The 72,089-nt window shown below is 36.1% G+C and overlaps 1 long non-coding RNA gene and 1 pseudogene across 2 annotated transcripts; one reads left to right on the top strand and one right to left on the bottom strand.

The window, feature by feature from the left end:
* The first annotated feature begins 35,340 nt into the window (after window positions 1-35,340).
* LOC131029344 (uncharacterized) lies at window positions 35,341-53,132 on the top strand. 2 transcript variants are annotated; one of them, XR_009102766.2, is made up of 4 exons: window positions 35,341-35,460; window positions 35,705-36,090; window positions 36,244-36,361; window positions 48,406-53,132. It is a non-coding gene; the product is annotated as an uncharacterized LOC131029344 (long non-coding RNA). The 2 variants fall into 2 exon arrangements; XR_009102764.2 differs by lacking the exon at window positions 35,341-35,460 and having other exon boundaries at window positions 35,467-36,090.
* Window positions 53,133-55,072: 1,940 nt separating this feature from the next.
* Window positions 55,073-57,474, bottom strand: LOC131029330 (receptor-like protein 33; annotated as a pseudogene).
* Between the last annotated feature and the right edge of the window lie 14,615 nt (window positions 57,475-72,089).

Here is a 72,089-nt window from a genome sequence, read left to right as displayed (position 1 = left end):
TAGTGAGAGGCAAATGAGGAAGAGGTGACAGGGCAGGGATGGCAGACCACCAAGGCTGGTGAGAGGGAGAGGTGGACAACCTCTATAGATTGCAGCCCAAGTACATTAATAGGGTCATGAAGCCCTTAGACAAGAGAGAACTGAGGGACCAGCCAAGGGTGGAGATGAAGATGAGGAGGAGGATGAGCTCATCATGCTGAGATAGATCACACAGGGATAGGGAGATGAGATCAATGATCTTGAGAGAGAGGTGACTCGATTGAGGTGAGAGCTATGGGAGCCTAGAGACGAGTGGGATAGGGATATTGAGCGGTATTGAACCACTAAGGAAAGCATCAGGGTGGCTAGGGCTACACAACATGGGACAAGATGATGTTTTAAAAAAAGAAGATATTAGACATACATAGAGGTATTTAACTTTTATGCTTGATGGCTAACTTTTATAATATTCTATAAACGAAACCTTTTTTATTTAAAAGAATAATTTTTCATTGAGTACAATTAATTAGTTATTCATTATACTATTCAATTAATATAAATTAACTTAAAAATAGATTATTAATTGATTTTACATTGAAATTCAATTTATACTATCTAATTTAATTGGGACATACATAAAGATATTATTTGTAATTTTAATTTTAGATATTATTAACTTTTTATAAAGGAAATCATTTTTTCTTTAAAAGAAAATCAAATTTCATTGAGTAGACATTAGTTATTTATTCATTGTAGTATTTTATAAATAAAAATTTCTTTATAAATAGGCTATTAATTGATTGTGTTGAACTTCAAAATTATACTATCTAATTTAATTAAGACATCTACAAAGATATTATCTTTAAAAAATATATAATTAGATTACTAAATATAATATTAATGCTAGGATAGGGTTAGTGTTAGGATTAAGGTTAGGTTATGATTAAGGTTACCATTATGATTTAGAGCATAGGTTAGGGTTGTTGGTCACAAATTCTGATTTCCCTCCTATCCTCTTGTAAGAAAATGAATAACTATGTCTGCATATGAAGAGATCAGGGAAATAGAACTCAAGAACAACATATAACAAGGTTTGAGAACCTTCTACACTTTGAACTTGTCTGAAGTTCAGGTGGGTATACCTTTTGTGAATAAATTCACACTTTTAAACAGAGATCCACATTAAACCAATGCATAAAACCTATGGACCTCATAACCTTTGCAAATACTTGAAAACATTTGAAAAGAATATGCGTTTATCTTCAATATTGATCACCAAGAAGGTTATGGAACCTAGAAAAACTATACCAGTGCCTTATCCTGGGCTTCAGAGTCACCTAAGCTATACAAGAATTCTGAATTTGGACATTTCAATACATTCTATCACTTCAACTTCATTAACTTAATATATGCTTGACATATATGTAATTTTTTTCTTTATGCTAAACCTGTTCATCAAATTCAAGCAGAAAACACTACTGATTCACTAACAGAGGGGTTTTATGTATATTTGATTCCTCGCCTTGAGAGAAAAACCTAAAATACCTTTTCAAGATTGCCTTGCAATCCCCATCCAATCAAATAACCCTTGATTATTTAGAAGAACACACTAAATCAATAAATGCATGCAAGAAGACAACATAAATGTGAGCTCAAAATGATCTGGTCTGTATATTGATACCCATCATCAAATTCTACATCTAACTCAGAGTAATTCTTCAAATCCAGAAAAAGGCCCCCGAATATACTTTTGCCAAAGTTTTCTTACAAAATTCTTGAGATCCCAACAAATGAGAAGAAATTGGAAATGTGAAGAGGAGGGAAAAATTAGGTCTGCAACCGAAATTGCTAGATGTCTCATTTTTCAACAGAATTTCAATTCCTTCCTTTTTTCCATGGAAACTGCTCTCAAAAGATCTGATCTTTGTTGAAACAAACTTCATAACTACATTCCTCATCTTGAGAGCTTTCCGGTGATATATGATACTTGCCATTTTGACCAAAAAATGAGCCCTGAGCGAATTAATCATTCACATGAGCACAATCATTTAAATTTTTCATTTTCTTTATATAGTCTCAACTATATAATAAACTGAATTTAACTTTGATTTTGTGCTCTCATTGTGCCCTGATGCCTTGCCACGTGGCAACCTCTGATTGCTTGATGGGGTCCACTGGGCACCACCTGGGATGACACCTCATCGCCTCCACTGTGTATGCCACATCACCGCCACTTGTCTGTCCACCTGTCGCCATCTGTGTGCCACATCATCACCACCTAGGCACCATCGGGACGGGACCCGCCTGCTGGATGTCTTAACTATATCTGCCACCTGAGCGCCACCTGGCTTTCGCCATTTCGCGGCCTCTAACGAGTGAGCATCTCACCTTCGCGAAGCAACGTGGATCGTCCGATCTCTTGAAACATGCACGATCTTTCCTTGCTCAATTTTCGGAAATACTTTTCGCCATTTCGCGGCCTCTAACCGGCGAGCATCCCCACCCTGTGAAGTCGCGCCGATCGTCAGATCATCTCAAACCTACTCACTGGTTAAGTCGGCCTTTCTCTGCAAAATTTGCCCTCTTGACTCAAGGAACGTACCTACGTGGGGTCCACCTATCACCGTCTATCACCTCCTCCACTCGCCTTGGGGTCCGAGCCCGCACGTGGGCCCACCTTTGGCACCCAACAAGCACCATCTGTCAAAAACCTTGATAGCTTTGACATATTATTGGTGTGTGTTCTTCCTTTTAAATACTGAAAATGTTCATTTCCCAGTCAATGTGGGATAATGTGTTTAGCCTCAGACTGCATTTTTTAAGCTTTCTCTGAGTGTTTTCATGGCTGGTGATGCATTTCCTTGAAAAAATTTAATGCCTTTCTGCTTGCTGTGTGGAAGGAGATTGGGATTATGGCTACCAATTGCATTGATTAATAGTTTTAAACTTTCTTTTGCTCCTTTCTCCATTGCCACGGAAGGAGGAACTATGGAATTTGCATTTGGAAGAAGTTTCATTGTTGCCAAACACATGCTCACGTAGGGGATAGTTCTAGCAATTAATTTGATTTGATTTCCTTAACACTTCACCATGCCACGCACAACAAGGAAGGAGGCTCTGAATTTTTTCATTATGCTTCCCATTTTCTGCAACTCATGAAATATTCAGAATGCTTTCACTTTAAAACACCCCTTTGCATATCACGTGAACTGCTGGGAGGAATGTTGGGTTTAATTGGCATTCACTTGCCAAAATGCAATTGCTTAAAAGTTTCTCAAGCTGTTGTAGCTTCACGTGGGGAGTTTGCCACCAAAATCATTTACCATTGGAGTTTGCCTTGTCTTCAACGCCTTCTTCAACCTTCCATGCTGCCTCACGCCAAACTCCAACCTCAGCAACATCCATGACAAAGGGGAAAATTTGGCATAGTTGGAATTTGACTTACCCCAGCCAATACATTTTAATGATGGTTCCACGTGGAGGGAGGAAATTGATTTGTAACTGAGAATTGCATTTGGTCTGCTCCTACCGGTTGCCATTTGCATCTGCCTGAAGACTTATCTCATAGCATTAAGCACTGCCCATTTGCATTTCTTTAAAACCTTATTGTGGTCCATTCCTAATTCAACTTCAGCATGCCACGCAGAAGGGAGGATTGCTGGCATTGTACCTTTGTATTTTTATTAAACTAAAAAATGCCTCTGAGCAGATCTACACCATAGCAGAGAGGAGGACTTGACATTGGTTTGGAGGCTATCATAGCCTATGTAATATACCATATTGCATTTGCTTGAAATTAAAATTAATTTACCATGCCAGGTGAGAGGGGCTAGACTGCTAAATTCAATTTGGAGGATATCTACAGCCACATGAGAGAGGACTGTTGTTTGTATTTTCTTTGAATGTTTTGATTGCTGCTCTCTTATCTCCATGTCCACCTTGGAATTTTGCTGCAGTCTCTTCCCCCATCTCCACGTAGAAGCCTTGGAGGAGAGGATGTTGTCATTGCCTTTGATTTGGTTAAATGTTGCCCACCAGAAACTCCACACAAATGGTCAAACTGCTGCTAGCATTTGCTTGAAACTATCAATGCCCTCTACCTGTCATCACGTGCCATTGGAAATGGGCATTCAACCTGCAAACATGCATTTGCTTGAATGTTTTAATTGCTGCTCTTTTATCATGGCCATGTATTGACATGTAGACTGAGATTTTATGGCTGTCAATGTTGTAAAACTTCTTTTGATGCATTTAACTACTGCCATAGAGTTGCACATTTTAATTATACCCATAATTAACATCAATTTGTGAAAGTAGACTGACAAATCAATTTACTGAAACTTCTAAACTCTTGTACATCCCATGCCATTTGCCAAGAGGATTAAGCATTATGTCATTAAAAGTTAATGAACGGGCATGAGCCAGGTTGGGCCCTAGAGTGGGTCCGACTAAAAAAAAAAATCGTTTTCATGCAACTGACCTCTAAAATGCTTCAGGAACCTCAAACACACCTCTGGAAACAATCGACATCGTTTTCGGATCATAAAATTGAATTTTACAACTTTCAGGCACTTGTGCCACATTTTCGCATTTAATCGCGAAGACATATTTTTCAAGCCGGTCAAAACACCTTTCTGGAACTCACCATCTGACAGGCGTGTACTCTAATATACAAGGATGAACTCTACCAAACAGTTTCTCAAGAGGAGTCCCGAGTGAAGAGATATTAATTGGCGAAAATGGCCAACTGGCTTTGTCGACACTGCGGACCTAATGAAGTCTATGTTCTGGCAACACATGATGCCTTTCTCAAAAATATCAAACGACCTCTGTAGGCCCTCAAATTTGAAACATAGGTACCTTGAAGTACATATTAAAACTTTTAAATCTCAGTTCGATCACAAGACTGATAGGATGCAAATGGTGCACTCACAAAAATGGCTACATTAACTGATACAACACTGAAAGTACGGATAACTGAAAACGATGGCTAAATGAACCCTTTTGAAAACTGATCAAACAGATTGGCAGAGGCTTGAAATTTGAAACATAGCTTTTCATTTATATCAGCATTAAGCTGGAAGAAACATTCTGACATGACGCTTGCTGATGCAACTTTTACACTTATGTGAAATAGGGTTCCGACTAGCTGTCGAAACAGGGACTAGTCAAACCACACAAACTACAAATGGATTGATCTTCAAAAACTGAGCAGATGGATTCATTAGGACTTGAAATTTTGCAAGATAACTCATATTTATGCATATACTTGAATCCATTTTGAATTTCTTCATGACAATCAACAGGGCAAAAGATATAATTGCTCAAAATAGGCTACTCAATAAAATCTAAATTTGTGCCTAAAATGCACTTTCAGCTCACCCCTTGAAATGGGTACTTGGTAAACTTATCCAAATTGAATTCTGAAAGTTGCACATCACTGCATAGGCTAAATGAAAGGTGTAGGACATGAATCCCGAGCCTTACCCCTTGAAAATCAATTGGCTCCACTTTACCCTCTTTCTAACTAGGCCATTCAAACTGACTTATTTAGATACTTTTTTGACATGCAGAGCAAAATTTTGAAATGGGCCTATAAACTTTGACTCAAATTTAATGAGTCCCAACAAGGGTGAGGATTATATTTGATTTAGGGTTACTAGCACAGTTCAATTAGGGTTAGAGTTAGTATTAGGATTAAAATGATGATTAGAGTCATTGTTAAGGTTAGGATTAACATTCAATTAGTATTAGGGTTAGTTTTGGTGTTAGTGCAAATTAGGATTATGGTGTTATTAAAATAATGGTTTAAATAGGGTTAACATTATAGTTCAATAAGAGGTTGGCTATAATTAATGTCCAAGGATAATTAGGGTTGAGGTTTAATTATAATTAGGATTAGTGTTCAATTAGGTTATGATCAAGATTAGTGTTTAATTAGTGTTACAATAAAGATCAAATTTATATTTTAAGGTTAGGGTTAGTCTTAGGGTTACTAATATTAGGGTCACATTAAAGGTTAGAAATAGAATATATTCAAAGTTAAAATTAGAATCATGGTTAGTGTTTTTTAAATTAAAAGCAACAAAACAAGGGTGTTGTCCCCAAAATACAAAGAGGTACTAGCCAAGGCGGAACTGCCATGACATACAAACATACTGACATAAAATTTAACAAATACAAACAAAAAAAATAACCTGTAAAACCAACAACCTAGAACCGATTCAAAGAGGGACAAATCTACCCAAGCCTTGATAAGGAGAGGTCTGGAGGAGGGAGGGAGACTTCCCCTTCCGCCTATGGCAAACCATCGTCCATGCAATACTATCATTTAGATCATCAATAAAGAGATCAGGCGGGAGGGAATCCATAGGGTTGCAATTTGAATTGCCAATAAAGTATTGTTGCAGAGCAACATGGGGTTGTTGTAGAGGAACAACATAAGGAGCAGAAAGTGATGAAACAGGGACAACCGAAGTTGCATCCCCAGGAACAACCGCAACATCTGCAACAATAACAACAGGCACCTCATCCTCAGTAGAGTCTGAATCAAAAGAAAAGATAGTCAAATGTTTTGTCATAGCATCTTTCCACCATGTAGCAACACCTCTATGATGTGAAATCGAGTAGTCTTAAGCTAAATGGACCGTGGAGAAGCATTTTCGATAGTGGAAGGGAAGGCCCTCATAATATAGTAGTTGTGACCATGGCCTATCCCCAACCATGAGGACCACATCCCCTGGGTGAAGTAAAGAGATGTCAATGTTGACAAAGATGCAAGCAAAGATGGAGTGTCCCATAGAAGACGTGGCCTCATCTACCTTTAAAAAGCAGTCAATAGAGTTTCCAATGGCCTCGTAGCAAGATTCTTCTCAGAAGTGGAGTGAAATATTTGGAAGGCGAACCCAAACTGGGCACACATTAAGCGATTCAATAAGAGGATTAAAGGAAGTTTTCCAAGGCTTTATAGAGAGGGAGTAAGCTCCCCAAGCCCGTAGCTTACCTAAAACCAAATCCCTATATTTGAAGAAGTAAATGAAGCAATAAAAAAACCTTTTGCACAAGGAAAGAGCTCAATATTATGAGCAACCAAAGGCTTCCAAGAGTCACTTACCCAAAACCCAAAGAATCTACACACCAAGGCACAACGTTGGTAGAATCCAATGTTGTCTACAACATCCTATCCATAGACCACCACGAGAGAGGACTTGGCACATGGAAGATGATGAAAACCCTTGGAGGGTTGGGTAGTAGATCTGGCGACATGAGAAAAGTTGTGTTTTCCATCTGTCTCAATGGGGCTCTAACACCCACAACATCATTATCAATACCCTTTTGAGAGTCAACCACACCCGAAGTCTTCCCAACCTCAACATCAACACCAGTTGCAAAATGATCCCCCAAACCAACAGGGGCTCGGGGAGAGCTTGAATTATTCACAACAATAGAGCCCAAAATGGTGGGGGGTGAAATAGTCAGACAAGAGGCAGTAGAGGCCCCATACACATCCATGGCCCCAGGCTTGCCAATGACCAACACAATAGGCACAATATCGATAGAGTAGTTTGAACAAGAATGAGCGGGAGGACTATTGAGCACCATCTTTAATATGAGTTAGTATTAAAATCTTCCATTTATTATGGTTAGTGTTAAAGTTAGGGTCAAAGTTAGGATTATGGCCCTAATCATAATGTTATCCCTAACCCCAACTACAACCCTCATTAATTTAAAGTCTTGTATGTGTTTGGTTAGGATTAGAGTTTGAGTTAAACTAGGGTTATGGTTAAGGTTAGAGATAACGTTTATTTAGGGTTATAACTCAATTAAGTTATGGTTGAGGTTATCTAGGGTTAGTAATCTAGGATAAATCTTGAGGTTAAGGTCAAGGTTAGGGTTTAACTAGAGATATGGATATTTTTTAATTATGGTTAGGGTTAGGATTCTACAATAAAACTTACCTTAGGGTCAAGGTTAAGGTTGGGGTTAGTGTGAGGCTTCATTTAGGGTCAGGGTTAAGCTTCTAAAGGGTTTAATTAGGTTTACGATTAGTGAACATTACATCTATTAATATAGTTACCCATGAAATTTAATTAATATATTACATCATTAGATTAGTGTTAGGGTTTAATTAGGGGGTCAAATCAGGGTTAGGGTTAAAATTTTAGAATAAAGCTTGGGATCAACGAAATGTTACTCTAGGGTTTAGGTTTAGTTAGGGTTAACATTAATGCTATAATTTAATTAAGATTACAGTTAGAATTAGGGTTTCCATTAAAACTAGGGTTAGTGTTAGGGTTAACATTAGGCAAGGTTTAGGGTTAAATAGGGTTAGGTTTCAATGAGGATTATAGGAGAAATAGTCGAGTTAGGGTTAAGATGAGGGTTAGACTTAGAATTAGAGATATAGTAAGGGTTAGGGTTAGGGTTAAGGTTTGTGTTCCATTTTAATTCTAGTTTAATAAGTGTTAGGTTTAATTTAAATTTAGGATTAATGTTCAATTAATGTTATCGATAGGGTTCAATTATATTTAGGGTTTAATTAGCATTAGGGTTAGGGTTAATAAGTGTTAAATTTAGGGCTCATTTAAATTTTGTATTAACATTCTAAGTCTAAATAGGATTAGAATTAGATTTAGGGTTAGGGTTGAGGTATAGTTAGGTTTGGAGTTAGGGTTCAAGATCAATTCTAAGATGTAGGCTTAGAGTTCAATTAGGATTATTGATGGGGTTATGATTAAATTAGGATTCAATCTTAATGCGGGTTAAGTTTAGATTTAGGTTTCAACTAGGGTTAAAATTAGCGTTGCAAATATTATGAATAGGGTTATAATTAGAAATTGAGATAGGATTAAGAATTGGGTGAAATTAGGGTTATGTTTCAATAAAGGCTAAGGTTTATTAAAGTTGGTGTTAGAATTAGAGTTAGTATTGTCAAACTCTAACAATGTTGCTAACACTAATTTGAGCTAATTGCAACCCTAACCTTATTGTTGGTGTAACTAATTATTCATGTTGGATATTATTACACCTTACTTAAGCTTACTTAGGATAATGCATTTCATATTAATTTGGGTATGGGACACTTGGGTGTTTGTGTCACATTGGGATAGTGTGTGTAGGAGAATTTCCATGTTTTGTGGTCTTGTTGTTACATTCCACATTCGGTGGGTGATCCACCTCATGTGAAATATTATATTGTTTCTCCCACCTACCCCTACTTATCCCTACCTACCCTTGTTTCTTATTGAGCCACATGTCATGTTTGTGTGCTTATATATCCATATAGCCTTGCCTATGTAAGTAGGCTCATATTCATTGTATGTAACCTTAAATATAACCCTTACCTTAAATGTAAACCTAATTTCAATTATAACCCTACCCTGAAGCACATTTCCTTCTCTAACCCTAATCCTAACTCTAAACTTAACAATAATCATATTATTATTAAATATTAATTATAATATTATATATAATAAATAATATATATAATTTTAATACTACTGATATTAAATTTAGTATTAGATATATAATTGATTTTTTGGGGGTAAATTAATAGCTGGTAAGGGCCAAAACCTTTTATAGAACTATAATGTTGTTTACATTTAGAATTTTGGAAAATGACTTATTCACTGATGAAACAAAATTCAATGAAATTCATATATGCCTATCTACCCGTAACCCATACCATTCTTAGCTGCAGAAGCCAAAATTGCAGCAAACTATCTATAGAGTTATATTCCCAGACTCACCCAAAAAGAAATAGTTACATTCAATTATCCAGAAAAAAGAAAACACAAATTTTAGGCCTTCCTTTCCTTCTTGGTTATGTATTGGCTCTCAAACCTACTCGGCTCCCTATTTGTGTCCACATGTGCCCTCTGCTACTCAGTGCCTGCCTCAGGAGTGGAGACCTCATCTTCTACATTTCCCAAAGCCACTTCTTCCCTCCTCACTCATTTCACCACTTCTTCCCTGGGTGCCACTAGACATTCAGATCTGCATGGTCCAATATTTTGGCTACTTCCACATCCCTGGAGTCCTCCTCTACCCACTCTTCACCATTGTCTAGCATCATTGGTATCTTCGGTTCCAAACTCTCCTCCTCACTATCACTTTCAACTAGCATCCCCTCTAGCTCCATGTAGTCTTTGACCCATTCATCCATTGGAGGAGGTATGATATTGCCTAAATATTATAGGAAAACCAAGCCCCTCTCAATTTCCCCCATGCATTCTTGTAGCTCCTATATTTCCAATGTTTGCACTAGTGAGACATTTCAAACTTCCCCTCCACGTCCGTGAGTCATATAATAATTTTGTGGCATGGGCACCATTAGATTCTTGTCAACATTATTCAACACCACATCAATCTCCCCTAGAAAGGCATGTTTGAACAACTTTTGACATAGTTTCTTTGCACATGCCTTCATCACTTTGAGATATAATGCCATGGCAGGAAACATGGTCGTTATATCTATATTGACCCTATATCTATGATATGCCCACATAAATTATCTCCCAATCACCTTCTTCATGACATACAATATTAGAGGGTGCCTCATATTTAAAACAAAGAGCAATCGTTTGTCTGTGACTTCTCCCAAAAAAGACATAACCTGTTTGGTGGATTCTAATATCAATGGCCTATCCATCACTTCTCTTCCCAGTTGTAGCTTCTACTTCAAAAAAACAATGACTCACCCCTCACCCATCTCTGTACTTGAATCTTTGCAGAGATTCTTTTTTGATGCTTTACTTGATTATCGCATAATGATAAGTTAATATTCTATACATTCCTCAATGTGGCATACCTTCCATGTCAAAAAATGAGTGTTGCAACCTCAAATGTCTTGTGCTCACCATCCCATCATCCGCCCCAATTTGGAAATGTGTGACATCATTAATCATTAATCTCTACCCTCTTCCTTTTTCCCTTTACAATACCATTAAATTCCATTTCATGCATTCTTGAGCCAGTCAGTGCCATTTGTCCCTAATTGCATGCTTTTGATAGCTATTTGGTACTAAAGCTCATGACTCATAAATATCTCTGATTATTTTGTGTGTGTGTTAGTGTAGGTTTTTATTTCCTAGTTAGTTATTTATTTTTCGTATTCCTAGGTTTTTCCTACACATTTATTTAAGCTTGCTTAGGATTAATTGAGTATTAGGGTGAATGGGTGTAACATGTAAACATCTTCCATGAGACTTACACTTGTCCTTTATAGGCTATTATGGTGGTATCTTCCCATTGGTCGTATTTGCCACTTCTCCCCTCTCTCATTTCCTATATATACTCACTCCTAGCTAGTATTTGATTCCATATTCTATGCATTGTAATTGCATTTTGCAACTTTTAGCTCTTGCATTCTCCTAATGTTGTTTTGCTTCTTTAGCATTTGTAGTTCTCTCTTGGAGACTAAGTCTATGTTGTTATTTTGATCTTGTATCATTTGCATTCATAGTTTTATATCTATTCATTTGCACTATTTTTTCTAGGTTATTCATCTTTGCATATTCTAACATGGTATCAGAGCCATTCTAGTGCAGGAATATATTTTTAGTTTCTTTATCTAAGAGATTCAGGGGGGATAATAAGTTTTTACAGGTTTCCTAAAGAACTGAGTATGCTATTCTCTTGCATTTCCATATGAACTTGAGAATCAGAAAAGTTTGAGAGAAAAATTCTAATATTTGAGCTATTTTTGTATAAATATTTTATAAATTTGAGTAATTATAGCATTTTGGTAATCCTAGTAGCTTTTTCAGCTCTTCCATAATGTCTAGAAGGTTCAAGAAAGTCTATTTTGGCTTTCTTTTTACCAAAATCATAGCACAAAAATTTAGAAAAGATTGGAGGCGTTTTTCATTTTTGTATCAGATTGGTGTCTTACTCATTAAATCAAAAAATGTTTTGTGGGTTCTCTTCTCAACTCCAAAATACCATCTAGGTCTTTGTTATATTTTTAAGATACAAAATAAATCTGGCTAAAACTATTGTGCAAAAAGTGTCGCGCGACCATTATTCAGTTGTGAAAAAGTTGAGTTTAATTCATTTTCTCAACTTTTGCTTCTTGGATTAAAAAATGTTTTCTGGGTTTTGTTCATAGAAAAAAAATGTTTTGGGGTTTTTGATATCTTTTTCATATAGTCAATAGATTTTTCAGAAATCAAATCATATTTTTTTTGTTATTGGGAAAAATTGTTCCTAGAGAAGAAAATTGAATTTTCAAAAATTCATATATTTTTCTTTGGGTGTCGAATTTCAACAAATAAGATACCATTGGAAAGATAAGTCTATTTAAATATAATTTTATCAGTCTTTAATTCACTCTTGGACTTCAAAGCATTTGTAGAAAAACAATCTGGTAAATCTATCAAGGTTTTGCATATAAATAATGGGGGGGAGCATGTCAACAACAAGTGTGAGCAATTTTGTTTCTTTGAGGGTATTGACTTGCAACATACAATTCCATATAGTCCTCAACATAATGGAATTGTAGAACGAAAAAATCGATCCTTGAAAGAAATGACCAATTATATGATTCTCCAAACCTTTGGCATCACCATATTGGGCATAAGCTATTAAATATGTGTGTTATATCTTGAACTAAGTCCCTCACAAAGCAGTAAAGGGGGTAACACCCTTTGAAGCTTGGACTGGTCAGAAAGCATCAGTTAAGCACTTTTGAGTGTTTGGTTCTCATGCATGGGCCCACATTCGAGCAGAGAAACACAAGGCTATGGATCCTTAACGTAGGTCTTCGCATATTTGTTGGATATCTAGATGATGTCAAAGGCTATAGGCTTCTTGATCCTACAACTTATGAGTTGTTCATTAAGAGGAGTGTTCATTTTGAGGAGAGTCATTCTAGTTCCTCTTCTACCACTTATCCACGCACTATCATATTAGAGCCACTACATCATGATGATAGTTCTTCAAAGGATCTAAATACGCCTGCTTTTGATGTAGGGTCTTCTTTCTCCATTTCAGATGGTGATGATGATGATTCACATTCCTCCCATAGTCATCATTCAGAGCATATTTATTCTCCTCCAAATTCTCTAGTTTTAGGACCTCTTTGGGCTTGTAAGACACTAGAGTCAGCAGGTGACTGGATCAATAATCCTATGGTGATCCTTTAGATGCTATAACATCAAGGTCACAATTTCAGCAAGCTCTACATGTCTTTTTTGCTTCAACTTCTGATCCACAGTCCTTTCGAGAAGCTTCAAGTGTCCCCAAGTAGGATGCAGCTATGTAAGAAGAGTTCAATTCCTTGGAGAGGAACCACACTTGGGATCATGTCCCTCTTCCTAAGGGAAGAAAACTTGTTTGATGCAAGTGGATCTATTAGACAAAATTTTCCTCATATGGGTCAGTTGATAAACATAAGGCTTGCTTGGTTGCTAAAGGATTCTCCTATGTTCCTGGGATTGACTACTCTAAGACTTTTGCACTAGTTGTCAAAATGAATTCTATTTGACTTGTCCTTGCTATTGCTGCAACTCATAGATGGGAAGTTCATTAGATTGATGTGAAGAGTGTTTTTCTTCATGGTGACCTTCAGGAGGAGATATACATCGAGCAGCCACAAGGGCTCATTCAGGATCCTTCACTTATTTGTCATCTTTGGAAGTCTCTCTATGGCCTTAGACAAGCCCCTCAGGCTTGGTATGCTAAGATGGACTCCTTCCTTCTGACAGTTGGGTTTACTCGTTGCCATTCTAATTCAAATGTCTACATTTTATAGCAGGATGATGCTCTCACCTTTTTAGTTCTCTATGTTGATGACTTGTTGATCATAGGGAGTCACTGATCTACCATTTAGGATGTGAAAAATTTCCTTCATTATTGTTTCTTGATGACAAACTTAGGCCTTTTGCACTACTTCTTGGGGATGGAGACTACTTAGTCTTCATCAAGGATATTCCTTGTACAACCTAAGTACGCTCTTGATATGCTCTCTAGATTTCACATGGTTGGTTGTAAGCCTACATCGACTCCATTTCTGTTTAGGGTCAAACTTGAGGCTAAGAGTTCTTCACCTTTGGTTGATGGCACTTTATATCGACATCTTGTTGGTAGTCACATATACTTAATTCACACGGGACTAGATATTTCATATGTTGTAAGCATGGTCTCTCAATTCATGCAGGAGAGCCATGAGTTGCATTGGAAATCAGCTAAGAGGATTCTTCACTACATTTAGGGTACTCACAGTTATGGTATCCATTATTCAATAGGAACATATTTTGACTTAGTGGGAAACACATATTTAGATTGGGTAGGTGATTCTCAAGAACACAAGTCTATTTTAGGATATTGCTTCTCTCTTGATTCTATACTAGTTTGTTAGTCGAGCAAGATGCAATCAACAATTGCTATTTCAACAACATAGGCTGAGTGTCAAGGAGTAGCTAATGCTACTATTGAATATATTTGGCTTCGGAACATTCTCATTGAGTTTGGCATTTCTTTTCGAAAGCCAACAATCATCTTTTGTGACAACCAAAGTGCCATACATATCTCTCGCGAACCGGTCCATCATCAAAGGACCAAACATATTGAGATCCACATACACTATATTCGAGAGTTGATTCATGAGTATATTGTCTAACATCATATTAGATTGTAGACATCTTCACCAAACTCTTCACTAAGAGAAAGTTCCTTCATTTGTAAGCTTTGTTGAGGGTGCAATAGTTGTCTACTTCAGGGGGGCTTCTTAGTTTTTCATTCTTTCTCTCTCTATTTGGGGGTGGGATATTCCTCTTATAATTGGGGGGCTTCTTCTTTTGGGGGGATATCTATGTACATATGTACTTAACATGGCCTCATTTATCAAACCCATCATCTTTTCACCCACCTAAGCTATGCTTAAGGGGAGGTGTTAGTGTAGGTTTTTATTTCCTAGTTGTTTATTTATTTTCCTATTCCTAGTTTTTTCCTACACATTTATTTAAGCTTTCTTAGGATTAATTAAGTGAGTATTAGTGTGAATGGGTGTAAGGTGTCGATATCTTCCATGGGAGTTACACTTGCCTTTTTTAGGCTATTGCGGTGGTCTCTTCCCATTGGTCATATTTGCCACCTCTCCCCTCCCTCATTTCCTATATATACTCACTCCTAGCTAGTCTTTGATTCTATATTTTGTGCAATGTAAGTGCATTCTATATCTTTTAGCTCTTGCATTGTCCTAGTGCTATTTATCTTCTTTAGCATTTGCAGTTATCTCTTGGAGACTAACTCTATGTTGTTATTTTGATCTTGTATCATTTGTGTTCATAGTTTTATTTCTATTTGTTTGCACTAGTTATTCTGGGCTATTCATCTTTGTAGATTCTAATAGTGTGAAGGATTTATATGGATTTGGTTTTGTAAACCCATCCCACTTGTCTTACTCATTTTCAATGTGTTGTACCTATCAACAGTACCCCTTGAGCTTCTGTTACTGCTTTTGCCAATCCATCTGCCACATAATTCCCTCCTTGTACATGTGTGTGACCCTAAATCCTTCTAGAGTAGAAATGATTTCCCTAATTGGTCTTAACCATCGCACCAATTTCAAATTCGGTGTACTATTTTTCCTGATTACATTGATCATGACTAATGAGTCTCCTTCAAGATGCATCTTACTAGCCTTGATGTTTAGGCCTATCTATAGTCCTGCCAGTGCAACCCTAAATTTAGCAATGTTATTGGTGGTTTCGCCTATGTGGATCGATCTTTCTGCAATTGTTCACCCTCCCTAGTTCTTTGCCACACACCCAATGCCACTAGGGCCTAGATTTCCTTTGGAAGATCCACCTAATTTTTATCTAGCCTTGCTCAGGAGCTATCCATTAGATACCCTCTCTTGAGCTTTTATGATTTGAACCCTTTGATGCTCCATCAACTTTAGGAACTTTAAGACCCTCAAAGGTTTTGAGCATTTCATTATCCCAATTTGTGAAAGTATTGGATTTAATCATTGTTGGATAGTTCAGTTACTATACCCTTAATCTTCTGACATAGATCCATGGAGTTCATTTGTATTCCTTGGGAAATTTGTCTATTCCTTTCTTTCCACAGTTCCTATACAAATGTTGAGGGAATTAATTTCCCTAAGCACTCAAATAAGCTCTATGTTTTGATGACTGGCTACATATTGAGACATTCCAAAATGACATTGGGTAGCGGGCATTGGAGATTTAATTTGGCCATGAAAAATTTCCACCATTCTACCTCAAATTTACAATGTAATAGAATGTGATTAGTTGTTTCACTCTCTTTTTGACATAACACACACCTTTCGAGCCCATAAATCCCCATTTTTTACAATCTATCTTCTGTTTTAATATTCTTCTATAGAGCTATCTAGGTAAATACTTTGGATTTGGGTAGGATACTTTTGTTCCATATAAGTTTGATTAGCCAATTCTATTTTGCAATTGCTACTTCTTTCACTTTGTAACCCGATCTTAGTTTGTAGTTTTCAGTGCTTGATCCACACCACCGAATGATATCTTCTTCAACTGATGCACAAAATGTCATTTACTTAGTAATTTCATTAGTGTTTCCTTCTGATCCTTTGGGGAATTGATCTCACTTAGAGACTTCCACTCCCATACCCACACCTCATTCTATTCAATCATTCTCTCATAATCACTAATCTTCTTTCCCCAATGCTTGATGGTTTTAGTTTTGATAATCTCCAAATTAGCAATGTTTATCAGAGGTTTCTCTCCTTCCCATGAATTTGACCAAAATGATGCCTTCTTTCCATTCCCAACCTCCTAGGTGACATGGTGTGACACAATGTCTTTACATTCCAAGATGTAGTTCCATATAGTAGATCCTTTGGGTGAGTTCCTTGTCATCAAAATTCTGGTGTCTTCATTCGAGTCTAAGTATTTCCTATGAATGATTTGAACACATCTTTGATGTCCACATGAATATATATTCCATACTAGCTTGGCCCCCATAGAAAGATTCATTGTTTCCAATTGTCTTAGTTCTGTATCCCCAACCTCCTTTGGGGAGCATACCTTATCTCATGCTACCAGTGGGAATTTATTTTCATCTCTAGTTCCAATCCAAAAGAAACGTCTCATAACCTAGTTTAGTGCATCTTATTGCATCTTGGGTAGGTTGACACATGACATTGAATACACTAGAATTATTGGTTATGCCTTTATCATCAAGAATTTCCACGCAGACATCAACCACTTCACTTTCCAAGTCACGATCTTAGTTTTACATTTATTGATTAAACTTTCCCAGTAGCTTGTTTTGTTTACTCCTACAAACAGAGGCATCCCCGGGAATTTCCTAGGGAATGTTGCAACTCCGAGTCCTAGAACATTTGGTATGTCCCTTTGCAATCCTATTTGTGTGTTTAGAAAAAACACCTATGATTTCCTCTAGTTGATGCTCTATCCCAAAGCCTTGCAAAAATTGTCTAAAAAGTTTTTTATGGTTCTTGCCTCTGTGCAATTTGCATCCTCAAACAAAATGATGTCATCTCCAAACTATTGGTGGGAGATGGAGTTGATCCCTTCTTCAACCTCCATCCCTTTCCAATTCCATGTCTCCCTTAACTATTTGATGCCTCTACCCATAACTTTAACCATTATTATGAATAAAAAAGGTGAGAGGGGCTCCCCTTGTCTAATTCCCCTTGTTGATGGGAGGAAGCCATGTGTCGCACCATTGATTAGTATAGAGGAATTCAGTGCATTGATACAATTTTCTATCCAACCCTATTTGAGTTGAATCCAAAATGAGTACCTCAAGTAGAAATGCTCTATCCACCAAATCATAAGCTTTGAGGATGTCTAATTTTAGAATCATGCAGGTTGATCTTGTTTTCTTTGCAGTGTGTATTGCTTCATGGGCAATGATTATTCCTTCTACAATCGATCTGCTTGGGGAGAATCCAATTTTCTCCTCTAATATTATGTGTTTTAGCAGTATCCTCGACCTATTTGCAACTATCTTAGTTGTGATTTTGTATGTCATGTTGCATAAAGATACTGGCTTGAACTTATTCATACTTTGTGGCTCCTTTTTCTTGGATATGAGGTCCAAGAAGGTGTGGTTTACTGGGCCAAGAATGACCTTCTTTTCCCTTGATTCCTATATCACAACTATTATATCCTCCCCCACAATGTCCCAAAAGTACTGAAAGAAGCTAGACAGAAAGCCATCTGGCCTAGGAGCTTTGTTCAAATTGAACTGGAAGACTTCACTTCAGACTTCCTCTCTAGTGATTTCTTTGTATAAAGCATGATTTTGTTCTTCTTTTACTATAGTTGGGATTGTGCTTAGCATATTCTCCCTCTCCTCTTGGTGTACTCGTGTTTCACTATTGACTATGTCCTCAAAGTATGTGACTGCTTCAATGTTTACTTCTTATATGGAATTTTCCATGCCACCATCTTATCTCCTTATTTCTACAATGTTTTTCCTATTTTTGTTTGCTATTGTTGTGTTGTGAAAAAACATTATATTTCTATCTCCTTCACTTATCCATGTTTCTCTTGATTTTTGCCTCTAGTAGCATTCTTCTCTTGCCTACAATTTTGTGAGCTTTTCCTTGAGTGCTTTTTCTATCTCATATTCTTCCATCCTCATCCCTCTTCTAATGATGATTTCATTAAGTTTTGAAAGCTCATTTTCCACCCTTTCTTTTTTTGCAAAAATATTCTTCAATTTCTTCTTATTCCACTCTTTTATCTTGTTTTTGACATGTTTGAGTTTCTTGCTTACTTTGTATAGCTCTTTGAATTTTTTCCCACATCTATTTTTGTCCACCATTGTTCCATTAAGGCCATCATGGTGGGCTTTCGAAGGAGATCATTAATTTTACAGGGTAGTGTTCAACCCAGTGTATGGAAGAATCATTGCTTATGTACTTCTATATTGTTATCCCAAACTCTAAATATCAAAAACCTGTCAAGCCTCTTTTCTATGTTAGTGAAATATTTCCTCTTGTTCGTCCACGTATAAGTTCTATTTTTGGTTTTGATGTCTAATAGTTGATTGTTGTCAATAAAGGTTTGAAAATCCCTTTGAATGTTGGTTATGTTGGTCAATCCCCCTCTTTTTTCTTGATTAATTCTAGAGTGGTATTGAAGTCTCCTCTTAGGATAATCTTCTCATTCCTTAGGTTCCCTAAGATTCTTGTGAGCCGATCCCATATCTCTCTCTTGTCCTGCGTAGTGACAAGCTCATGCATATTTATTAGGTAGGAGACATTATTATGCAATAGTCTGCACTTTACCTCCATCCAATTCTTGTTCTTCTCCACTATTGTCCCTTATATCTTAAGTGGGTCACATATTACACCCAACCCACTTGAGGGTCCAACTACCTCAACAAATAGCCCCGCCCATTGCTTCCATACATTAATCCTTTGCTCAATATCACTATTATCCCATTTAGTTTCCTATAAGAGAACTATATCTGCTCTGGCTTGATCTATTTGGTGCTTGATTAAGTGCCATATTTTAGGGGAATTTAAGCCCATAAGATTCCATGTACAAAGCACCTCATTGTGCCTAGGAAGGATGATATCCTTCCTTGATCTTAGTTTCCTCTAGCTAATAGCATTCGTGACTATTGTCAATTTAGCTTTATTGGATTTGGGTCTTGGTTTACCCTTCTTCATATTCAATTTTTTAAGTTGGTTTTTGTCTGCTCCATCATTCTTATCTCCATCATAGGCACCTCTTCACCTTCCCCTTCTTCCTCCTCTTCATACTTTGATTCCTCCTCCTCTGTCATTTTGTCCATTACTGGTTGTACAACTGCTTCTTAATTAACTAGTGTAATGTTTGTTGGCTGTTGAGTGGGGTTTAGGCATATTGAATCCAAACCCAACATTGTCATCTTGATCAATTCTTTTTGCTACTATTCTTCACTAGATGTATTCAACCGAGGGGGTTCAACTTGGGATTGGAAATTTTCCTCCTTTGTTATGATGGCATTCAAAAACTGCCCAATCCTCTGAATCTTTCTCATTTATATTGATTTGAAAGTTTCCCATCTATGACTTTGAGGCATTCCATGTCTCTCTTGGAATACCCTCATTATCCAGTCTTGTCTTGCCAATGGTCAGAGAAACTAGGTCATTACCAATTATGCTTCTCTCCTCCTTGCTTACATGATTTTCCTTACTCATATCCTCCTTTGTGGCCCTTGGATCATAGGATTTATAGACCAAGTCACCATGCTCCTTGGATTTGCATTTAGGGCATATTGCCATACAATCTTCTCTTTCTACCTTTTGTGACCAGATGCACTATTTTGTGCGAAGCTCAATCTATTATGGGATTGGAGATGAGGGCAAGATATTGAGGCACATTCTTGCAAAATTTTCCAACCTCCTATCTATCATGATACCATCCATCTGCTTGAGGTTACCTATACTTTGCCTAATTTCCTTTAGGATACCCTCTTCCAAGTATTCTATTGGAAGATTGTACATTCAAACTCAAATTGGTTTCTCTCTAATCTCTTCCTTCCCAGGATCAAAATTATGTTTCCATTTTTCCATATAGACCCCAAACCCCTCCATCAAATATGGTCCCTAATCTAGCACCCCCACATGCTCATCCTTTGAGGTAAAAATTGCTACGGAAAAATCATTTGGCAATGCCTGAAGTAGTATGTGGTATGCTCATTTGAAGATTCAAGCCAATCATGCATTTTAGCATGATCAATCCAACCCCCACCCCATTTGAGAAATAATCCCATATCCTTGAATCATTCTACTAAGTTCTTTATTTGATATTTTTATAAAAAAATAGATAAACTCAAGTGGATTTAATATTTCTTGAGAGGACTCACCTAGTTGTTTGCTTAGAGTTGCTTGCATCTTGGAAGCTTTGCCTCTCCAACTTTTTCTTGTTCAACCTCCCGCATTGTTGAAATATTTGATTCACTAGTTTCCTAAAGAGTTTACATTCTTCCACTCCGTTTGTCGATATCGTCCATACCTTGATCTACTAAAGTAGGGTTTGAATTTTGTGGGTGCCTAGATTTTCTACGTTCCTAATTCTTCCACCAGCTTCCTCAAGCAAAGTTTTGCTTGGGTCTTGTTTTGCCATATTGGCGGAAACCACCCCAATTTATTTGAAATACTAGCATTATGCCTTTACAACATAAATGCCACAAAGTTTGCATGCCTTTCTAGTGTCTCCATGTCTTGTTTTTTAAAATACAAGAGCCAACAAAAATGTAGAAAATTGTTATGTTATGGTTATGGTGAGTAGAACATTTTACATGTATCCAATATAAGATTATTAAGGTTGGTGGTAGGTCCGTTTCTTTCTTTTGGGAAAGAAAGAAGGTAGTGGAGTTGATTTTTGCCAAAAATTTGGAAGTTTAGCCACACTTAATGGTCTAGATTGTGGGGTGTTTGATTTAATTTTACACACGAAAGTTTACTTTTCATTTCCACAAGACAATTTACGTTTGCACTTTTACACCAAATTTACTTGCATGTCAGTTTCAATTTCTTTACAATATTCTTCCATCTATATTAAAATTTTGCAACTAATTATTTTAAAAATTGTTGACCATTCACCATTGTTTGACCTAGGTCATATTTGTTTACCATTGTGATATAACTGATTTACTTAATATTTAAATAAATGTAATTTTGAATTATTCATACTAATATATATAAATCAAATTAATTCCAACATTTGTAAGTTCTTAACATTTAAAATATATTAAGATATGCAACTTGAATGATTTTAAAATACATTTATACCAAAACCTTTTTGTCTTTATACCAGTCACACTAGTTAAAATAAATAAAAATTAATAGGTAAGATAGCCCTCAAAATAAATAATCAAGAGCATTTTTTTATGTATAATCCATCAAGCAATATATATATTTTTTTGATTGATTAAATCATTTTCTACATATATAAAATAATCCAAAAAATCATTTTCTACACAACAATTTAGAAATTAAATTGTTCAAAATATTAATGATATATAAACAAACTTATTTTACCTCATAAAAAATGATATCTAAAAAGCCATTAAAAAACAATTTACTGTGAAATATTAAAAAAACAAACCAGTATATATAGACATGCCACGAGGGCCAATTCCACTCTTTACAGGCCATCACAACAATAATTGGGGAAGAGTGGCTTCAAGTAAACCCATTCTTACTTCCCTCACAGGCAACCACCTAGTTTGGCACAGTCATAATGGACCTTTCCTAGTCTAAAGACATCACAAAAATGATTGTGGGAGCTTTCATTCATCCAACCTTATATAGTTGAGAGAGGTTATCTACAAGATTGGATAGCTACAATATGTTTGATGGGTTGCAATGGATTGGTAGCTTCTTGGACAAAGGTGAGGTAATTGAAGTGTCTACTTCTCATTCAATTCTCATTTCCATAATTAATGGCTTATGTACGTGGGAAAATGCAATGATCAAAATGAATAAATCAAGATCAAAAGACCCACATACCAATGAGACTCTTGGTGCAAGTATATAAACTAATTGAACTAGTTTAACTTCCCAAGGGGTGTCCCATTGTTCTCTATCTCACAGGATCTCTAAAGTCAATATTTTGCTCTCAGATCATTGAGCAAATGACTTAGGAATGAAAACTCCAAGAACAAGTGATATTTGATCTACATGCATGAATAATGCATTCTAAGATCTATATGTTGTGTTAAAACTATGATGATTAAGTTAAGATGAAGATAGTCATATGATAAAAGATTAATAAATTATCCTAACATGATATACTAGCTTAGCATGAATATTCAATGATATGGAAAATGCTTCTAAATGCTATGATGATGTTTTAACAAAGAGATGCTAAAATACTTAGTAAATTAGGTTATAATGTAGATGCATAAAAACTTATAGATATAGATAACGAAGAATTAGAGCTCTATTTATAGGGAAAATAGGGCAATGGATGGCTAAGATTGAATAATCTTAACAAGGGCTAGGATTGAAAGTTAATCAATCCATGTTTACAATTTTTACCAATGAAATGGTGACAATTGTCAACAAGAGGTTGCTTGAGAGGAGATGCAAGAAGCATTAAATGCTTGAGAAGACATGAGGGTTACCTTAGGATGTAAGGGTTAAGGTTAGGTTAGGGTTATCCATTGGATAAAGCTTTTACCCAAGGGGTAAACTCTTGTGCAAGGGTTAAATGGATAACTATGGTCAAAGCCATAAGTTTTTGATGAGACCCTTGAGTCAAAAGGATGGTTGAGTTAGAGGAAAGTCTCTAACCAAAGGTCAAAGGTGAGTTAACCATAAATGATTATGTAAGAGCCTTTAATGGTTTGGAAGGCTTTAGAGGTTAACCATTTGAATACACAAAGCCTTTAATGGTTATTGAAGACTTTGGAGGCTTTGAGAAGTGACTTCCTTTTACTTAGGAATATGACAATAATTAAGAGATGAATTAAGCCAAATTGGAAGTGATTAGAAAAATCTAGAAGGGGTTTAGGAGGCAAGTGGGAGATGTAGGGAAATGTAAGTGGATGAGGGAAAATGATTTTAATTAAAATAAAATTACTTTATTTCAACCAAAAACAGATGCAACTTGCATAAATACAAGTGGGGGGATTTTATAAATAAATTAGATTTATTTATTTGCAAGGATAAACTTTAATTAAGTGTAAATTTAATTAAAAGGGGAGAAAGGGGAATTAATTAAATAAATTGATTTATTTAATTAAGGGCTAGAAAAGGTTTATATGAATTTAATTAAATAGATTGAGTAATTTATTTAATCAAATAGATGAATGTGGATAAATTGATTAAATATGATTTAATTAATAAAGGGACATAGTTAAAATAAATATTAAATATTTATTTAGGAAAGTGATCAGATTTATACGTCTACAACTTCAAGTATCAGTCTTCAGTTCATTTTCATTCATGGCTCTTCATGCACAAAGAAGTAATTGAGGAACATCTATTCATGAAAGCTACACAAATTTGATACAGTTTGTGAGTTAATAAAACATGTAGAGGTAAATCCACATGACTATGATGCCTCCTTTCCAACTCCAGCTGATTTAGCTTCTTCAAAGGAGAGTTCAAATAGGTTGTGATTGTCCTCTGTTGACCATATGGGTTGATGATGCGCAGTTATTTTTGTATATATTCTTTATCTGTTATTCAGTGTTTCTTAACGCTGTAGTTGTCTAGTCTCGATCAAAGCTCTTGTTTCTAGCTAGCTTGATACATTTTGTATAGGTCTTTTGATGTTCTGGGTGCATATACTTTTCACCCCTCTCATTGGTGATCTTTGGTCCCTAAGGAGAACTATTTTCTCAATAATCATTTGTGTGTGTGTGTGTGTGTGTGTGTGTGTGTGTGTGTGTGTGTGTGTGTGTGTGTGTGTGTGTGTGTGTGTGTGTGTGTGTGTGTGTGTGTGTGTGTGTGTGTGTGTGTGTGTGTGTGTGTGTGTGTGTGTGTGTGTGTGTGTGTGTGTGTGTGTGTGTGTGTGTGTGTGTGTGTGTGTGTATTAAAAATAACATAAGATTTATTAATATTTTTCAAACAATTAAAACCCATTATTTTAGTATTCTTTAAAAAAAATCAATTTTCTTGATTAAAATTGGAAATTATTCAATTTAGTCATTTGGGCCATTTTAAGGGAAGAAAGCAAAAAACAATTTTACTATGTTTAAAAAGATTCAAAATAGAAAGTTCTCCCATATTGCCTAAATTTTAAGAACCAATTAAATTGAAGATAATTAGTTTTTTAAATATTCTTAATTAAAAACATTGCATGTATACTTTAATAAAGATTAATATATTTTTCGGTAGAAAAAATTCTCAAATTTTGATTTGTTAATTTGTTTTTATTAATAACTAGTTAAAAACAACCCTTGTGAATAGTTTTATGCCTATGAAAAGAACTCATAAATATAATCATTATTTTTGTTACTCTAAGCCTAAAAATAAAAATAGATCCATTATAGAAATACCATCACATTAAACCATGTCTCTAAAACTTAAAAAATTAAATACACCTATACTACTTGCAACTTCTCAATATCATTTTTGGACATTATTTAATAGTAATTGAATATGTATTTTAGCAAACAATTAGCAAATAGAAGAGATTAACAATTTATACTGTATTAATTATAATGAATCAATAGGTAATAGAAGAATTCAATCGAACTAGTACATATAAATGGAGTAAACAAAAGAGAGGTTTAGGCATCAAATTTTCATACTTATGTTTATCCCCAAAGGGTATTTGCACAGTTGTAACTAAGGAGCATTTGTAATACCGATTTCTTAAAAAAATTAATGGAATCTGTTTTATTGTATTAACTAGCTTATATTTATTGAATTATATATAAAGAAAGCGACAATGACAAAAAAATAGAATTTAAATAAATAAACTTGTATTTTTTTAACGTAACCGATGATGCTGACACGACACGTCCTCCGGTACCACGTGGGCTAGGGAGAGACTAGACCTCGTGACCTCATGCTTCATCACAAGAAGCTCGATTGCTCTCGCCAATTGAGCTAGGTCGTATAATAATTTATTTGTAATTAATTATGTAAATAAATTTTAAAGAATAAATTGTTTTATAATTGAGATATTTTAACTTTAATAAAATTATCTTAATATATATAAAAATTTAAGTTAAATTAAAATTAAAATTGCAATGTAGTTATTATTAAATTTTAATCCTAATTTTACCAAAACTTTAGTGCTAATATAATAGTAGCTATTGTTAAATTATAACCCTAATTGTAATATAACTTTAATGTGAGGTTCAAGGTTAGTGTTCATATAGGATTATGGTTCACTTTGGTTTAGTGTTTATTTAAGATTAGGGTTCAATCTTCTCTAGTGTTTAATTAGGATAAGAGCTAAGATTTAATTTGGTTAATAGTTAGATAGTTTGGTTTAGGGTAGAATTTGTTTACAATTGAATTGAGTTTATTGTTCGATCATGGTTAAGGTTATTTTTAGGGTTAGGGTTAGGTTTAAATTTGGTTTATGGTTAGGATTTAATTGGTATAGTGTTAATATTAATATGGTACAATTTGGTTTAGAGTCAAATTGTCAAAGTTTAAGATAAATTATTAGAGTCAAATTATCAAAATTAAAGATAAATTATTAGGTTAATGGTTAGGGTTCAATTTGGTGCAAGGTTAGAGTTGTGGTTTAAAATTTTGTTATGGGTTTGTTTATGGCTCAATTTGATGTTTTGTTAGTGTTCCGTTTGGTTTAGTCTTAAATTAGGTTAAGGTTTAGCATTCAATTTGATTTAGAATAACATACTAAATTAAGTTTACTATTTATAAACTATTAAAGTATAGTATTAAAATGTTTTAATTTATGTAATTTAAGTTAATTAATTTAGTTTAATTTAATTTAATTTAATTTATTTGATTTAGTTTACTTTAATTTATTTGATTTAATTATTAAATTGTTAAATTATATTATTTAATTTATTTAAATTTAAGTTATTATAAAAAAATATATTAATAATTTGATTTAGTTTAATTTAAGGTATAAAAAGTTATACTTATTACGATATATTTTTTTATATTATAAATCGAGAGACCAAAAAAGATGTTTATACAGATGAGTTCAGGGGAGGTAGGGCCTCAATAGTGAAACCAAAAAGAACTAGATGAGTGTCATATACAATGCACTAAAAGAAAGCTCCAAAATAAAGTTGTACTTGCTGCCATAGGGAACTAGAGGAGGATTTCATCCTGGTCTTCGAGCCATGTGGTCCACCCCTATGGTCCTTCCATCCAGACCACCTTCTTCCTTTCCATGATTTGTATGCACATGTCAACCCTGTTGAAGGACGAAGCTCTAGTATCTTGGAGTTCCTTTAATTAGTTTCTTAACTGCACTCTCGAAGGCAGTTTGATTTTCTACGATCCTTGCCCATTCATAACCATCTTGCATCTCGTATATAAACATGGTGGCTCGGCCTTCTTTGAGGAACCGTAAGATTTTGTTTCGTTCAACATTCATCAGGAAGCAAACTTGTACAACAATTTTATAATGTGTTAGTTTTTTTTAAAAACCAGTAAGTTCCCTAGCAGTACCTTGGAACTTCTCCTCATTTCTGAGTTTCCAAATAAACCAAAGGATAAAAGAGGACAAAATTTGCCAAATTAAGTTAGCATCCTTTTTAAGATTATGGACGAAACCAGTAACTATATCACAAGTAAAGACATGCTCAGTAATGGATATTCCAAACATTAACCAGATCTCCCTAGCAAAAGGGTAGTCAAGGAAGATGTACCGAGTGGATTCAGGTTTATTGCATACAGAACAAAGATCATATGCAGCTAGATTATTCCTAATAGGCAATCTATCCAGTAAGAGCTGCCATCTGAAACACTTGATCTTAGGGGGGATGGGAGATTTCCAAAGGTTCTCAAAGGTTTTATACCAAGCGGTAGGGCTGAGGTGGACATTCCATAGGGTGTTGACATGGTCGATCATAGAGGTGTCCTGGTTAAGCAGGTTGTAGATAGCTTTGGATTTAATTTTAGGGAGGGGGGAACCATCCTTCCAAAGGAATGAGAGGTACCTATGGGTGTCAACATGAGTGTTCTTAGGGAGATTGAGGGTGTTACAGGCATTCCTAATCATATTGTAGGTCCGCTTATGCGAAGCAGGGAGATTAAATTTACTACTAAGTTCCTCCCAGGTGATGAGGTTGTCATTTTCTAGGATATCCATAAGATACTTGATCCCCTTATTATGTCAGAATCTAGCAGAACAACCTTGGGTTAAGGCCAGTGGCTTAGAGTTGTGGTGGAGGTTCCACCAAATCGACCTTTCACCATGAATAGTATTGTCAAAGTCAATGCTAGAGTTGCAGATAAGTCCACGCACATGCTCCCAGGCTTTCCAGATGGACTTAAAGACCCAGGTGCCTTGGACAGACACCGAGAAACTTCCATCAAGTAGATCACTGAGTGGCAGGACTTTCCATGATTTGGCAGCCTTTGGGAATCTATTTTGAATGTTGTTTCTGATAAGAATCTTCCAAGGTTCTTTCCCATCTAGTGCATGAAATATCCATTTGGCGGCAAGGGAGATTCCTTGCAGCTTAAGATCCTTAAGGCCCAAACCTCCAAGTTTTTTTATCTAAGTGGCTCCAAACCCATTTTACCGCATGTGCCTTTCTTTTTCCTTTATCGTCAGACTAGAGAAAGCGCCTGATAGCCTTTTGAATTTCATAAATTTGATAGTTGTTGAACATCCAAACCGAAGAGTAGTAGATACTGTATGAGGATATGATTTTTTGACATTCTTGAACCCTACCTGCTAGGGAGAGGATCCTATTGTCCCACTTGTTGAGCTTCTTATCAATTTTCCCCTTAACCCAGGTCCACATGTCCCGAAGAGAGGGGGAGATAGAGAAGGGGATACCAAGATATTTGACAATCATGTTGGGTCCTCCCCATGAGTACCCATCTTGCTGTAGCCAATCCGGAGGTTCATCCTTCCAGCCAAGTAAAATAGATTTGGAGCTGGAGATCCTGGCTCTAGAGGCTTTACTAAAGGTGTCGATTTTTAGGTTGAGGGAATCTATGTTTTGCCTGGAGAGCTCCAGGAAAAGAGAAGCTATCATTAGCAAATTGGATATTCAACAATTCAGAGTTATCCGACAGCGCGATGCCATGGACTCTAGGAGATAGGGTATCATCTCTAAGGAGATAAAAGAGGGCATCTGAGGCAATAACAAACAGAGCAGGGGAAAGAGGGCAGCCCTGCCTTATGGATCTAGAGAGAGGAATAGGCTGGGATAGGGTTCCATTAACTTCAATCATGGCGAAAGCATCTTTGAGGAGAATTCGGACATAGTCACATAACTTGTTAGGGAAGCCAAAAGCTCGAAGCATCATGAGGATGAAATCCCACTTGACTCTGTCATAGGCTTTCTCAAAGTCCACAAAGAACATGGCAGCGTCTTGTTTAGAGGTTTTGGCCCATTCCATGGATTCCTAGCTAGTGACAAGGTTTTCCAATATGTACCTGCCTTTAATGAATCCAGTTTGGGTAGAGCAAATGAATTTTGGAAGAATCTTTTCAAGGCGGGTAGCTAAGGCTTGGCAAGGATTTTATAGGAGACGTTGAGGAGGGTGATTGGCCTCCAATTCTTAATGAGCACTTTGTCTCTATCTTTAGGGATGAGTTTAACAATACCTTTATTTATGAATTCCCCCAAAGTGCCATTGTCAAGAGCTTCATTGTATATTTCATAGAGGTCATGCGTGACCCAATCAAGATTGGCTTTGTAGAACTCCGCAGGGAGACCATCGAGGCCTGGGGCCTTATTATCCTTGAGGGCTTTAATGGCATCGACAATTTCTTGTATAGAGATCCTGGCTTTGAGGAGGAGAGCATCACCATCAGAGATCCTTTTAGGGATGATGGTACTACATTTGTGTCGAGCCTCTTTCGAGGCCTCATTATCTTTTGAGGTAAAGAGAGTTCTATAGAACATTTTGAAGGCCTCTTTGATATCATTGAGATCCAGGAGTTCCTTATTGTCTACAGTTATTCTATCAATTTTTTCCCTATTTTGTTTCTGCTTAAGGAGGTTAAAGAAGATTTTGGAGCCTTTATCTCTGAATTGGAGCCAGTGGTTGCGGGCTCTAATGAAGGCTCCCTTGATTTTTACCTTTTGGTGCTTTTTAAGGATGTCTTTGGCTTTAGAGACATGCTTGGCCAAGGTGGGGGAGGAGGGGTTAGTCTGAATATCTTGCTCTAGGGATTGGAGGCGAAGGGTGAGAGTTTTTTCTATGGCTCTAGAGTCCTTGGCTTTCTTTTGGCCAATGGTTTGGAGTACTTTCTGCCAGGAGGAGACATTCCTTGTCCACCTGAGAGTGCAGGATTGGGGAGGCTGAGGCTGGAGGTTAAAGAACCTGACCACCTTAAGGGCACCTAGAACATCTTGGTCTTTGAGGAGGGAGGTGTTGAGAATAAATTTCTTGCTATAGGGGCTGCTGATGGGGATAGCATTTCTAGTGTTAATGACCGCAAGGATAGGGAAATGGTTAGAAAGGGTAACTGGCAGGACAAAAACCTCACTCCCCAAGTGGTTAGGGGAGAAGGAGAAGAAGTCATTGTTAGCATAAAATCTGTCCAGTCTGAAGTAAATACAATTGGAGCCTTGTTGAAAATTGCACCAAGTGTACCATAGGTTAGAAGCAACAGTTTTAGTGCCCTCGAGGGGGTCAAATAACTGGAGTTTTTGTTTAAGTTTGTCCCAGTGGGGTTTTTCTACATTTTTCCATTCAAAAGGAAGTCCCCCAGCCTTGTCATCTTGATGCTCAGTCATATTGAAGTCACCAGCCACTATCCAGGGGATACTTGGGAGGGAAGTCAGCCAGATCCAAAGGGACACTCTTTCCTTGTAGTCATTAGGTGCGTAGATAGAGCAAATGCCAAAGCTGGAGCCCCTAATATCTAGGGTAGCCCAGGCTGCTCTGTTGCAAGGGGAGATCCCTTTATCCTTAATGTCACTTGCCCACTTGGGGGAGATAAGTAGACCAACTCCTCCCTTTCCTTTCGAGTGGTTGGTGCAAATTTTGATTGCATCTCTCCAGATAAAGTCAAGTGAGCTGTCAAGATGGAAGCCCACGGATTTAAGTTCTTGTAGCATTAGGAAATCTATGTTCTTGTGGTGGCTCAGAGAGATTTTGATGACAAACTTCCTATCAGGCGACTCAAGGCCTCTTATATTCCAAGAGATGTATTTCATTAGAGAGGAGGGTTAGGAAGTTCAACTAGGGAGACCGCAAGGATCTCCAGACTTCTTTTTATTCTTGGAACCCATAGGCCTACCTTCTTTTTTTTTTGTCAAGGAGGATCCTTTTATAAGTTCGTCCTCATCTTCACTAACTTCAGATGGTTCATTCCTAGTATCTGCAATTCCTCCTATGTCGGACCTAGACATCTGGGAGTCTGGAAAGCCAAGGAGCACTGTGCTAGACCTAATTTCTTCAAGACCCTTATTGGCGTAGATTACTTCAATAACATGATTATCTTCTAACTCTTTGAGCATAGAGGTTGTCAAAGGGTTGGTGATGTTAACTTCAGGGGTAAGCCCTGTAGGTAACGAGGAGTCCGAATTCTTGGGGGTTTCAGATCTGATCATCACACTTGCAGGGTTATCACTGGTGCTAGCAACATCAACACTTCGACTAGGGTTCTCAAGTTTCTTAACCATTTTCTTCACCACAGAGTTTGCCTAGGTTCGAGCGAGAGTGGGTGAGCTAATATTTGAAGGGAGGGGGCAATCATAGATGCCCCTTGTTTGGTTGATAGATGGGATAGAAGGAAGGCTTTGATTAGGGGCATTCTGGTTGCTAATTTTCCTCCTATGCTTTCTAGAAGTGACCAACTGAAAACAGTCAGAGGGCGATTCTAGAGGACCAATTGGTGGGTCAGAGGCCGGACTAAGGTGATCAGAGACAAGGGACGAGTGATCAATGTGCTTGGGTTTTAATTCTGAAGAATTGGTGGTGGGAATAGCGGCTTCTTCGTTAACAGGGAGCGGGGTGGATGAGTGTTGAGAAACCTTGGATCTAGGGTTCGTGGGGGCATCAGATGAGTTAGTGTTGGGTTTATGATTCTTGCGATTAATGATTGGGCAATTTTTTTGAAGATGCCCTTCTTTTTTGCAGAGAAAGCATGCATTTAATCCATCAAGCATTTCAATAGGGCAGACAAAGGTTTCTTCATTGACGTTTAGGGTTAAAGATGGTGGGATATCAATCCCTGGCTTCATTGATACAAGCATTCTGGCATCCAGGTTAGGGACAAGGTGGGTCGTTTCATCAATACAGATCGTTTTTCCAAAGGTTTCCATTAACTATGGAAGAAAACACCAAAGGAAGGGGGGGTACATCCTTGAGGATGGCCCACCTTGGGGAGGATAGTGTGAGAACCTCATCACAGACCACCTCTGGAGACCAAGCTAGGGCACAGAAGGAAGTATTTCCAACTATCCAGTATTGACGCTTTAGTGCCTCCCTTTGAGCCTTGTGAGAATTAGAGAAAATAAGGTAGGGACCCTTTTGAATTTGTCTACAAAAAGATATTTTAAGCCCTAATTTTAAATTCTAGAGGTTATGAAACTAGTCGTCTAAAAATTTCCTAAGTGGGCATTTGTCGACATCAACACATGAAAAGAAAATGGCCGTATTACTTGACCTAGTTTTTTCCGAGGCAATTTCATTCAACATTTCCAAATTGGGCGAAATGTAGAAGGAGCCCGAAATAGTGCTAGGGCACTTGCCTGCTTCACCGGATCTTTCTTTATCAGGAGCCTTAGAAAATCGCACGTTAGGGTTGACTCCATTTGCAGGCGGGGAGATGGTTTCAACGAAAGATTTCTTTGGCGAAGATTTAGATTGGTCTGCGGATTTAGGGTCATTAATGGCACCGCCATCCGATTCTGACTCCATAGGGAGCCAAAGATTAATCCGCACGAGCGACTAGGTAGGTGGGAGGAGTTGCGAATTAAATGAAGTGCATAATTAAATATGCAAATAGAAGGAAATAGCAGTGGAGAGGAGTTTCAAATTGGGTGGAGGAGAATTAACCCCTCCACAAAGATGTCGTGGTGTCCACGTCACCATAGTTGCCTCGATCAGCTTGCAGACAACCAGACTTAGCACTCGCAGGGCTCGAGGTTTGTAGATGTCAGATTCGCAATCGCCGAGTTTGTAGACCCCATCTCCGAATCAAGTCATATTTTATAAAATTTCTGCCGTTCCCTGAGATCGCTAGGGTTTGTTCAGATGGCTATAGCTTTCTCTGCATACAAAACAGGGGTTTACTTTCGCAGGTCCTTTCATATTGGCTTCATGATTCTCATATTCGCTTCCGTGATCAATTAAATGAATCAGTGTGGGTTTACTTTCGTAGGTCCTTTCATATTCGCTTCATGATTTTCATATTCGCTTCATGATTCTGGCCCGAAACCTTCTGGTGATTCTTACGAATTGTGCAGATCCCCTTTTCTTGAAATTCAGAAATAATTAATCAAGTTATTATTTATGTCTTTCGTTATTATGATATTTTACAATTTAATTTGGTAGAATATTCAATTAGGTTTATGATTAGGGTTTAATTAATCTTTGGAATAGGATTTAATTTATTTTAGTGTTAGTTTTAGGATTAATAATTTGTTTAAGGATTAGAATTACATTTGGTTTAGACTTAGGGTAAGGATTCATTTTGGTTTAAGGTTAGAGTTATGGTTTCATATGGTTTAGGGTTGTGATTTGGGTTAAGGTTCAATTTATTTAGTGTTTGTGTTTAATTTGGTTTAATGTTCAATTAGGATTATGGTTCAAGTTGAGGTTTTTTTCAATACTAAGGTTATAATTTAATATAGAGTTATGAATAGGGTTTAAATTAAAATATTAATCCTAACTTATAAATATGGGGGTTGAATCTAGACGTAAGAAAAATATTTATTATATTACTATTACAAAATAAAATAATTATTCAATAAAAAGTATTAATAAAATATTTTAAATAAAAAATAAAAAAACTAATAAATAAATGTATGAATCTAACATGATAAATATAATAACTAATATAATAATTTAAATAAAACAAAAAAAATTGAGAAAGATTATTATTTTTTCAACATATTTCTACTTAATTAAAGCTATTATAGAAATCAAATTGAAAAAAATATATCTACATTTAAATAGTGAAGAAAGACAACTATAACATATCTCCATAATCTATTCAATATTGAGATTATGAATATTAAAACAAGTGCCACATAGTGGCTAGTACTTGCCTTGTTTTTAGTGTAGTTTTAATAATAATTATGATTTAATTTATTAACTGGAGTGAAAAGTGCAGTGAGAAAAGAATAAGTAACTCTTGAAATGAAATGTCTTTGGAAAGCTTAACCTGAAAATTTGTGACCTTTTTCGAAGTTCAAAAATTTGAACAAAAGAAAAAGCCTTACCAAAAAAATTATAAATGCAGTTTGACATTTTTATGTTTGCCCATTCTTCGTGCATATCGATGATTATGACTCATTATTATTTATGGTTAAATATAAGCCTTAAATCTACTATAAAGGCAATGACTAGTCAACTGAAATGGTTTAGGAAGTTTCAAAGTAATATTCGAAGTGTAAAGAGATTTTCATTCATGGTGAAAAGATATTTTGCATTCAATTATTATTTTATTAGTATTGATATTTGTATATCAGTATTGTAAAGAACATAAAAGTTTTAGAATCTATAATATTATTTTAAATGTTTTAGAATTTGATTATATTTTTTAAATTTTTTTAGAGTTTGTGATATATTTTTATATTTAATTTTTTCTAAAATAGTAATATAATAATAATAATTTTATATATATTATCTTACATAATGTATTTTTGTTATTATTTTGAAATAATTTATAATTTAAATTTTTAAAAAAGTATTATAATTAAATGAACTTTCAATGAATAAAGAATTATTTGTTAACATGGACAAAGTTGATTTAAAAAACAACGTAGGAGTAAAAAAAGAAAGACTAAAATTTGGATTACATTTAGAATTAGGGCTAAACTAAAATTTGGATTACATTTAGAATTAGGGCTAAACTAAAATTTGGATTACATTTAGAATTAGGGCTAGGTTTACAATTAGAGTTATGATAAACTTCAGAGTTAGGGTTAGAATTAGGATTAGTGTTAGAATTAGCATTATAATTTTAATTAGGGTTAAAGTTTTAATTGGGTACAGTTAGTACTAGGGCTGGGATGAAGCTTATTTAGGGTTGAATTAGAGAAAAAAGAGAGTTGAAACCAATCAATTAGTTCTATTTATATTTTTAATAATCAGTGTAACAACTTCTTTATCTCAAAATTTGTATCTATTATATCTTACTATCGGCTTAACCTTGCACCCATTTTGGTGAAGTGCTAGTTATGATTTAATTTATTAACTAGTTATTTCCTAAAAATCTGCTTATAATAGTAGAGAAAAATAATTTTCGTAATTTATAATGTTAAAAATTGTACAATTAAACTTTGGGAAATAAAAAGATTGAAAAAATTAAAAGTTAAAATTTGTTTGTGATTGATTCAAATTAATTTTTTTATGTTAAAAATTGTACAATTAGACTTTAGTAAATAAAAAGATTGAAAAAATTTAAAATTAAAATTTGTTTGTGATTGGTTCAAATTAATTTTTTTAATAAATCAATGAAACTCAATAAATATATATGTGCACTAACAAAACAAAATCAATAAAGTAAATATCAGATATGTATATGCTTGTGAAGGTACACGACTCTCATAATCCTCTAATTTGGAGATTGGGTTCGGCTGCAAAGGTCAAGTTTGCAGGGTTCAAATTCTGGGAAGTGTCACATCGCCCACGTCAGTCATTTCCTCGTTGGACGGCTGCGCGGGAAGGGCAAATAAAAGCAATTAAATGTTCTCAAAAAGGTAAGGATAGAGAGGTCTGTCCTGAAAAGGAAGCTGTTAAATCACACAAAATGGTAGTGTACGGTTTTCAAAAATTAAATATTCAGAGTTAAAATCTTCATGTTCTGCTGTTAAATAAAAAATCCGACAAAAATATACTGTATTTTGCCGTTCTAAAAGTTTGTCGGAGTGTCATTTTGTGTAAACTTTCCCAAAAGCGTGCTAATCCCCTATGTTGTGTGGAGCTGAACACCTATGATTGCAGGATATGCGCAGTATGGTCTCATGGGACGCAATGATTGCAGGATATGCGCAGTATGGTGGTTTATGGAAGAAGCTTTCAGGATTTTGAAAGAAATGCCTCAAGAAATGTGGTTTCGTGGGCTACCATTGTTGCAGGGTATGCACAAAACGGATTTGTTGAAAAGATTTTGAAACTTTTAGGCAAAACGCGAATTGCAAGTCTAAAGCCGGACACCACAACCTTCGCTTGCATCCTTGCTGCTAGGTAACGCAATGAGAGCTTTTGAACAGGTTACGGACGCCCATCAAAGCATAATAAAATGGCGCGAGAAAGGGTGTTCTGTCAGATTGTTGGATGCCCATTGAAGCAGAGAGGATAGAGGAATTTCGTGAGAGAGGGATGTGCAGGTGCGTTGAGAAGCTGTGGAGAATCCCTCTGCAAATCGTCTGCACGGTTTTATGCAATAGAAGTAAACATCTCTAGAATAGATTTAATGGCTTCTTCAGCGGGTCAATGCCAGTTTTGATATACTAACCCTCGTCGAACGTTTTGCATCTCAGAAATCTATCATGGGAATTCATGGAGGAGGAGCTCGTGGAGCTCTGTAAACCCTTTGGCAAAATCGTCACCACTAAATGCAACGTGGGAGCCAACCACAACCAGGCCTTCGTTGAATTTGTATGTATGTTAACCTTACGCTTTAAGATCTCAAAAGCTCCTATTTCTTTGGTTTTTGGAAGATAGAAATGGTTTGTTGATCATGCTTTTTGGAAGTTCCAGGCTTTGGTTACACAGTAAATTGATTGTGTCATTAACGTATTTCAGTAATAAAATAATAAACAAAAAATTAGATCGCACCATGAAACCAGATTTTGCACTCATTTTATGTTGAATTTTACGAGGAGAGAAATTGTAGCGTCGTCAATATTGAAATAGTTGATGAATGGGAGAAGAGTCGACCTGGCGTTGGCAGTAGTGACCTAGAGGAGATGACGGTAGAGTGACTATGAGAACAGCTTTTATTATGACTCTTGATCATGACATCGGTGTTTTGAAGTCTCGTTTTCAATCTATTTTCAATTTGTTTTCATATTGAATATGGATATTCTGATATGTAGCACATTTAAAGATAAAGTGTCATTCAATTTTAACCACCCCTTTGTTGCAGAAAATACATTTTTTTCTTCCCAATCTTCTTGGGTGTTGGCCATCTACCTATCTAAAATATAAGATGATAAGACCCTGTTGTCAATTATGCCACTAAAAATCTAGCCTTACTCTTAATTTCCACCCTCATATAGTTGTTTTCATCATGCTCCTACGTGGGGTTGAACTATTTAACATAATGTGCTTTGCCTACGTGGCAGTCCTGAAATTTTTTAACACAAACCTTTTTATCTCTTCATTAGTGTTGGAGCATTTTTGCATGTTTATGTCCATTTGCTCATCTACTTGTTCTGCTTCATCCAAGTCTTCTTTCTACAGTTAACTTCTCCTCAACAACCATTTTGGGCCAACAATGTTTATTCATGTTTTTTAGATAACTTAGAAAATAGATTATCGCTGAAGCCTCTGTTGAAACATTCCTGCTTCAGCTAACAAAATCTCGTAGGGGATCATTGATTTGACTTTAAGGTTACTGGTGATTAGATACTTTTGGATTTTTCAAAATTTTCATTTGTGGTTTGATAGGCTGCTCCCCCATACTTCACAACCATAGAGCACAACCGGTGTGACCAACAAACCAAAAAGTGTTTTCTTGGTTTTCCAATCCCATAACTTAGCTTTTCTACACATGTTCTACAATAGAAAAGAAACTCTCTAACTGCCTTGTATCATTTTCATTCTACATGTCTCTTAGCTGAGCCTATTGTGAAAATCATTCCTCAAGTACTTGTATTCCTCCGCTGATTCTAATGAACTTCCCTCAAAATGAAATTAACCTATTGTTTCTTCCTATTTAAAGAAAAAATCATCTAGTCTTGCCAGTGTTCACTTGCATCTTGACCTCTTCGCAAAAGAGTTCTAAAGCTTTCAAATTCTCTCTCAAACAATGGGCAGTTTTTGTAATTAGAATAAGATCATCTGCATAAAGAAGCAACTTCACCACATATTCTACAAGCTGGATGCCCTCCCCAATAGTTCTATTTAACCATTCTTCAAGTTTATCAATATATAAACCAAACATAGTGAGGAAAGAGGGCATCCTTGTTTAACTCCAATGTCATTGTCAAAGCATTCAAACATACCTTCTTTAGTTCTAATTCTAGCTCTAACCTACTCATAAAGCCTATGCATTGTCGCTCTACACTCATTTGGAATCCCGAGTTCCTCTATTCTTTTCCAAAGTTTGTCCCTAGGCATAGTGTCAAACCCTTTTTTGAAATCCACAAAGCAAAAAAGGTTTCTACCCCTTGTATGCCCCAAACTTTTTCGATGAGATGTCTAAGAGTGATGCAGTGGTCGATGATAGAGTGCCTTAGTTTAAATCCAGCTTGCCCTTTCGTTTTTTGTTCTTTTCCTATGCTCTATCATGCTCCCAAATTTAGCTTTCCGAGAAGTGGATTGATCATAATAGTATAGTAGTTAGAAGGGTTATTGAGATTCCTGCTTTTGTGAAGGGGGATAATCGTGCTAATTGTCCACTTTATTGGAAAACTGCTTTGAGTGATATTGTTGAAGATTTTTTTTGATGTGAGGAACAAGGTGCTCAACTCACCACTTTAAAAATTCAGTCTACAACCCATCAATTTCTTGAGACTTACTACTCACAAGGTTCTTTATACCTTGTTTGATATTTTCCACTAAGAAGAGCTCGCTTGAAATGCTGATTATGGGAGGACTATTTCTCTCTTATTTTTGTCCATAGAGAAGCTTCACATAATCTAACCATTGAGCATCTAAGATATTATTTTCTATGTAGTTTCTCCTTTTTTGAAACTCTCTCCAAAAGTCTTGAATACTTGAACCCTTTAGTTATTTTTGGATTACATGTTAAGTGCAAAATATCGTTGACTAAACCTATTTTCTTGCTTTGGGCCTTGTAGGATGGAATAACCCATCTATTACATTTTGGCATCTATTAAGTGATTAGAATGATTATATTTATATAGTTTAGAATTAAAAATGGTCTAACGGTGACAACATTGCTATTGACTTTGCTATAACATATTTGTGTGTGTGAGAGTGTGTGAGAGAAATGTTCTAATGGATATAGTGATATCAACTATTAATGTATAACTCAAATATAGGTCATGGTTAAACAAAGTTTGTAATTATTGTTGTATGTCTTTTAAAGTTTGTATAATTTTGAAGTATCGTTGTGGAGATGTTTTCGTACTTGCCGTCTAGTGGTCCAATACGATGAGTTTTTTTTATATCGACTATGATGTTATGTATTGTCTTTGATTCCAACAATTTATTTTTATAAGATGTTATTGTCCAAGGTGTGTTGTTTAAGATGGGTGATATTTTAGTGCTTAGTTAACTAAAGATGGTTGATAGTTGGGACCATTCATTATATGTAGAAGTAGTACACAAACCTTATTCATAGCAATGTTTTATTAACATATCGAATTGATTGATTGGAGTAAAATTATATATATTGGTGTTTTATTTCTTTTGTGTAACCTTCTTTATTAGGAAATCTATCTATCAAGGCTAGGAATCCTTAGGGGCTATACCACATTGATGTGTGTGACAAAATGGTTGTCTCTATCTAATTTGTATAGGTTATGCTAACTTGGGAAAGTGCAAGCTCTCATCTTGATGGTTGGTTGATCCTACAATAGTATGTTACTATGTCCCACTTTTTGGCCAAAGTCACTGAAATGAACATTTTTACTAGATTCTCAGTGACACCTATAGCAACTAAATTGTAAAAAAATTGAAGATGACATAATGATAATGTCTTTTATAGTCCACGATGCCAACCACCTATGTATGGGTCTACAGATGGGTTAGAGCAGCATGAGACTACCTCGTACTCCTTGCGGGAGGTATCTAACTGCACTACAAACAAGGTGTACATACCTTACCCCCTTGTGGGATTTGAACTTGTGACCTCTCTTTCAAGAGCACAAGTTCTCCACCACTAGGCCAACTTAGGCTACATCATGAACTAATGATTTTTGAGATTGTGTTTGTAGATTATAAATATATTTAAAAAATAATAATAATTTCTGACTTTTTAACATAACTTTCGTTGTCAAAAGGATAGAATCATAGATTTTTTTTAATAGTTTTCTATTGCATAATTTATTTTTTATAACTTTTTGAAATGAGTTCGACTATAATTCAGACATAGATTACTTTGATACCATATAACTTTTTTAATTCATTATTATTATTATTTTGCTAAAATAAGAACATCAAGACTTAGAGGATGGTTATTTTTCAATATTTTTAATTCTATTTTACTATTTTTTCATGTAAGTGTAACAACGATATTCATAATTGCTAAAAAACCTATCTTCACTAGAAAATAGAAAATAAATATAATAATAAAATTACATATATTAAATATTATAGTCATTGGAAAGCTTACTTCGAGTGCTATGATCCTATAAATTATCATTTCATATTCATTTCATTTGTCGGTCTACTCCAAAGTTTATCAACCTTACCATGATCACATTTTCTTGAAACATTGAGTGTGCTTTTCTCTTGTATTGAATGGTGATCTTGAGAATAAAAATCTTGATAGAAATGCCAAATTCTAGGGAAATTCTTTTTGTGGCTTTGTATTTGAGGTGCATTTTGGTGATTGAAGGGACAAATCTAATTTAATCATTAGATTCAAAGCATCTAAGAATGTTAGTTTTACCCATTATTCTATCCAAGTTCAATATAGGAGGCCATATCGACAGAGATTTGAAATAAAGGTTTTTTGTTATGTATCTATAGATCACTCATCATTTGAAGCATTTTGAAAAAAAAAAAATCCCTTCATTGCATCTAAAGCATAGTTCCACAGAGATTCTTGACGGGTGGGACGTGGGGGACCAAGGGCCTAAATTTGGGGATGGTGAGGGGATGGCAGTGGAGTGGTGGTGGGGGGGCAGTGCTGATATAAAAATAGAGGTGGATTGAAATCGTGAAGGCAAAATCTGCAATATAACATCTTTGTGACTGTCCAATGAAAGGCAAAGTAGTTTTCATGAAGTTAAAGGTTGCAATCAGTATGTAATGGCATGTGCCATATAGCAAGCAACCCAATGGTGTCCCTGAAAGAGGTGGCAGAAGTGGTGGTGCTGTGTGGGGACGTTTTCCCAAGTACCCAAGTCTGGGAAATGTCCCCTACAAGGGACATAAGGTTTTTTTTGGGGCACAAATCTTTGTGGAACATTGATCTAAAATCCCAAAAAGTATAGATCAATTTATTAATTCATGAAAATTACACATTATCCTTGGACAAGAAAGAAATTTTTTCCTTTCCCTATCCTATGGATGTGTAGTAGAGAATATTATACAAAATCATTTGGCATATTCTAATACATGAATAATGTAGGTGAATCTACATGATGACAAGGGTTGGTTTAAGGAATTTGTATGCATTTTTTCAAAATTGAGGTTTTTTTTTGTAGAATCATTTTTTATAATATGTAGGGTATTGACTTAGTCCATAGAGCTAACCCACTGTTGAGTATGGGGTACTAATAGGCATAAGCCTTTATACCAGCCATCACCCATCGGGTTTGATTAATGGGATTTTACTCTTCGAGTTGCCGAGTACTCTCTATTTTTTTTTGCTTGATGAGTTTTTACATGTTTAACTTGCAAGTCTTTATAGACATAGAAAAAACATGGCTAAAAATGCCAACATGAGTAAAACGCTAGTTAAAATACGTTTTTCACTTTTTTTTGGGCTATAAAACCATGCAGTTTCTCTTTTGAAATTGATAAAATTTAATATATTTTATAATTGAATTTTGCAAAATATATATATTTTTTTAAGAAATTTTAATTTTTATTACTTGCTAAGTTGCCGAGTTTTTCTTGAGTATTTGCTGAGATTTTTCGAGTCGAATATTTTGGACTTGCCAAGTACTCTTTGAATCCGAACCTACAAACAATGGATTTTACAACCATGGACAATTTAATTCCTCGATGATAACTCCCTTGCCATTGGTGTCAGCTCTTGCACTCTTAAACTTGATAAGAGTGTTCTCCTTTAAACTATTTTCTAACCTTATAAGTATTGTAATGCCCAAAAGTTGTTTTGTGTTCTATGACAAGTAGTTTCCCACATTTAAATAGTAGTATTGCGTGCTCATGGTGGTTTTCCCTATAAGTTATCTCCTCTTTTTCTCAATGTGGGTCATTTTGTACGTGGGTAACTTACATGGCCACACATTTGCCAACACCCCATTTATCCATCTTTCATATCTACTTAAACTATGATTATGGGGACTGTTGGTTCATTACTTTATTTTCTTGCAATTTTTTTTATATTGCATAATATGCACCTAGATATGATAAAATTGTTTATATACAAGTTTCTACTTAGCTAGGCTGTACTTGCATCATGTGACTTGTGCTTTCTTAGTTTCGTGGAGATGTTGTGAGCACATGAATATTATCCCACTTTTTTTTTACATTTTCTTCTCATGGTGTACATCCTATATATGCTCACTTGTAGCTCTCATTTGAGCAATTCAATCTAGAATCATCATTATATTTAATAGAATACAATTATTCTCTAATTTTGAGTCTCTTTTTATGCTTTCACTAAAGGTTCTAACTAATTTTTTCACTTTCGGTTATCTTGCCTCAAATTTAACAAAAATATAGTTGATTTATAGGTTTTCGAGTACTCTACACAAAATAGGAAAGTCCATTTGAGCTATTCATTGATGACAAAACCCAACCTTATAGAAAAATATAGTAAGTTGACTTCACAATATTAGATGGGGATAAAATGGAAGCCTAAACCAACTATTTTGTACCTTCTAAATGCAATGAAATAGTCTATTTCTTAAAGGCCACTGTAATGAGTGATCTAAAAACATCCAATTTGCAAGGCTAAAAGAAGCATAAATAATATCCATATTGAATTAATTGACACTGAAATTGCCTTGCTTTACTACCAAGTTGATTTAATGAAGACTAGCACTAACTGAATTTTCGTAGAAATATAAATAGAAAGACAGCACGAATTTTAAAATTCATGATCCTAGATGTGTAAAACAAAAGAAATGGACTACTATATAGTGTTAATTAAGATGACAAATGTCCCAAAGATATTGAGTTAGCCATACTGATATGCTGACTGAATCAACATGTAGAAGTATTAGCGTTGAGTGAACTTAATGAAGAAATGGTTGCACCTAACTTTTATTGAGAGAATGATGTAGAGGTGACAAAAAGATTCCTATCAATCAAAGAGTTGACACGTTTTCATATTTTCTAATTTACCTGAATAAATAAAATAAATTTCAAAAATAAACTTAATATAAGAAAGAATAATTTGATGACATCAACAAAGCTCAAAATGAGAATGTTCCTCTATCCTTTGAGTGAATTTTCCAATCTACTCTCTGATTACATAGATCCAGTTCATCGATAGCACCATCAAATTCTCCAATAATAATTTTTTTACAAAATATACTTACACTGGGTAACATTTAAAAAATGATGTCACCCATCTGCGAATCAAGAGTGGATGTTAGATTTCATAGTGTTATTACCTGTTGTGACATATTCACACATCGCCCCATTGCAAATGGGGACCCCTACTTTTTGCTTTCTAGGGTAGTTTAGTTTGCTTGTTTGGCTAGTCTTGTCTATTTGCCTTTGCATTTGGTGAGTTGTCAGAGAGATCATTAGGATAGCAGGCTTTGTTTGAGTCAGGTGGATCTCCTCAAGAGGTCAGGTCAATTGACTGATTAGGGGTAATTTAGATCATTCCTAGGGTGTTTTTTGTACTATCCGGTCGCACTTCAAGTTGCTAAGCATAATGTACTCCTAGGTCCCATCCCTTACATCAAGGACAGAGCAAATTTGCCTTAAGAATTCTGGAATGTCATCCTGATCCTCAAATATCTTGAAATTTGGCTAAGTCTGGAATGTCATCCTAATCTTGAAATTTGGCTAAGTCTGGAATGTCATCCTAATCTTGAAATTTGACCAAGTCTGGCAATTGAAGAATCCTCCAAAAACTAGATTTTGCATTATAACTCCTGGAGGTCCGAAACCACTCTCTAACATCTTGACGGAGAGACTAAAATGTCAAATTTCGCTCCTGAGCCTTCCAAAGGGTCCAGAGCGAATTCCTCTATAAGACACTCCACCTTGACCCAAACTAGGAACTAGCTCATTCCCAGACTTGAGTGAAGGCAAAACACTTGTTTGAGTGAAGAAATGTGAAAAATGAAGATAGGATTTGAGCCCAAAGAAGAATTTCGCTCCTAACCCTTCCAAAGGGTCCAAAGCAAAATTCATATAAGACCCTATTTTATTCACAAAATCTTGAACTAGATGCCAACTTGAGGAGCAAATTCACTTGATCATGATGGAAGGAGGCCCAAGAAGCTATATTCAAGCCAAGGAAGGGAGGAAAAAGGTGAGAAATGAGCCCAAGTAAGAATTTCACTCCTGACCCTTCCAAAGGGTCCAGAGCAAAATTCTCTATAAACCTCATTTTCTTCCTTGTTTAGACTAAAAGCCTTCTTCCTTGGACATAGTAGGGGTAAATAGACATGTTCTTGCCTTAGGAAGAGAATGGAAGCATTGAAAAGTGAGGATTTTGTCCAAGATTGGGAATTTCGCTCCCGACCCTTCCAAAGGGTCCAGAGTGAAATTCTCCATAAACTTCATTTTCTTCCTTGTTTAGACCAACATTTTAGTTCCTTGGGCATATTTGGAAGTGGATTAACATGTCTCTGCCTTTTGAAGTGATGGGATGTGAAGGAGTGAAGGATTTTGTCCTAAAGCTTGAATTTCGCTCTTGACCCTTCCAAAGGGTCCAGAGCGAAATTCTTGAAAACACCTATTTTCCCTTTGGAGGAGGTCAAATCCTTGATTTTTATGGCGTGGATGGAAGTGAAGTGATGTGTCCCTGCCTTTTGAGGTAATTTGGAGCTGAAAAAATGAAGAAATGAGCTCAAGACATGAATTTCGCTCTTGGCCCTTCCAAAGGGTCCAAAGTGAAATTCCCAAAATCTCCTTTTTTCTCCCAATTTTGTGTCAAGCCAAGTGTGGATCAGGGTAAATTAAGATTGAAGATGTCCTTAAGCGTGCCTTTGAGTAGCTTGTGATCACCAAATGTGAAGGAATTGAGCTAAATCTTGAATTTCGCTTCGGACCCTTCCAAAGTGTCCAGAGCGAAATTCTCTAAAAGTCCTGTCCGTGGTCATGATTTGGAGCGAATTTCTTCTTTCAGGCCTTCTTAGGGGTCAAACAGGTGTTGCCTTCTTGAGAGAGGGATCCAAAGTTGAGTGTTAAAGGAAAACAAGGTATGAAGAATGAATCTAGGTGAAGGAAAACAAGCAAATCTTGAATTTCGCTCCTGACCCTTCCAAAGGGTCCAGAGCGAAATTCTCAAAATCACCTAGTTTGCTTATGATGAAGACTAAGATATGGATTCCTAGGCCTTGGTGGAGAGAAGGCTAGCATGTGCTTGTCTTGGGAGGCAATTTGGAGTAAGGAAATGATAGAATTTGAGCCTAAGGAAGAATTTCGCTTCTGACCCTTCCAAAGGGTCCAGAGTGAAATCCTTAAAACCTCTATTTTGCTCCCAATTTTGCATCAAACCTAGTGTTGATTGAGATTAGAGGCGTCCTTAGGCATGCATTTGATCAAGTTGTGGTCACAAAATGTGAAGATTTTGTCCTAGAATGCAAATTTCGCTCTTGACCCTTCCAAAGGGTCCAAAGCGAAATTCTTTATAGGTCTTGTCCTTGGCCAAGGTCCAAAGCGAAATCCTTCTTTTTGGTCTTTTTGGGGGTCAAGTCAATGATGTCTTCAGGAGTAAGCGATTCAAAGGTCAAGTGAAGTTCAAATCTAAAGGAATGTGAATTAAGCCTAAAATGCAAAATTTTGCTGCTGACCCTTCCAAAGGGTCCAAAGCGAAATTCCTAGGAGGTCTAATTGAGCTAAAACTCAAATTTTGCTCTTGACCCTTCCAAAGGGTCCAGAGCGAAATTCTTATAGGGCATGTCCCTGGAGAGGATCTTGAGTGAATTTCATTCTAATGCCTTCTTGTCAAAGATATGAAAGGAAATGCTTTGTTAGAATGAATTTATTATGTGTACTTAATCACCTTTTGGTTTGTTTTGTAGGTGGAGGAAAATTAGGCCAGGACAAGGACGACCTATTCTAGTCCATCATCAACAAAGATGTTTCAAATGCATAAAGGAGGACTCAAGGTGTTTTGAAGCGTTAGAAGACTTCAAGTGTTCAAGGAGTTGCAAGCTATCTCCAAAACCTTCACTTGGCCACACAAAGAAACCACATGATGGCAGAGAAGAATAACACTTCAAGACAAGACATGCTACCAGAGAAGAAGGAAAGACTTGATAAAGAAGAAGGCCTCATCAAACACATAGAAGTCAAGAGGTACATCATTCATCGCATCATCAAGGACAGAGGAGGATCAACCAAGACATAGACGTCAGACAAGGTGGCATCCCAATCATCATTCCTCCAGCTAGATTAGTCTACCTCAACATGTCCAGATTCAATGTACCTGACTCATCGGAGACGACACAAACTTCGGTGTACATATCCCTGCTTCCTGTTGGTCCTCACTCCTTGAATGTAATTTTCTCATTGGCTAAGGAAGTTTCTATCCTGTAATCCTAGCCATTGATTCTAAGTCAATCGGAGCCGTCAATTTGTAAAGGGCTCTCTATATAAAGCCCCAACTCTTCATTTGTAAAGGGGAATAGTCAGAGAATAGTTAATAGCTAGGAGTTACAAAAAGAGAGAGTCAATAATTAGTAGCTCAATAGTAGATAGCATTTTAGAGTAGAGTAGGAAGAGAAGGCAGAGATTGTTGCAAAAGACATGTAAACTTCATTGAAGGAATGGTGAATTCTATGTGTCGATTCTACAATTTGCATGGTCTTTATACTTCTCAAATTTAATTTCATGATTATTAGATGAATGAAAGAAATTTGTATGATCAATGGTTAAATTTGTATATCCATACTACTAGCGGTTTGTTGATTGCAAACTTGCCTTGCGTAGTCAACTGGAGTCATTTAGCTTAAGCCTAACTTCAATTATCGCTTCTTCATTGATATGCATCAACTTGACAGTGTCTATGCTTGTAGCGGTGATTTGAACATCATAAAGCTATCCTTAGAAGATTGCACTAACCTTGTGGAGATGATCATAACATGTCAAAGCAAGACTTAGTTAGAGTTTCATCAAAGGTCATCCATTGCTCCTACATTCTTAGTGTTAGAATTAGATTCCTCTCCAACCCTTGTCCTTTTTTTCCCTTTAAAAAAATCAAAGATCAGTAAAGACGTGACATTCCAGTGATATCCAAAGTAAATCAGACTCTCGGGTCATCAAATGTAAGTCCCCTTGTGATTCCAGCAAAATCACATCATATCGCAAGAGCTTATCCACAAGTAGAGAACCTACGTATAAGAACCTTGGAGTTGCTCCGATTGATCCTTAGGCGAAATCTTCAGCATTCGGGGAAACTTTGTTCAAGAGAGGATAAGATACCTTGGTATTTTATTCTGTGTTCGCATGTGCATAAAAAACACATCAACATTACCCACCACAATAAAATATATTTATTTTTGACCAACATTTCTTTATACCATACTTCTTTGCGAAAACAAACACTTGCTTGTACCTGTTTATTGTTGTGTCTTTATTAATATGCCATACAAGTTTTTGAGAAGAACACAGAAGAGAAAAAAAAATTCTTATATAACCAAATTCCTTTCGAGGCCTCTTCAGTTGATTATGGAATGCTTTCTTAACCTATAAAGCTAAGTTATCCAGACTCCAAACCATCACCTTGCACACCTTCAGCCTTTACAAACAACACATCCACTGTTGCTGGAACATCTTTAATCTCATCGGTGAATATTGCATCAGCTCTAGTCTGTCAATGAAGGAGTGGAGCTATGGTGAGCCACATGAAGCAAGATTATATGATAACAAATAAGACACAGCGTCAAAGGAAATTTTCAGTGGAAATTAACATACGCTAGTTAACAGAGTTAGGAAAGATTACTTGCAAACTATTGAAAACCACAAACATGAACTTTCTCAAATGATTTTTTCCATTATGTCAATGGCCATTCTGATGGAATCAAAGAGCAGTTGAAATTGTAAAATTACAGTTTAATGCCTAAAGAAAATGTATTAACAAAGTATCGGGGATTACAAAAAAGAATTTCATTGTGAAAGGAATCTTTATAAAGGCACACCATCTCAATGCCATATGGGAAACGTCTCATGCAACTACCCAAATGACTTGTTGGCCATAGATATGAGATAATTTGATTATATTTAGGAGTATTGCTTTTGTTGAACTTCATGCCTTATGTACATACAGTTTGTTCCTTGCCTTATCTACAAAATTGTTGCCATGGTCGAATATCTTCTTTTGCATTTATGGTTTTTTGGTTTATAAATATTCAAATGGAGGTTGAAGAAATCTTCTTTTGTTTTATATCTTTGTCTTTATGTTTTTTCTGTTGACTTGACAATGATGGTAACCTTCCTTTTAAGTGATTCATTTCTTCATGTAGGTGATCGATCACCAAACTTCTATAGTTCCAAGAATCGGTTCGCTGTGTAATATAATCATCTTCCAGTCCATTGCAAATGAACACATCATTAAGTGGATCCAATATGGTAAATTCTGCAAAAGTATGTTGATGTGTATGTGTTTAATTGGGCCTTTGAAGCATATTTATTCATGTCAGAGTACAGTTGGCATAATGGAGCAGTCCTTTGCTTAGCAATTGAAGCCCATGGATAGGTGATAACATTTTGTCAAGTGTAGTAGATTAGCACCTTTTGAATTGTATTCAGTCCATCCTTAAATATGAACTCCTTAGTACCATGTGCTAAGTGTATGTTTGAACCATAACAAATTCTTATTGTGTTTCTACAAATATTGCTTGTATACTAAAAATGTTGCGGGCAAATTCTTGGTAGGATCTATTTGAAAAGGTTCCAGATTTGGAAGAAATGCAAATTTTTTGAGTGTATTACCTTTCAAAACCATAATTCCTCATTGTTTGTCGATTGTAGTTTTGTGAGACTTCCTACTGACTTGAGTTGAGAATGTAGACTTTCAATAACTTTTGTAATTCTGTGCAGTTTGGTATAGAGGGAGGGAATGACCCACTTAGCTTGTCACTAGTAGTTATAGTTTATTTAGTTTATCAAATTTAGATAGAATCAATCCCTCTAAATTCAGCGTTTTGTGACTTATAAAATTGTATGAAACATCTTTTAGAAAGGAAATGTTATATAAAGATGAGGGAATACTTCTTACGAGTTGATTTCTAAAAAGATTTAGCCATTCTAGAGAAGAGATATTAAACAGAAGGGAATGTTTTTTTGGAGTTGATTCTTAGAAAGAGAGCTATCACAAATAGACAACTTGGAGAAGAGAGATTACTTGAACAAGAGGGTATTCTTCTATTCAATTGGTTGAAAGCAAGTTAAACCCCACTAGGGTTGGTTAGACTATTGAGCATACACATAGTATTAAGGATGGTTTCACCTACCAAATTGTTTTCTTATAAATCAAGGAAAGAAAAGACATGTTGCAAAATGACAATGACATGTTCCACTAAAGCTATACTCACCTAAGTGCGATGGTTATGTGAGAAAAATCTTAATATGTTGTAAGAGAGTCTATGCCTGTAAGAAACAAGAGTTTGCACAAGCAATGAGATATGATGCTCCTTCAATTGATTGAATGGTATCACATTGCTTCTAGGATATATCATCTTAGATGCACCAATCTCTTCCTTGCTCCCATGAACTTAGATAGTGATGGGAGTCATTTAAATGAACTTTGAAAATTTGAAGAGCCTGGCTTACTCAATATATCTATGGTAAAAGTGAAGAAGAAACGATTAGATACGAAAATAAGAATAGCTTGGCTATGAGAGTTTGGGTTTATCAACTTGTGATTTGGCAAGGTAATGAGAAGGAAAGCAATGTAAAAGAGATGAGGTGTTAACACAAGGTACACGGTTGTGAAATAACCACAATTCATGTGTTAAATACTCTACATAATTTTCTCATTACTTTCTATACAAGTGGGACAACATGCACACGTTCCTACACATTTCACACCTTATCTACATGGATGGTCATATAACTGATATATTCACCTCTATTATGCATTAATTACACATATCTATACATTCATTGCATAGATTCATTATCCACCTGTTGTGACGTATTCACACATCGCCCCATTGCAAATGGGTACCCCTGCTTTTTATTCGCTGTGGGGTTTTGCTTTCTGGGTTTTAGAGTTTTGTCTGTTAGCCTTTGCTGTTCGAGTGTCGCTAGGGGGATCACCTGGATAGCAGGCTCTGCTTGAGCTAGGTCAAGTTGGTGAGTGATGAAGTCGGGAATGTCATCCTGATCTTCAAATGCCCTGAAATTTGGCTAAGTTTGGAATGTCCTGATCCTGAAATTTGGCTAAGTTTGGAATGTCCTGATCTTGAAATTTGACTAAGTCTGGAAAACTGAAGAATCCTCCAAAAACTAGATTTTGCAATATAACTCCTGGAGGTCCGAAACCACTCTCAAACATCCTGACAGTATATATGGAATATTCACTTATACTTGAATGTTATATTCCATAAAATGATCCTGACGGAGAGTCTGAAATGTCAAATTTCGCTCTTGACCCTTCCAAAGGGTCCAAAGCGAATTTCACTCCTGGCCCTTCCAAAGGGTCCAGAGCGAAATTCTTTAAAACACTAATTTTTCCTTTAGCCAAAGTCAGGATCAAGATGGAGATGCATGAGGAAGTATCTATGTTTGCCTCCCAAGGAAGATTAGAGTTTGAAAAATCAAGAATCAAGGTCAAAACATGATTTTCGCTCCTGACCCTTGCAAAGGGTTCAGAGCGAAAATCCTTATAACCCTTGTTTTTTTCCTTATTTTGGCTAGGCGTTGGCTTGATGGAGGTTGAATGGGTATGTTTTTGCCTTGAGAGGGAGTTAGAAGCTTTGAAGAATCAAGATTTTAGCTCAAAAGGAGAATTTCGCTCTTGACCCTTCCAAAGGGTCCAGAGCGAAATTCCCTATAAACTTCATTTGCTCCCTTGTTTTAGCTTGAAACCTTGCTCCTTAGATGGAAAACGATCTATATTTGCCTCCAGGAGAAAACTGAAGTTTGAAAAATGAACAATCAAGCCCAAATGGTGATTTTCGCTCCTGACCCTTCCAAATGGTCCAGAGCGAAAATCAACCTAAGACTCATTTCTTGCCTTATTTGACCAAATTTTGATTTGTAAGGCATCTTGAAGGGAAGAGTGGACATGTTTGGACGTTGTAAATGTTTGAAAGCTTTGAAAAAATGAAGGATTCTAGCCAAGAAGGTGAATTTCGCTCCTGACCCTTCCAAAGGGTCCAGAGCAAAATTCCTTGCAAGCCTATTTTTTTGACCTTGCTTAGACCACAAACCTTGTCTCCTGGGTGAAGAATGATGTTTTGTTACCTTCCAGAGAAGATTGGAGTTGAAAAGATGAAGGATCAAGTCAACAATGAGATTTTTGCTCCTGACCCTTCCAAAGGGTCCAGAGCGAAAATCCTCCTAGACCTCATTTCTTTCCTTATTTGGCCAAATTTTGATGTCCAAGGTATGTTGAAAGAGAGAATGGGCATATTGAAACCCTTAAGGACGTTTGAAAGAGTTGAGGAATGAGTGTTTTAGCCAAGGAAGGAAATTTCGCTCCTGACCCTTCCAAAGGGTCCAGAGCGAAATTCCTTACAAGCCTATATTTTTTACCTTGCTTGATCTTAAAACCTTGTTCCTAGGGCGAAGAGAGATGAGATTTTACCTTGCAATGAAGATTGGGTTTGAAAGAATGATGATTTTGGTCTAAAAAGTGAATTTCGCTCCTGACCCTTCCAAAGGGTCCAGAGCAAAATTCCTAAAAACCCTTATTTTCTTAGCAAAATCAAGTCAAACTTGGGTTTCTATAACTTGGATGTGAGAGGAGAAGTGTTTTCTTTCCTTTTAAGGTGGATTCAAGTTGAAATGATGGAGGAGTGAGCCTAAAACAAGATTTTCGCTCCTGACCCTTCCAAAGGGTCCAGAGCGAAAATCCTAAAACCCATCATTTTCTCCAAAATTTGTGCCAAGCCATGCCTAGACTAAGGTGAGGGGTGCCCTTGAGATTGCCCTTGAATTGATTTTTGTCTCCAAAAATGATGATTTTGGGCTAGAGGAAGAAATTCGCTCCTGACCCTTCCAAAGGGTCCAGAGCAAAATCCTCCAAGACTCTCTTTTATCTCAAGTTTATGCTAAGTCAAGTGTGGATCGGAGTAAGTTGAGATTGGAGATGTCCTCAAGAATGACCTTGAGTTGCTAGTAATCAATGAATTGGAAGGAATTAAGCAAAAACAAGAATTTTGCTCCTGACCCTTCCAAAGGGTCCAGAGCGAAATTCTTCAAATCCATCATTTTCTCCTTGGATCAAATCAAACTTTTGGTTTTTATGGCATGGATGGGAGTGAGAAGGTGTGTCCTTGCCTTTTGAAGTTGATTGAGGTTGAAAGAACGAAGAAATGAGCTCAAAATGAGAATTTCGCTCCTGACCCTTCTGAAGGGTCCAGAGCGAAATTCTTCATCTACCTATTTCCTCCTTGTGTCAAGTCAAGACTAGGAGTCCTAAGGCGTAGTTGAGGTTGAAATGATGTTACTTTGCCCTGCAAGATGAATTGAAGTGAAGAAAATGAAGAGTTGTGACCTAAAAGGTGAATTTCGCTCCTGACCCTTCCAGAGGGTCCAGAGCGAAATTCCCAATTTCACTCAAATTGCTCATGATAGAGGTCAAGGCGTGGATCCCTGGGCTCTGGAAGAAGGAAAACTAGTGTGTGCTCGCCTTGGAAGGTATTTTGGAGAGGAAACATGATAGATTTTGTCCTAAAAAGTGAATTTCGCTCCTGACCCTTCCAAAGGGTCCAGAGCGAAATTTTTAAAAACCTCTCTTTTGCCCCAAATTTGCATCAAGATTGGTGTTGGTTGAGAATGAGGGCGTCCTTGGGCATGTATCTAAGCAAGTGTAGTTGCAAAGTGAGAACAATTTGGGCCAGGAATTCAAATTTCGCTCCTGACCCTTCTAGAGGGTCCAGGGTGAAATCCTTATAGGGCCTATCCCTGGGGAGAATATTGAGCAAGCTTCATTTTAACATCTTCTTGTTGATGATTTAAGGTAGAAAATGCTATGTTGAAATAAATTTATTATGTGTCCTTAATCATCTTTTGGTTTGTCTTGCAGATGAAAGAAGACCAGGCCAGGGCAAGGACAACCTCCTCCAGTCCAACATCATCAAGGACGACCTCCTCCAGTCCATCATCAACAAGGACGACCTTCTCCAGTCTAGCATCATCAGGGATGACATCTTCCAATCCAACATTCCAAGGAAAGGTACACCATCCATCCTGCACATCAAAGACAAAGGAGGTCAGAGCAAGGGTCAGTTGGAGAAGCAGACAGTTTCAAAAGAGTTAACTAAAGTTAGCTTCCCAACATCATCAAATTGAATATCTACCAAGTTGCAAGTGTCAGACAAGGTGGCATCCCAGTCATCACTCCTCCAATCGGATTTGTCCACCTCAGCGTATCTAGATTCAATGTACCTGACTCATCAAAGATGGCACTACCTTCGATGTACCTACCCCGGTTATCCATCGGTCGAATATTCCAGAGAAGACGTGTCCAAATAATGCAATTATTTCATTGGCTAGAATTGAGTTTGTTGTAACAAACCCTAATTAGGGTTTTCATTGTAAAATCTCGACCATTGATCTCAAATTGATCTGAGCCATTGAATTGTATTGAGGGCACTATATAAGCCCTGGCTCCTCATTTGTAAAGGCTAATGGTTAGCTAATAGACAATAGTTAGTCATTAATAGTTAGAAGGTGAATAGTTAGTTCATAGAGGTTAGAATAGCTAATGATTAATAGCAAATAGAATAGTAGTTAGAGTAGAATAGAAAGAGAAGGCAAAGATTGTTGCCAAGATGTTGTTGTAAAAGACTTGTAAACTTCATTGAAGAAATGGTGAAATCTATGGGTCGATTCAACAATTTGCATGGTCTCTATACTTCTCAGATTTGATTTCATGTTATTAGATGAGCGAAAGAAATGTGTTTGATTGATGGTGAAATTTGTATATCCATGCTACTAGCAGTTTGTTGATTGCAGACTTGCCTTGTGTAGTCAACTGGAATCATTCAGCTTAAGCTTAAATTCAATTGTCGCTTCTTCATTGATATGCATCAGCCTGATGGTGTCTATGCCTATAGCGATGATCTGAACATCATAAAACTTTCCTCCGAAGATCGCACTAACCTTGTGGAGATGGTCCTAGGATGTCAAGACAAGACTTAGTTAGAATTTCATCAAAGGTCATTCATTGCTCCTACATTCTTAGTGTCAGAATTAGATCCTTCCCTCGCCCTCATCCTTTTTCCCTTTTTTTCAAAAAATCTAGGGTAGTGAAATTCTGTGTTCCAGCAATATTCAAAACAAATCAGACGTTTAGTCATCAAGTGTAAGTCCCCTTGTGATTCCAGCAAAATCACATTATACCACAGAGAGCTTATCCACGAGTAGAGAACCTACATACAAGAACCTTGGAGTTGCCTCGACTGATCCTTCTGCGAGATCTTCAGCAGTCGGGAAACTTTGCTCAAGAGAGGATAAGGTACCTTTAGGTATTTTATTCTGTGTTCGCATGTGCATGAAAACACATCAACACCACCCTAATCTTAACATTCTTGTATTAGGGACCAAATAATATAGGGGTACAATATCAATCCTGCACTTGCAGATTAGATGTCTAATTTTTTAAAATTTAAATATAAATTTAGGCATTACCTGTTCTTTTCTCACCTAAATCTAACTAACTAAACATATGTTTGTGTGATTAAATGCTATGTACTTCCACATTTAAAGACATTTATCTGTCATTATAATTAATTAATCACAATACAAATTTCACAATAATAATGAACAATAAATGGTTCAATACATAAATTCATAATATACAAAGAGAAATAAAAAACCTTGCAATAAATCTAAAATTTAAATAACAAAATTTTATTAAATAAATAATAATAAATGAATTTTAAACCTAAAAAATAATAAATAAAAAATCAATGTAGCAGCTAGAGTTTGACTCACCTTATTAGAAGAAATAACCCTTCATACTGTAGAATTCCGCAGCCATGGAAATAAAAATTTCAATACCAAATCAATTCCCCAAAATAATTTTTGTCCCCAATTCCTTTTTATTACAATGAACATCACCACAGCTGCAAAACCCACTCCATGACACAGTCCCACTCCAATCTCATACCACACACATCCCTCGTCATCTTCATCATTGGTAGATGTTGAAATGGCGGGAGGAGCAGGAGCAAATTCTGGCCAAGAGCACTTTTTTGGAAGTGGACATCCCCATAAATTTGAATTTCCTGAATATGATGATTCTGTAAATGTTGACATGTGTCCTCCTTGTGGTATGCTGCCTGAAAGATTGTTATTAGAAAAGTTGAGTGCCCCTAAATAGCTCAAAGATCCAAGGTCCCTTGGAATTTGTCCAGAAAAATGATTTGTAGAAAGGTCTAATGATTCCAGCCAACTCATTTGTACAATACTATCTGGAATGGTACCATGGAAATTGTTCATAGAAAGGTTGAACACCTTCAAGCCCTTCAAATTTCCCAAATCAGAAGAAACATCACCATTCAATTGATTGTTTGAGAGGTCTATGGCTGACATGGTGGAGAATATATATGTAGTTCTCATCTCTGCCTTTTGAATTCATATTCAATTCATTGTTATACATGGACTTTATATTATAGACTATTTTATAAGGCATGATATATCCTTCTTCTGGTTCTACTAATATGGCTTGTAGACTGAAAATGCTGCGTGGTATGAACCCTGATAGCCGATTTGAAGAAAGATCCAAGATTTGAAGATACTTAAGCTGACCAATTTCTGCAGGGATACTGCCTTCAAAACAATTCTTCCTCATTGATAACACTTGCAACTTTGAAAGGTTTCCTACTGTCTTTGGAATACCGCCTTTCAATAGGTTTTGCCCAATATCCAGAAAAGTTAAATATGAGCAGTTTGATATTGAGGGAGGGAATGCTCCACTCAGCTGGTTATTCTTTATCACTAGTGACAGCAGCTGACTTAGCATACCAAACTCAGACGGCATCACACCTTCCAAATTATTATCCCCCAAATTCAATATACGAAGCTGGGAATATTTGGCTAAGCTTGGAGGGATGATTCCATTTAAACGGTTATTTGCCAAATTTAATATTTGCAATGAAAAGCTTAATTCCAAGTTTGGAGGAATACTTCCCGTCAGCAAATTGTCATTGAGCAACAATGGTATCTGACCGCATAATGCATTGTTAGACATATCCAAGGCCGTCATTCCCTTCCAAGCTGAACTATTTAGCAAAAGGCGACCTTCCAGATGATTTGTTGTGAGATTGATGTATGAAAGCTTCATATCTAGTAGCCAAGAAGGAATTTCTCCAACAAGATTGCTGTCAGCTAATTTCAACTCTTCAAGTGAGAACTGAGTAGAAATCCATGAGGGGATTTGACCATGTATCTTACAAGATGTCAATGATAAGGCTTTTAACTGGAATGGGGGAATCCAGGCGGTGCTGATATTAAGTACACAATCGGATAAGGACAGCGACTCTAATTTGCCAAGCTTTTGAAAGTAAGCTTCTGAAATAATCTGATGGCTGTTTAGTGAGAGTGAGAGTTGTTCAAGTGAAGAGGGTAGCGCTGAGGAGGGAAGAGTTCTATTCAGTTGGTTCCCAGATAAATCCATCCATTTCAGTGAAGATAGATTGCTCAAGGAATTTGGGATACTACCACTTAAAAGTGTTATTATCCAGCAACAGATTCTCTAGTGTAGAGAGATTGCCCAAGGAATCTGGGATGCTACCACTTAATGTGTTATGAGATAGATCTATCAGTTTCAATGTAGAGAGATTGTCCAAGGAATCTGGGATACTACCATCTAAAATGTTATAGTTCAGATAAATAGTTCTCAGCGAAAAGAGATTGCCCAAGGAATGTGGGATTCTACCACTCGAAACATTATTAGACAGATCCATCAGTTCTAGTAAAGAGAGATTGCCCAAAGAATCTGGAATTCTGGTACTTAAAAGTGTTATAACCCAGAAACATAGTTTCTAACGAAGAGAGATTACCCAAGGAATGTGGTATACTACCACTTAAAGTATTATGAGACAGATCCATCGCTTTCAGCGAAGAGAGATTGCTGAAGGAATCTGAGATACTGCCACTTAAAATGTTGTAGGACAGATTTATAGTTTCCAGCGAAGATAGATTGCCTAAAGAATCTGGAATACTACCACTTAAACCGTTATGAGACAGATCCATTAGTCTCAGTGAAGAGAGATTGCCCAAGGAATCTGGGATACTACCACTTAACTATTATAAGACAACTGCATAGTTTCCAGTAAAGAGAGATTGCCCATGGAATCTGGGATACTGCCACTTAAAATGTTACTAGAAACATCAAAATATTGGAGCAATGACATGTTCCCAAAGGACAACGGAATGTTCGCACTCAACCTATTCCCATTTAAGTTCAGTTTTATGAGATAAGACAGGTTTCCTAAACAGGAAGGCAGAGTACCTGTTAGTCCATTGTCAGAGAGGTCAATGCTTGTAAGAGAAGTGAGTCTGCACAAGCTCTGAGATATGACTCCTTCAAGTCCGTGAATGTCAACAGAGACTACATGGGTGGTGTTATCACAGGAGATGCCGTCCCAGAGGCAACATTCTGTTCCCTTCTCCCATGAACTCAGGTAGGCATAGGAACCAGAAGATTACTTTAAGGCGGCTTTGAAGAGAAGAAGATCGTGGGCTTCCTCCTCAATACAATCGCAGCAGAAGTGGAGAAGAAACAGTGTAATAATAGAAAACAAAAAAAAGGTTGGCCATGGGAGGATGAGTTTGTGTATCAACTTGCAATTTAGCAGTGTTACGAAAATGAGAGCAACGAATTATTAATAAACAAGAGATGTTGATTGGTGTCAACAAAGTTTTTCTATTTTGCCCATGTTGACTGGTGTCAATAAAGTCTTTCTATTTTGCCCATTTATTCTTTACTTGTGACTTTCTAGTTTGTGATATCACATTACGATTTGACCTATAAAGCATTCTGATGCGCATTTGACTGTATTTAATTGAAATTCAGAATAGAAGGTGATTTTGACTGTATTTAATTGAAATTCAGAATATAAGATGATTTTGATTTTTAAATAAATTGATAAATATGGTTAAAATGTGTGTACAGAGTATTGGATAGATATTCATTTTGACAGGATAGTGAGGGTGGGTAATTATAATGAAAAACAGGTGTTGATTTGGAGTCAATACGGGTTTTGTTGCAGAACAGCAGATGGATGTTTTTTAAACTTGATTTAGATTTTTATAGAAATATGATAATAGATCACTTTTCTAATGATTAGATTTATTGTTGAAATTAAATTATACATAATGAGTTTGATAAAAATATAAGAAGATATTTTCTTATTGATTAGATTGATAGTGTGAAATTAAATTATACAAAATAGATTTAGATTTTGATAGAAATATGATGTGATATTTTTCTATTGAGTATACTTGTCATGTAATCTTAAAATTATATAGAATGGACTTAGATTTTCATAGAAATATGATAAGATAAAACTTGCCGTGTGAAATTAAATTATATAGAATGGACTCAATTTTTGATAGACTTTTTTATTGACTAGACTTGCCACTTATGGTGTGAAATTGAATTATACAAAACGGATTTAGATTTTGATAGAAATATGATGTGATATTTTTCCATTTTGTAGACTTGTCATGTGAACTTAAATTATAGAAAATGGACTTATATTTTTATTCAAATATGATAAGATATAACTTACCGTGTGAAATTAAATTATATAGATGGACTTCAATTTTGATAGAAATATGATGTCATATCACTTTTCTATTGACTAGACTTGCCATGTGAAATTAAATTGTATTGAATGGACTAAGTTTTGATAGAAATATGATGGTGTATAACTTTTATATTGACTAGACTTGCCATGTGAAATTAAATAATATAGAGTAGACTTAAATTTTCATAGAAACATAATGTCATATTTTTCTATTGATTAGACTAGCCATTTGAAATTAAATTATAGATTAGACTTTGATTTAGATAGAAATATGATGCAATATTTTTCTATTGACTAGACTTCTCATGTGAAATTAAATTATATAAGATGGACTTAGATTTTCATATAACTTTTTAGATTTGTTATTTGAAATAGATTTATATAGAATGGACCTAGATTTTCATAGAAATAATAAGATATCATGTGAAATTAAATTATATAGAATAGGTAGACTTAGATGTTATAAAAATCTGATGTCATATCACTTTTTAAATGATCAAATGTGTCACATGAAATTAAAGATTTTATTTATCTAATAATGAAAAATTTAATAAATAAAATTTATTATAAATATCATTAGTATTATTTTTAAATTACAAAACATTATCTACTTGTCCAATTATATAAAACTCTAGGTGAGGTGTCTCACCTCATCATTATTTAGTGGACAAAGAAGTAAACTACAAACCTCAGTGAGGGTGTTCCCTCTCGAGGGGAAAGATAGCATTAAGGCTACAAAGGAACCAAATGAGGTGAGGGTAGATTAGATGGTGAGCTAAAATTTTTTGTCTCATGGGAGCGAAGGAAAACCCCTAGAGAAACCTAGGGAGATCTAATGTTTGAGGGATATAGAGGAAAACTAGATAGTGGTGCAAAGGAAAAAGAAGAAAAATGAGGTAATGTTCAACATGCCTTTTTGCTCTCACACTAAGTGTGGAGCAAATTCTTAGAGTTAAAGTTTATCGAGATGCCCCTACTTTCTCCTTGCTTCTTACTTTGTATTTGTTTAGAGGTTTTGTTTCTTCGGTTAGAAGGTGTTTAATTTTGGGGGATGAGGTCCCCCCTCTTTGGCCTCACCTACTATGGGCTAGGTAAAAACTCTCACATTAACCGGACAAAAAAAATAAAATGGTTTTTTGTTTTTCTAACTTTTCTTAATTGCTTTGAGTGTAATGTCTTAAGAGCCTTAGATAATTCAAGGAAGCACCATACTATTTTTAAAATTTTATTGTAGGAGAATCTAGTTAGTTGGTGGCTAATGGAAGTGCATTCATTAATTATATGCACACTAACCCTTATTTTCATGCATTTTTAGTTCTTTTGTTGGTTAGATGAACTAATCTACATGGGCCAAAGCACAATGTTGTGTCACACTTGAGGCCAACTTCATAATTTTGACCAAAATGAGTTCGGCCGAAATTGGTTCAGTCAAACTATTTTGTAGCTATATGGCATGTGTTGGCGCACACGTGGCGCCTAGATGGCACAAATAGTTCGAACGAACTGATTTTGGTTGGATTGTTTTTGATATAAGCTCGCTTTTTTGTTAGCCCCTGCCATTTAGCACTTGAGAGCTTTGGGAGTTCGGTCGAAATGCAGAGAGAGCTTAGTGTCGTGTCGTCTTTTTCCAGGTATGTACAAATTTCTTCCCTTTTTTGTTTTGTTTTTATGATTTAAAAAATAAATATATTTCTTGTTATGTGTTTTTTTTTCTAGTTTATCAATTTTCTAAAAACCCTTACTATTAAACAACTGAAAATACATAAAATTAAACAAATTTTGGAAACCTTTACTATGAAACCATAACAAAAATCTAATCAATACTATTAAACCATGACACAAAAATATTCATTTTCTCATTACCCTTACTATTAAACCATGAAAATTTCGTATCAATACACATACGCATACAAACTTCAATCCATATACATATACATATACATATACATATACATATACACATACAACCACACCCACACGCACACACACACGCACACACACATGCATACATAGATGTACATGCGCGCGTGCGTACATGTGAATGCATATGTATGTGTATGTGTATGCATCTGTGTGTACATGTATGTATGTATGTATGTATGTATGTACATGTATGTATATGTATATGTGTGTTTGTGTATATGAGTGTATGTATATATATGTATGTATGTGTGTATGTCTATGTACATGTGTCTATGCGTGTATATATAATATGTATGTGTCTGTGTGTATATGTATAGTATGTATGTATGTGTATGTATGTGTGTGTATGTGTATGTATGTGTGTAAATGTGTATGCATGCATGCGTATGTCTATGTTTATGTATGTGTGTGTACATATGTATCTATCTGTGTGTGTGTGTGTGTGTGTGTGTGTGTGTGTGTGTGTGTGTGTGTGTGTGTATCTATGTGTATGCATGCATGCATGCATGTGTGTGTGTGTGTGTGTGTGTGTGTGTGTGTGTAGATGCATGTGTGTGTATGTTCATGTGTATGTGTATGCATGTGTGTACATGTGTATGTATCTATGTATATGCACATGTGTGTGTGTGTGTGTGTGTATATAAGTGAGATTTTGCCAAGATCAAGAGCTCAATGAAATGTACAAAATAGAGACACAATATAGGACAAGAATAAACTGTATTCTCATCAATAGAAAATGATCAATAATATCAATTACATACAATGTAGATGAGCTTGCTTATATAGGCAAGGCTAGGGATATGTGAGCACACAAACATGACATGTGGCTCAATAAGAAACAAGGGTAGGTAGGAAATAGGTGTGGGTAGGTAGGAGAAATAATATAATATTCCACAAGAGGTGGATGACTCACCGAATATAGGGTGTAACAGCAAAATAAGACCACAAAAGGTGGAATTTCTCCTACACACACTATCCCAATGTGGCACAAACACCCAAGTGTCTCATACCCAAACTACTATGAAATGCATTTCCTAAGTAAACTTAAGTAAGTGTAATAATATCCAAGATGAATAATTATTTACACCAACACCCTCCCTTAAGTGCAACTTAGGGGAATGCACTTAAGTCAACAATGCAACTAAGCAATGCAAGATGGGTCCCAACTACGAGGCCATGTTAGGTACCCATGTACAAATGCAAATGCATGCAAACCAATGCAATGAAAACTCTCACAAAGTGGGGAAAGAGAGAAAAACTCTCCCCCAAAAGAGAGATGAAAAACATACAAGAGAACTCTCATAGAAGAATGTGAAGGACAAAACCCCATGTGAGGAAAAAGTCCCCCCCATATGAGAGAAGAAGAGAAGCTAGGAAGCCCCCCCTCAATGTGGAATCTGCACCAATGATAGAAGCTCGATGTATGAAGAAACTGTTCCACGAACGACGAACAACATTCGTCCCCTTAGGAAGAAACAAAACCAAAGGTGTATCCATGAAGTCTCCCCAATCATGAAGGGAAGATGTATGAAAAAAACGCATGATGAAAGGAATCTCTGAAAACTGCTCAAGTGTCCCCATGTCGATGCTGAAAGATACCCCCTCCAAAGGTGGTAAACTGTGCCACATTGCTGAAAAAGGCACTCCAAGATCTAGTGGAGATGGATGTAGAACATGTCCCAAAGACTCACATGTCTCCTCAAAACATAAAGAGACCTTCTCCAATTGCTGTACGTAAGTATCCACAATCATGTCAACCTCGAAAGAATGATCATGTAGAGAATGAACAAGAGGGTCAGAGTGTTCCCTCGCAACAATCGAAGAAGGATCACCTTCATCAAAGAGAAGATGAATGTCATCAATGATGTCTCCCAAATCTGCAATGTAGGATTCCACAAACAAACCTACAATGTCTGTCAAGTAATCATCCCATGAATCTGAAGCTGGAAGACAATGAATATCCTGATGCACTGAATCACATGAAGGCAAAACTGTTGCACTATCCGCATCATCAGGTGCAATAGGTGACGTGATATCAATATGAGGAGATGAAATACAAGGCTCAAGAATGGGGTCACATGTGAGAATCCCCATGTTCAAGTGCCCAAAGTTCTCCTCAAAATCTGAACCATCACAAGAAGTGTGATCATCATGTATAGAATCATCAAATGTGAAATCATCATCATCAACAAAATCTGAAAAGGAGTATAACTGAGATGCATGATCAACCACCCCAGTCGCAATGATAGCTCTAGTCTCCAAGTCTCTAATGAAAACTGAGTCAGGTGTGAACTCCACAACTCTCTTAGTTGTGCCATGTGTGATTTGATAGATAGAAAGGAGATTGTTTGTCAAGTGGGGTACACACAACACATCATTGAAGGAGTTATCCCCAATGTCAATAGATCCTTTCCCAATCACATCCATGTATGTATGATTGCCCATCAAAATCTATGGCATGGTGCAAGGCTCAAATGTAGAGAACATAGATTGCGAAGATGCCATATGATGAGAAACCCCTGAATCTAGAAGCCATCTCTCTGAATCATGACTGATAGTAGCACATAGAGCTTTTCCTTTTCTTGTTCCAAAAAAGTGAGTCTTCCCACTTGTAGAAGCCATGAATGCTTGCCCTTTTCCTTTTGAATGTGAGGAAGTGGAAGTTGATGAATCATCCTTCTTGTAGACTTTAGGCAAATCAATGTTATGCTTTTTGATGATATGTGGAAGCTCATCAATCTTCTTAGAATGGCAACGATGCTCCTCATGACCAATCTTTTTACAATAAGCACAAGTAGGTCTCTTCCTCTTTGGTGAATTATCTCTCTTGGAAGAGGATGAATCTCCTTGTTGTGAAGAAGATGATGCTTTGTCCTTAGGCTTTGATTGCCATTTCTTCTTGTTTGAGTTGTCCTTTCCTTGATTTCCTTTGTTCCCTTGATTTGCCACTAATGCTTGAGACTTAGAAGCCTTAAGAATGCCCATGCTTATCAACTTAGTTTGTTCCATCATCAACATTTCATTGAAAACATCAAATGTAGGCATTGTGTAGCTTGAACCCATTGTCATCCTATGGGTTTGGAAACTAGAAACAAATGCTGCATATTCTTGTGGAAGCTTGCCTATCAAGTTGAATATCAATTGAGTATCCTTCTTATCAATGCCACAATCTTTGAGTTGTGCCCTCAACTCATTTGCCTTAGTGACATAATCTTGTATAGTATCAAAGTTCTTGGGATCTAACATGGTGAGATCACTATCAATTTGATATCCCCTAATCTCATCAACTTGACCATACAAGTCTTGAAACTTTTGCCAAGCATCCTTGATTAGAGTACACTTCTCAATATGAAAAATGAGATCCTTTGATACATACTTTCTTAAGGTACCAATTGCCATGATATTTTTAGTGAGCCAATCCAAGTGACCAACTGGATCAACCTTAGGATCAGCGGGAGCAACAATAGTTCCATCAATGTAATGAGTGAGTCCTTTTTCCATAAGTTTACTCCATGCATCAATTTTCCAAGTAGCATAATTATGAGGAGTTAAGAGAGGAAACTTAGAAGAACCCATAGCAGCAAAAAGGAAGGAACACAAGAGCACAAAAGCACAAGAGACACCCCCCAAATTCACTCAATCAAAGTACCCCCCCAAAAAAGATGATTTTGGCACTTTATATGTAGTGCGTGTACAATAGGCCATTTGCAAACAATGGCAAGGTGGACTTCTGATTTTGTTTTACAACTGCCCCAATAGGCTGAGAACTACAAAGCAAAAGATCAGAAGATAGATCTACGCAATACAAATGCCAAATTGGCCAAATAAGACCATATGATGAAAGTACAATTTCTACCCACAATTGCTGCAAACTGATAGCATATTTTGAGAGTAGACAAAAAATAACGCACTTTCAAAAAAAACGGCACCTAAAAAGGAGTTAGTATGAGCCCGAACGGAGACCTGGAAGTAGCAGAAACGAGGATTAGATAGGTATAGTCACCAAGAACTGAGAATTCTGAAAAATCTGTCCATCAAAATCAAAAAATAATTCCACCACGTGAAAGTACACAAAATTCTAGCCCATTTCAAAAAAAATTGCACAAAAAAAGGAGCAAAAATGAGCAAGTTATGGCCATTTGAAGTTGAACTGCAAAATCAAAAAGCTCAATGAGAGGGGCCTGCAAAATTTTTGAAAAATGATGACGTGACGCTGACGTCAGCAAGTCACTGTTAAATTTGACGGCCGTATGACTGTTGCGAAAACTTCACCTCCCTGTTGACTGGGCGTCCGTACTGTACGGACTGCTGATTGGGCAGATGACTGTGCAGGCTGTATGGATGACGTGGCAATCTGCGTACGGAGGTACAATTTAGCCCGTGGGCCAGTCGCCACCTGCCACGTGGCGGACGCGGGGCCGCCTGTCTTTGGTGGTCGTCGGCGGAGGAAGCGGCCAGAGCCGAGGGAAGCCAGCAGTGGCGTGCAGAGACCGACGGGGAGTCCTGGGTGCTTGGGTGGCGGCAGCAGCAGCGAGCGGCGAGGACGGGACGACCGGCGGCTGCGGGGGAGCTGAGGCGTGCGGGAGGCTGGGGAGCTGAGGCTGCGGCGGGCGCTGTGCTGCAGCGGAGGGAGCTCGGGAAGATGTCGGAGGAAGTCGCTGGTGGTGGTGCCGAGCGGTGCTGCTGCCGAGGTGTCGTCAGTGGTGGAGTTCCCGGGGGTACCTGCAGGCAGCGGCAGCGGGTCTCGACGGCGGGCGATTTGCGGGTACACGCCGCGACGACGTAGACGGTCGAAGCACAGAACTGGCGTGGAGGAGGGTACGACACCGACAGTGGCGATAGGTGGTACGCCTGCAACCTACGACACACAGGTACACACTGCACGGGGGGGGGTCTGCGAACCCCCCAAAAACACTTTTTGTTTTTTTTGATTTGATTTTTTTTTTATTTTTCGAAAATTTTTTGATTTTTTTTTTTTCGAAAATTTTTTAGAAAATAATTTTTTTTTTCCCGAAAAATTAATAAAAAATTTGGAAATCCGTACAATAATAGCAAAATTGGCGAAATTTTTTTTCTCACCAAAATAGGCCGACTTTATAACCAAAATTCATGGAAACGGCCTTCTGGATGCAATGGCGGGGTCGGATCTGGTCTAGGACGCCTCCAAAAGATGTTGCTCTTCAGATCTGCCTCTTGACGTCGCAATAATGCCTCTTTAAGACGAATCATTGAAGCCCCAATGGCTCTGATACCATGTGAGATTTTGCCAAGATCAAGAGCTCAATGAAATGTACAAAATAGAGACACAATATAGGACAAGAATAAACTGTATTCTCATCAATAGAAAATGATCAATAATATCAATTACATACAATGTAGATGAGCTTGCTTATATAGGCAAGGCTAGGGATATGTGAGCACACAAACATGACATGTGGCTCAATAAGAAACAAGGGTAGGTAGGAAATAGGTGTGGGTAGGTAGAAGAAATAATATAATATTCCACAAGAGGTGGATGACTCACCGAATGTGGAGTGTAACAACAAAATAAGACCACAAAAGGTGGAATTTCTCCTACACACACTATCCCAATGTGGCACAAACACCCAAGTGTCTCATACCCAAACTACTATGAAATGCATTTCCTAAGTAAACTTAAGTAAGTGTAATAATATCCAAGATGAATAATTATTTACGCCAACAATATATGTATGTATGTGTATTTACTTTTAATGTTTCTTTAAAGTAATTTGTATCATTTTATATTCAATTAGCATTGCATCATTTTCAAATTAGTTTGAATTAGTTTAAATTAGAATTGTATTATTTTCAAATTTGTTTGAGTTAGTTTAAAAAATAGTTTTAATTAGTTCAAATTACTTTAAATTACTTTGATTTAGTTTTAAAATTTTCTTTGCTTTTATAACTGCATGCAGATATTTTCCACATGGCTGATCATTGATTTGAGGGTAGTGTTCATCGCGAGGGTGACCAGACTTCTAGTCAGTCTGGTCAAATGCTCTTCGATGGTAGGGATGCTAGGGCTCGACTTCATGCCAAAACCCTTGAGGCTCTACAACGTGCCTTGCATCATCTTGATAATACATTACATAACACCCCTACCCAACCAAACATGGATAAGGCACATAGCATTAGAGATGAGTTACTAAATATGATTGACACTGTTCAATCATATAATCCATATGACGATATTAGCATTGATTTTTTCTATAGTTCTCTCTCGTGTAGTGTGGTTGGCATGGTGAGATGGACAACTATCTCATAGGATGTATCTACGACACATGTGCATACCATGTTCCCCTATTATGCGGGGAGACCTAAAGTTAGGGCTTATTTGGTCACCATATGCACTGATCCACTTGTGGCCCCATTCATCTATCCTAGATGGTCAACAACTCATCATAGATGGCTGCAAAGGGATGAGTTGCCACTTTATTTTTGCAAACAATCGTTTGCAGAGTTTCACATGCAGTACGATGTAGATTACATAGATATTCCATCACATGTTGGGTAGGGGAGAGGGAGACTTTATGACAATTGAATCAAGAAGCTCAACATAATATTCATCATGAATGGTGGTAATTTAATATCTCTAAAGTATAGATCACCTGATGCACCAGTGCTCGTTAATAAATGGGCATTAGTTGGTCCAAACCTTTTGGTTCTGCCAAAATGTTTGGAATTAGCACAGGTAGTAGCAACAGTAGTTGTTGATGCTAGCGAGACATTTTCTCCAACATTGCGCTTATTGCCACTTAGGTGGATTAGATATCATCTGATCGTGTCGAGAGATATTTGTTGTAGTCGCAGATAACCATTCCTTAGGCTACAAATGCGTCATCTAGTAGTTATGATCCTTACATCTGTGTAGACATACTATCTCCCCTTGACGCTACACGATTGTCAAAGGTTGATCATTTGCATTAGATGAGTGCATGCCTCTCTAGGGATTTATTGGATGCTTATCTATTTATTTCTTCTGAGTATGGGATCCCACTTGACTCTGTATCGACACACGTGAGATGACATCTTCATAGAGGTGGATCTAGCAGCCATGGTGGCAGAGTATCTCAAGGTGATATGAGGAGAGAGGAGGGTATTCAAATACATCCTACAACCCCTCCACCACAAACATTAGTTGATCCCACACCTCCTCTACAGCCTACACCAGTTGATCCTACATCTAAGCCCCCTCAGCGTATGCAGGACGGTTTTACACATTTGCTCGAAGTCGAGGCCACTATACTAGTCTGCTTATTGAATAGATGATGCAACTCTCGATATAGACGTTGACCACGTGTCCTTCCATTCTCATCCAACCTATTTCTTTTCCTAATATATCTCTGGACAGTTCTTTTAGAGACATTCAGTAATTGGGCAATTGCTTGAGTTTGTCTTCTATGTGATAATTTATTACTAGAAATCATAGTCATTAATGCTCTATGGGAAACACTTAAATCAACTTGGCTCGACTTGTGCTCTCAATACATTTCAGTGCTTCTTGCAAAATTTCAACCTCTGTTTGATTTATTGATTTGTCTGATGATTTCTTCTTGTTATCAACGCCCAACAACTCCAAAACAGGAGTCATTTCTTTTCTCCTAAATAACTTTGCAAATAATTGTGCTCTTCCAATTAGAGATTTATCTTGAAAATATTTATCCCAATTTTTTTTGCAGTGTAATTTTAATGTGCTTTCTGGTACCATAACCTCAGCTAAAATCTCATTGAAAAGAGAGTCTTCATTCATATCCATCAAATTGGCCATACCAAAGATTTTTTTTTTGGAATGACTAGGACCTATTTCTTGTCGTTCCCGAATTGCAACTACTTCATTGTCAGTGGGTTGTTCTTTGAGTAGGTGTTGTATCCCTTTTTTTTGTCTCTTTTATTCAATTATACTTTCGTAATCTAGTCCTTTTATTCCCCATTGGACAAATTGCTATTGAGTATTAATTCAAATATGTAGACCCCTATATACACATACACATGCACATATATGTCAAGTGAATTGGACCCAACTTTAACTATGCATGTTTAAGTTATTCTAAGTCAAGTCCATGTACAAAATGATAATGAATGATCCACTTAACTGATAATCAGTGGTCTACCATGGTCCACTTAACTAATCTAATGAGTGGTCCATGTACATGTACATCCAGATGTACAAGTTTATACATGTTCTTTTCCAAATCAAGGTCCTAGGAGAGTCTATACATTGTCTGAGAACCATGCTCATTGCATTATCAAAAGACCATGGATCTCAGGCAACATATGGACTTATAATCATGATGTAGAATTCTATGTTATGTAAATTATGAACATAATTTACCTAACATAGATATTTAGATGATTATTTAGTACATGTGATGTATAATTTACCTAACATATATATATCTAGATGATTATTTATACTGACATGTGAGGACTTAAATACATGATTCATATATCTATTTAAATAAGGTGCATGAGGATAGTTCATAAGTTGCATGAGAACAATGATTTGTTGGTAATACATAATAAACTTGTACTAGTAAAGTGAGCTTATGTAATTGATTCAAATTTTACGTAAACATTTCGACCGTTTGGCTTTGTTGGTCACATTGTCATGTTACACAAAAGCAAATGGTTGCAATGTTTACACAAAATTTGAATTGGTTACAAAAGCTAGTGGCTAGTACATGCTTGCATCACATTACCAATGAACCATGAATCTCATACAACTTATGGATTTTTCCTCACACCTTATTTCAAATGGATATTCAAATCATGTATAAGTATTCACATGTACTATTTAATAATCATGTAGATATCTATTTTACATAAATTATGAAGATTATACAACTTACATGTGAATACTTATGCATGATTAATATATCCAAAATAAGGTGTGAGGAGAGTTCATATGTTGCCTGAGATTCATGGTTCGTTGGTAATGTATTATGGACTTACAAGTACTAACAACTAGCTTTTGTAATCAATTTAAATTTTGTGTAAACATTTCAACTATTTGCTTTTGTTGGTCATGTCATGCTACAGAGAAACAAATGGTTGAAATATTTACACAAAATTTCTATTGATTACAAAAGTTGTGTGTACATGCTCAGTACACTACCAACAAATCCTGTACATATCAAGTAGACAACTTATGGACTCTCCTAAGTAGACCTTAATTTTGGATATGAATTTCATGAATAAGTAAATTCACATGTACTAGAAATAATCATCTATCTATATCTATGTTAGCTAAATTATATCACATGTACTAAATAATAATCTAGATACATATGTTAGGTAAATTATTTCACATGTACTAAATCATCTAGATATCCGTGTTAGGTACAAATCATGTTACACATACTAAATAATCATCTAAATATCTATGTTACCTATAAATTATGTTAAATAAGAAGTGTTGTGCATAAATTTCTTCTAGCCAATTAGATCAAACACCACAAACAAGAAGACACAATGGTTGTTATAGTGTGATTGTCCAAAAATTTACATCAATGTGTATGTCTGTAGGCCAAATTTAGCCCAATTTCCACTGGTCTCAACACAATAAAAAACACTTCAAACACTTCTTATCCCAAGGTCAAGGCCTCATGGCAACATTAACAACCCACATCTTGGAATCTCCGTTGGCTCAAGTGTCATCACACCTAGACGGGCATGTACACTTTTTGTTTTTTTGAGAGAGGACAGGTAAGGGCCTCCAGGCCTAGAAGGATGACCCAATCAACCTTTGCGCAAAATCGAAATGTTTCTAATCTAATTTTGATACAAGGGTTCTTTTTAATGAACCAAATCAAATGTTATCTAGTCTAATTTTGATTTATAATAAATATTTTTTCTATTTTTTTGGTATTATTTAAAAGAAAATATGTTAGATTACACACACAATATACATATTAAACCATTTTCTAAATTAATAAATTGAAATTAGCGTAAAAAAATATAAAATTGGATAAAAGAATACCTTACAAAAGTCGCCCACAAAAATACATTCAAGATGACCTCCAAATTAACCATGGGTTGACTTTGTGAAAAAGACAAAAAAAACAAAAAAACATGAAATTTAGTCACTTGGTCGGCTAGGGGACAACAACTGGCGAGAGACGGTTTAGTCCAACTAGGTTCGACCGAACTTGTTTATGTGCTAGGTGATTTGGCAACCAAATCACCATTTCCTCTGCATTTCCAGACTTTTCAATTTCTGTTGTATTTTTCTTCAAGCAAAATATTTTTTTCCAAAAGTTGAAAAATACTCTTTTGTAGAGCTCGAAGTCAGGAGTCTGGACATATTTTTTTTTATATTTTTATTTTTTTTAATATTTTAAACATTTTGCAAAGTAGTTTTTTAAGTTCAAGAAGAGGTTGATTTGAAATTAAAAAAAATATTCAATGATTTTAATTTTTTTTACAAAATATATTTTTCACTATATGAGATGGTCTTCTCCAAAAGGCTATAATTTATTTTTTAATAATGAAAAATTTAATAGACAAAAAGTGATGTTGATTGAAAACTACCAAATTCAGCTATGTTGGACTTTAAAGTTTTATTACCAGAAAAATATACATGCATTATTTTTGAGCACTGCATATACGTGTCATCTATTTGAAAAATTAAAATTATTATTTTTTTCTTTTTTGGGTGACGCCAACTAGAACACTTGATTTTCAGCAATAAAAAATGTCTTTGAATATATAAAAAAAATATCATTTTTTTTTAAATTTTAAAAATAATAGATATAAATTTCATTAATATTTCTACATTTCATTAGTTTACATCATTTTGAAATTCAATTTAGAAATGTCACTTTTATGCAATCGAAGTTAAACAGTTTTAGTTGTGTTGGCCACTTCTTTTATAAAAGTGTGACATAAATATTGTGCTTTTACCTACATATAATTTCATCAACTCTATCAAGATGAACCTAATGCCTCTTAGAAAGTACGGAAACTTGTAGATGCACATAAGGCCTTGTGTCTAATTAATTACAATATGATTGAGCATAAGGAAAGCCCAATAAAATTATTTGATGTAGTTTCAAAGGAGTTGACAAACATTGAGGAGGACCAAACTATACATTTGGAGTTTAGTTGTAGGAGCTAGACCCATCTAGTAATTTCGATGATGAGTGGTATACCATGAAATTTGTATTGGATAATAAATTAGTTTTATATTTTGTATTGCTTTGTACTTATCTCGAACTTGATGAACAATATAATTATTATACTACATAGGCTTGTCATTGACCATTGGATAAACT

The sequence above is a fragment of the Cryptomeria japonica genome, chromosome 10, assembly GCF_030272615.1.
Source record: "Cryptomeria japonica chromosome 10, Sugi_1.0, whole genome shotgun sequence".
Taxonomy (NCBI): Eukaryota; Viridiplantae; Streptophyta; class Pinopsida; order Cupressales; family Cupressaceae; genus Cryptomeria; species Cryptomeria japonica.
Note: the sequence above shows the minus strand (reverse complement) of the source record. Positions and strands in the feature narration are given on the sequence as shown.